The sequence below is a fragment of the Lithobates pipiens genome, unplaced genomic scaffold (genome assembly GCF_037356315.1).
Source record: "Lithobates pipiens isolate NorthernLeopardFrog02 unplaced genomic scaffold, aLitPip1_a1.2 Scaffold_13, whole genome shotgun sequence".
Classification (NCBI taxonomy): Eukaryota; Metazoa; Chordata; class Amphibia; order Anura; family Ranidae; genus Lithobates; species Lithobates pipiens.
Genome location: NW_027507718.1, coordinates 42,012,746 through 42,080,039, shown reverse-complemented (window position 1 = coordinate 42,080,039; position 67,294 = coordinate 42,012,746). Strand labels below are relative to the sequence as shown.

Below are 67,294 nucleotides of genomic sequence, written 5' to 3'. Positions count from 1 at the left end.
TAAATTTCCAGTGAGGAATAAACACTAATAACCCACCAAGTAGTTCTTATGTAGAGGCAAACAGCAGTTTCACCTTCAAAAACCTCTTTCCCACAATTTTTGTTATAAGTTTACTTCAGTTCTGAGGGCACCACCGGTGAGATTGTCAGTACCCTTCTTTAAAAAGGTCACCTCAAATTTGGGACCAAATTGGATTTCTGTATGTTCTTTTTGATTGTTATAGGAATAAACAATAAACCCGTGGCTGAAGTGTGCTAACATACTCCACAGGTGATATTTCTTCTGCAGCACCCCAGGTGCCTTGAATAGCACCTAGTTAATCTGGTCGTCGGCTCTGACTTGTCCCCTTTTGTGCTTATAAATGGGCACATCACTCTGGTGGACATTTTCACAAACCAATAAATTACACGTAGATGGGTGAAGGGCAGGCTAGAACTGGTGATCATGCAAGCTGGTTGCTATGTGCATGTTAGAGTGTCCTGGCATTTGGGGTACCTGTAGAGCTCTACAGGATAGGAGGTGTCTCCAGTTAGGCCCAAATTACATGGATCATTTTTATTGACACTGGATGTAAAGGGGAAATAGTCTAGAGTGATTGATCATGGGACTCTGCAACCAATAACAGAAAGTGAAAATTGTAATATTCTATTTAAAAGCCTCAATCACACATGTATGCTACAGACTTATATATCTAATATTAACCTCTTTCTGACCAGCTGCCATCAATATACTGCGGCAGGTCGGCTCTCCTGCACAAACCATCGTAGGTGTACGTCGGTCTGTGCAAGGAGGATAGCGGGTGCTCCCCCCCCCCTGCGGACTTGATGTCCGCTGACGATCCGTGATCGCTGTGTGCATAGACAGAACGGGGAGCTGCCTAAGTAAACAAGGCAATTCCCCATTCTGCCTAATGACATGTCAAGGATCTTCTGTTCCCAGTGATCGGGAACAGTGATCTCTCTCATGTCCTAGTGAGCCCATCCCACCTACAGTTAGAACACACCCAGGGAACACGCTTAACCCCTTGGTCGCCCCCTAGTGTTAACCCCTCCCCTGCCAGTGTCATTTTTACATTGATCAGTTCAATTTTTATAGCACTGATCAATGTAATAATGTCACTGGTCCCCAAAAAGTGTCATTTGGGGTCAGATTTGTCCACCGCAATGTCGCATTGCCCCTAAAAAACGCAGATCTCCACCATTACCAGTAAAAAACAATAAATAAAAATAAAAGTCCCTAAATCTATCCCGTAGTTTGTAGACGCGATAACTTTTGCGCAAACCAATCAATATACGCCTATTACGATTTTTATTACCAAAAATATGTAGAAGAATATATAACTGATGAATACATTTGTTTCTTTATATTTTTTGGGATATGAATTATAGCAGAAAGTAAAGAAATCATATTTTTTTTCAAAATTGTCTTTTTTTGTTGCTTGCACAAAAACTAAACCCGCAGAGGTGATCAAATACCACCAAAAGAAAGCTCTATTTGTGGGTAAAAAGGGACGTAAATTTTATTTGGGTACAGTGTCGCATGAGCATGACCAACGCAGTGCCGTATCGCAAAAAAATGCCCTGGTCATTAAGGGGACAAATCCTTCCTGGGCTGAAGTGGTTGAAGCAGTTGTAACCCTAAAAAAAAAAAAATTGCTTCTTGCTTACTAAAGCATGATCTATATTGCTTCTGCAGTGTAATTTGTCCCATTCTATGTTGTAAAATACCTGGTTGATTCTGCCTGTTCCTGTGTCCCCTTATGTGTACTGACCACAGTAGTCATGGCTGCTGATCTGTGATACGTCCCTCCATGATCTCACTGTGTGGTCAGTCTCTCCCCCTCCCTCCCTGCCTGTCAGTTCAGTCATCTGTGTTGTGAGAGCCAATCTCCTCCACTCCCCTCCTGTCACTATTCCACCGTGGCTGTGAAGAAATGCATATAAATCACTTCTATCCCCTTTGTTATATGAAGATATTAATAATAGTATGGCAGTTTTAAAAAAATATATAATTCTAGATACCTTCCTGCACAGCGCTGCTGTGAGATCACGTGACCTCCCCCTGTTGGCTGGCATACATCAGAGGGGAATCTCAGCCCCTCCCACTGGTCTCCTTAGATCAGGGAAGGAGAGCAGAGGGAGGTCACATGACCACACAGCGGTGTTGTGAAAGAAGGTATTTAAGATTATAATTAAAAAAAAACTGACATACTGTATTTTATATCTTTCTAAAACAGATGGGATATAAGTAATTTATATATGTGACTTTACGCACACTTTAATGCAACTATAATGCCGCGTTCACACGACCGGACTTTTCGAGGGACTAGGTCCGACAGACTTTCAACGGAGTTCTGGCGGAGTTCTGACAGAGTTCTGACGGACTTTCCGAATGAACGGACTTGACCACACACAATCACACCAAAGTCCGACGGATTTGAACGTGATGACGTACGACCGGACTAGAATAAGGAAGTTCATAGCCAGTAGCCAATAGCTGCCCTCGCGTTGGTTTTTGTCTGTTGGTCTAGCATACACACGAGTGGATTTCTCGGTAGGAACTGGGTCCGGCGGAGTTCCAGCGGAAAAATTTGAAACATGTTCCATTTCTAAAGTCTGTCAGACTCTTGCAAATCAAAAGTCCGCTGCAGCCCACACACGATCGAATGGTCTGCCGGGCGGACCTTTGATGTTGAAAAGTCCGGTCGTGTGTACGCGGCATAAGGGATTTCTGAGAGAGTAGTCCCACAGAGCTATATTAAATATGGAAAGAATGTAAAGAGAAATTACTTTTTTCATACAGGTCTTTGGAGGAGATTAATAATTTTAATGTTTAACTGCAGCACGGCATGATCATGGGAGGTTAATTGCTCAATCCTTCACAGCCATTAAAATCTTCTAATGCCAGAGGCTTCACATGGTCTGATTGGATGTCACAGTGACCACATGATTGGGAACCCACCCTACCAGCTATGGAATATAAACAGTGACTGAGCGGTGTAGGCGGAAGCGCAGTCACGATCCTGGGGGCAGCGAATGAGCGCACTCGTATGCATATATAGCAGTTTAATTTTAAAGTGGTTATAAACCTCAGACATTAAATAAAAACAAAGCATATCATTCTATAGTGTGTACTTCTGACAAGTTTTCCTGACACCAAGGGTAGGATCTCCAGCTGATTGACAGCCTCAGCTGTGTTCCTGTTCAACAAATTAACATTATATTCACATTACCAAATCATTTTTATAACAATTGAGACAAGGTAGCACCCACCGAGCAAGTAGATCCCAGCAAAAACACTCCCTATATCTAAAAGTGATTAAAGGTAATAGGGCGGTGGGCTTACGTGGTATTGCTGGACAGACTCCTGTCACTTGATATCTGTTTTTTGTCCTATTACCTTTAATCACTTTTAGATCTAGGGAGTGATTTTGCTGGGAACTACAACTTGCTTGGTGGGTGCTACCTCCTACCTCGTCTCAATTGTTATAAAAACGATTGGGTAATGTGGATATAATGTTAATTTGTTGATTTCTAGATTCTTTATGCTGTTTTTCTTAATTTTATTAGTATCTCCACCACGCTTTTCCTGAAGAAGCCAGAATGGTGAAACATGTAGAATTATAAGCATGATGGAAAATTCTTCCTTGTCTGGTGTATGTGGTTGTATAAATGTTTTTAATCAAACTTTTGTAAAAAAAAAAAAAATACACGGGTTGATATTGATAGTAAGTGTTTGATAAAGTTGCTCACTACACTATCTTCAATTTTATAACCCTTGAGGTAATAATTAGACCTATCCCTCCTTTTTTTCATAGATTTTAGACACCTGCCAAACAAGCTGAAAGCTTGTGGGTGTAAATGTGTATCGCTGTGCTCTCTCCATTTTCAATTGGCTGTATGTTACCTCGTATCTTCTCATTTGACTTGTGTGGAGGAAAAGATACCATGTTGCTTTTTGTAACAGTAAGTATTCTCAAAATTCTTAACTTATTTTTAAATTATGTTTCAATTCCTTTCTACAAGTCGGCTGCGGTCTGATATGTATGATGTAATTGGCAATTATTAAAGTTTAAACTGTCTAATTCACTTTGGAGGCTTTCTGCCCCTATTTTATAATTATTATGCCAAAATGTAGAACGTATTGATTTATCAGACCTAAAAAATTTGTATACATTTTTTTTTATCTTTATTTTTGGTTCTTTTATTACTGTTCAGACTGGTCCTCTTCTATGTCCTCTCTGCTGCATGTCCAGCTATCAGATACAGTGCCTCTGCATTTTCCTTTTTTGACACCGAGACATTTTTTTTCTGCTAGGAATAATGGTTGTGGAGTGGGGGTAAGCGCCCTTCTGTTTTAAAGCTCTGGGCATTTTGACTATATTGATAGACATTTTTGTTTTCATTTACCCCAATGTATTATTGTTTACTAATTATTTTGTTTTGATGTTATTCTATTGTTAGCTTGTATATTCCCTGAGGAAGCTATTGCGAAACATGTCGGGATAATCGGTTACAAGCACCTTAACTCAACTGTTACTCAGACCTGTTAATATATGTAACATTTCTGTATATTTAGCAACGTTGCTTTTTATGAAATTGTTAAAATAAACATTTTTTTTAGTATTTTTTGGAAAACTCTTTTCTTGAATAAATATAGCACCATCAAAATCCCCCCCAAAAAAAACCTTTGAATATTTTCAACTGGGATGAGGTGCCATATTTTTTAGGTGTTGATGGAAGCTGGAATCAAAAACTTAAAAAAAAAAAATACATTTTTGTATTTTTTTGTAATTTTTGTGTACCTGAAAAGTCCCTTCTCCCTACCTTGTTTCCTACTAGTTTGTCGCATTATGGGATGTTGGTGCTAAAAGTATTTGTAATCTGATGCTTGCCCACAAACTATACACAGACCAGCACTGCTCTCTAAATCATTATTCTGTAGCAGCCGCTAGCAATAATCGCAGGTAAAATCTGGCATGCTTGATCGATCGATAACTTGGTACATTCAGCCTACCCATACACAGTTTGAATCTTCTGTTAAACTGGCTGAGATTCGAACCACGCATTGCTTGCCTTATTCTTGAGTGGATTATCACCAGGACCCACTGTGATACTTATGTACCGCATATTAATGTGACTAATATGCACTGCGTGAAAAATGCAGAATGGCGAATGCATCCTAATAGTTTTCACTGGGCTGATCCTTTAAGAGCTTGCATTCCTTTACACACAGTATCATACATAAAATTCTGCAGGCACAGCTTCCAAGAAACCACATATTTTCAGTCAGGCTGATCTTCAATCTCATGATGGTCATGAGTTTACAGCTTGCAGTCATTCATCTGTAAAATCTAGTGTTGAGTTTAAGTGCTGCCATTCAAAAATAATGAAAATTAAATCTGCTAGGGTATACACATAGTGAAACAAATGTCTATCCAGGCCCTTAAAACATTGTTATCAGTGACTAAATGTAAGTGATGGACTATAGAAGAATAAAAGAGTACAATATTACATGCTTGACCGCTAAGCCCACCCAAAACTGATTTGAATTTGGTGGATGTAGCATCCCCTAGCATTGCTAGAGTGCTAGTGATAGGATTTTTGTTACGTTAGTGTAGGTACATTTTCAGGCTTCGCTGGCAGCCAAGCCTGTGTGTTGTTCTGGGTCGGGTGAGTGCCTCAGGTAGGCTGGATGACTTATTAGCAGCTTCTCTGGTGACTCCCCCTGCTATCTGGAAACTTAGAGAAGATTCCAGAAGCAGTGTGGAGGGGTCTAGGAGAAGCTAGCTGGAGTGTTCTAAGGGCCCTGGTCAATCCCCAACAGAAGGGTTGGCAGGGGGCAGGCCCCCTCAAATTCACTGAGTCAGCCCAGCAGGGGCAGTGTGGAGTTCGGTTGGAAGATGGAATGTTATGCTTTCGGGGCCTCTGAGAGTAGCTCCCCAGTCTGAACTCAGGCCTGGGCTTGGGTGCAGAAGGGACCCTTTTTCATGACACACAGAGGGATCCTGACCAAGAGGAATGGAAGCAAGAAGAGGACAGCAGGAGGACACTGCCGGGCAAATGTCCAAACCTGGACCCCTGCATTATGTATGTAACCCAAACTGGACCCCTCTACTATTAATTTTGCCTAACCCAGACCCCTGTACTATGTATGTTACCCAACCCTGACCCTTCTACTATAGATGTTACCCAACCTGGACCCCTGCACTATGTATGTTACCCAATCCAGACCCCAGTACTATATATGTTACCAAATGTGTTTTACCCAACCCAGACCCCTTTACCATGTATGTTACCAAACCGGACCCCTGTGCTGTATGTTTCCCAACCTGGACACCTATACTATGTATGTTACCCAACCACATCCCCTGTACAATGCATACTACCCACAAGGACCCCTGTACTATGTATGTTACCCAACCCGAACACTTGCACTATATATGTTACGCAACTCAGACCCCTATATTATGTATGATACACCCAACTTGGACCCCTGTACTACATATGTTACCCAACTCAGACCCCTGTGCTATGTATGTTTCTCAACCTGGACCCCCTATACTATGTATGTCACCCAATCCCATCCCCTGTAGTATGTATGATACTCAGCTCGGAGCCCTGTACTATATATTCCACCAAACCTGGAGCCCTGTACTATACATGTAGCCCAACCCAGACCGATACACTATGTACATTGCAAACTTAAAGCGTTTGTTACCCTAACATTTTATATTCCTGATATGTGCTTGCTGTAGCATGTACTTGTATGAGAAAGTATCCTGTTCTCTTTGTATTGCTTCCTTTGTGTGAAATCCCTGGTGATCCTGCCAGGGCCTCTGCTTTCGTATTAAAAACTGACCACACTAAGCAGGAGAGCACACTGTGGTCAGTTCTCTAGCTGTGCTGGGAACTCAGCCTGCTCTCCTCCAATGATCATACTTGTCCTGACATGCCAACCCTGTACAACCTTTCACTGTGAAGCTCAGTGTGCTGCTATTGCTCCTCCCCAGCTCTTATGCAGCTGAGAACAGAGGGAATGTAATCACTTTTAAGAAAGGGGAAAAAGGGTATTAATAATGTTTTTCTTTTTATATACATATGAACTGGGATCCCCCACGCTGCACAGCCAGGCACACTGGATTTTCACAGGCACTCTTAATTCAGAGAACAATCTGTGATTTTTTTCTTTTTTTTTTGCTTTGAGGGTAATAAACTTGGATAAGGATGGGAGATTATATGATGCCCATTTGAATTAAACAACAACTTCAGGGACAACTCTTTCTATATACAGTCTCTCTATACAGCTCCTCTTCTTCACTCCAGCACATACTTGTAGAACCTAGTTGGAACATTGTGGGTGCCTGACAGTCACCCCCATTACAGGCAGGAACCCAAGGCCCCCTGGATGTGTAGTAGAATTTCAGTGTCCAGCTTGCATCACTCCTGTGGCTACTGATCCCAGCATTACCTCTACAGGCACTGCCAACCCACCTGGCTGCATCTGCCCCTTTCACTATCCCTCCAGGCTACCTTCTCCCCACAGTCCTCCAGACTGACACTCACCAGCCCACCCGGCTAACTCTCAGGTGATCTCTCAGACCTGCTCACCTACTCCCGTTGTCCTCTCTCCATGCTCCCGTGTCTCCAGGAAGGGCTTCCTCAGCCCTCAGACTAGGGGACACCCTCAAGGGCTACCTACAGCCTCCTCAGCACTCCATCTTCATCTTCCAACCGACTGCCCCTGCTGGCATGACTCATGCCTTCTTATGAGGTGGCCTGCCCCCTGCCAGCTCTTTTACTGGCTGAGGTCAGATGAGTCATCCAGCCCCTGATCTAAAGTAACCCAGACCCAGATCACACAGCTCAGGCTTAGCCCTACTCTAACATACCTACACTAACTCTAGTACACTTCTAGAGGGTGCTAGTGCTACGCACACACACAGATTTTTTGCCTTTTATTTCTATTTTAAACGGGTTGTTTTGCAAGGTGATTATTTACAATCACCTTAAGCCTAGTACACACAATCAGAAAATCGTAGGAAAAATATAGCTTTTGAAGTGATCGTAGAATAATCTGATTGTTAGTACACAGCTTTCGTCCAAAAATATCCAAAGGGACAAACACTAATTTTTTATCATATGATACCAGATCATATGATTTTCGTTTAATCAGTACAGTGTTCGTCTAAAAATACAATACAATACAAATACAATACAATACATTAAATCACTTCTGAATTTTTATTCTGTTGTATGAGAATTTTCATAACTTTAGTAAATTCTTTATTTTTAATATAAGACTAGCATGCAACAAAAAAAAAAACGGACGAGCATTTGTCTGATAATCTCATTGTGTGTACCAGGCTTTAATGTACAAACTTCTGTTAAAGCAGAAGTCCGCCCTAACACAAAAATTCCTGCATCTATAGACATCCACGATCTAACACTAACCTATTAACCTATCTAACCCTGTATAAATGAAATCAGTATACATATTTTTCTTTAAGCCAATCCGACCCGATCCCACGCTGAGCTTTCAGTGGTGTCTTCACTGTGGAAGCGGGTGCAGAGGACACATCCGACAACGGAAGCCCCATAGTAATTCTATGGGTGACGTCACTCCCCATTCATTTCACAGCCGTTGTCAGCTGCGTCCTCTGCAGAGCTTCCACCACTGGAGATCGGATCGGCTTCAATAAAGGTATGTATACTGATTTCTTCTTTGCAGGGCTAGATAGGCAAGTGTTAGATTGTAGATGTCTATAGATGCAGGGATTTTAGTGATAGGGTGGATTTACATTTTAAGTCTCTTTTTACACGCAATTTTGACACAAAAGATTTCTGAATTTTTAAAAGTTCCCAGATATGAGAAGAACTGGTCCCAAGCCAGTGGTGGTTCCTGAGCTTTCCTGTTTCTCTAGGAAACCCAGAGCTTTTTTCAACTGCCCCAATGGTGAGAGCAGGAGAAGGAGTTGGAGAGCAGATGAATATGGAGGAACATCAGTTCCCTAATCTCCTCTGCGAGTAATGAAGACAAAAATGAGCGTTTTTACTTCCATTTTTTTCTGAGCCCTTTTTTGAGAGTTTCTTTGGGACGGGTTCGTGCTTTCTAAGCCCTATAGACTTTTATTATGGGACCATTTGAAAAATATGCATAAGGCTTGGTTTACACCTATGCAGTTTGCTTTTGACCTATTTCTGTAGTGCTTTTTGCAGAAATGTATTTTATATTTTTTTAATGGTTTTTTTTCTTGGCCGATTTGTTGTTGGGTGGATTAAAAAAGGCAAAACGCAAATTGTGGCAAAATCACACTATATGCTTTCCTGCAGTTTCTCCATTGAAGTCTATTGAACTAAAAATGCACCATTTTGCTTTCAGGCTCCATTCACACCTTAGTGTACTCCAGCGACACCTGCTGCGCCCCTTTTTTTTTTGCACATTTTTGTGTCGTGTTTTTAGAGCAGCACCATTCATTTGAATGGGTCTCCCTCTGCTCCAAAAAAAGTGTAAAAAAAAGTGCCAAAGAGGCTCAGTACCAAATTTTGCCACAGAGTCAGTCACGTATGGTCTTGCGATTTTTGCTGTGACTTGCGTGCGTTTTTTAGTGCACTACAATCATGGAAAAATTTCACTGCGTTTGGGGTGCAATTAAGAAATAATGGCATCGCAAACGCATCCCATGTTTTGCTGCAGATCTGGAATTGTGGCTAGAATTGTGCGATTCCAAAATACTCAGGTATAAATGGAGCCTTACCCTAACACTAAAATCCCAGCATCTACAGACATCCATGATCTAAAATTAACCTATCTAGCCCTGTAAAGAAGAAATCAGTATACAGTATCTCACAAAAGTGAGTACACCTCTCACATTTTTGTAAATATTTTATTATATCTTTTCATGTGATAACCTCCAGGCAAAAGTGCCCTGAGGCGATTCAGTTCGCATAGGTAGTGCTATACAAGTCATAACACTGAAGAAATGACACTTTGCTACAATATAAAGTAGTGAGTGTACAGCTTGTATAACAGTGTAAATTTGCTGTCCCCTCAAAATAACTCAACACAGCCATTAATGCCTACACCACTGGCAACAAAAGTGAGTACACCCCTAAGTGAAAATATCCATATTGGGCCCAGTTAGAAATTTTTCTTCCCCGGGTGTCATGTGACTCGTTAGTATTACAAGGTCTCAGGTGTGAATAGGGAGCAGGTGTGTTAAATTTGGTGTTATCGCTCTCACTCTCTTATACTGGTCACTGGAAGTTCAACATGGCATCTCATGGCAAAAACTCTGTGGATCTGAAAAAAATAATTGTTGCTTTACATAAAGATGGCATAGGCTATGAGATGATTGCCAAGACCCTGAAACTGAGCTGCAGCATGGTGGCCAAGACCATACAGCGGTTTAACAGGAGAAGTTCCACTCAGAACAGGCCTCACCAGGATGATCACCACGGGGACACTGCTAAAATTTACTCAACAGTGGCCCCCTGTGGTCAAAATGAAATTTTCAATCTAGCCAGAACTAAACTATCTGGACACAATGAAATTACAACCAAGGATAGTTCAACATTCATGTTGACGTCATTCTCCAGGTGACGTCGGCCAAAGAAGTTGAGTGCACATGCTCAGCATCATATCCAGAGGTTGTCTTTGGGAAATAGACGTATGAGTGCTGATAGCATTGCTGCACAGGTTGAAGGGATGGAGATTAGCCCGTCAGTGCTCAGTGCGCACACTGCATCAAGCGGCGGCTCGCTGTGGAGACGAGTGCAGAAGAGGCAGCCGACAACGGAAGCCCCATAGTAAGTCTATGGATGACATCACTCCACATTCATTTCACAGCCTTTGTCAGCTGTGTCCTCTGCAGAGCTTCCGTCGCTAGAGACTGGATCGACTTCAAAAAATCTTTACAGGATTAGGTAGGTTAGATTGTGGATGCTAGTAGATGCAGAGATTTTAGTGTTTGAGTGGACTTACACTTTAAGTCTTGATTCACATCTGTGCATGTTGCTTTTGAGCATTTTTGCAGTGCTTTTAGCTATGATTTCTGTGTTTTTGTAACCGTGATTTTGCCGCGACTTGTGTTTTGCGATTTGTGTGGTTTTTTTTTACATTCACTGTATATAGCTAGTTGCTAAGGGTTGGGAAGCCGGCCTCCACGTCCTTAACAAATGATGAGTCATCAGCTGTCAGCGGGCTTCCCCACTGACAGCTGAATGTAAAAAAACAATTGCCGGTAAAAAGATCACGAAAAAAGGTGACTATCCCAGAACCTTATTTGAGCATGCAGCCCGGTAGGTCAGGACCCCCCATCCTGAACCATACCAGGCCAAATGCCCAAAAACATGAGGGGGAGGGTGCTTTGCCCCATGTCGATGGGGACAAGGGCCTCTTCCCGACAACCCTAGCCGTTAGTTGTAGGAATCTGCAAACCCTCTTTAACAAGGGTTCTCTCAGATCCTGTCCCCCCATGTGAATGGGTATCGGGTACCCCTACCCATTCACCAAAACAGCAGTGAAATATAAAAAAAACAAGAGTACTTTATTAAAAAATAGCTCCGAGCCATCTTCTCCCCGAGCTGTCTTCTCCCCCCTGCCGTCTTCTCCTGCTGCCATCTTCTCCCAGAGCTCTCTTCTCCCACGCCGCTGTCTTCTTCCTCGCCGCCGGTTACCCGCTAAAAACAAAAAAGCCTGTTCTTGTCCTGGAGCTGTCTTCCTCCATTGTAACGTCCCCCGCTGTCTGACATCCCTTATCCATTGTGCGTGACGTCACCCAATGACTTCACCTGGAGAATGACGTCAACATGAATGTTGAACTATCCTTGGTTGTAATTTCTTTGTGTCCGGATAGTTTCATTCTGGCTAGATTGAAAATTCTATTTTGACCACAGGGGGCCACTGTTGAGTAAATTTTATCCGTGTCCCCGTGATGATCATTCTGGCAGGATCCTTCTAGATTAGATCTAGTAGAATCATGTTTATTTTTTTGATAAGATTTGTAAAGATATTTTTTGTTTTAATTAGGGATCGACAGATATAATTTTTTTACATGCCGATACGACACCGATATTTCGGCAACCTCTCAGGCCGATAGCCGATATTATCTGCCTGTATTCTGTACATTTAAAAAAAAAAAAAAGTACACTTTTTATCACTGTTATTACTGTCACAAGGAATGTAAACATCCCTTGTGACAGTAATAAGCAGTGATGAGTACTCTTTATGGAAGGATCGGGGTCTATAAAACCCCAAACCCCTCCTCTGCACTTCAAAGTATTCAAAACGTTTTTTAAAACGGGCGCCTTTAAGATGCCAGTAATCGGGGAAGTGATGTCATGCATTTTTCCTGCACTGGACTGTATTGGAATGTGGTAAAACGCATCAAAAATGCACTGGAATGTATTAAAAACGCAGCAGACCCCAGTATAGTGGGGAAAAAAATGAAAAAAGCTTTAAAACGCACTGAAACGTGTCAAAAACCAACCTGGAGTGCGTTTTTGTGGTGTGAAGCAGCCTGTAGGTTTCTGTCAGGTGTTCCCATTGATTTGTATTGGACCAAATGTGTGTGAGTGTGAAGCTCCTGTACTTTTTCAAGCAACAAGCATAAAACAATAGCATTTTTAACCAGACTACAGTGACTGGCTCCTAGTGTAGCCTGTGTCAGTCCGGCTACAGCCGGCACCTCTTTATTGTACACACTCCATGTACAGTACAACCAATGAATGAACCCTCTAGTAATGTCACACTGTGACCCTCTAAACCGCCTGTCATTCGCGCACAAGGACAGCCTAACCATTCTCTGCTTGTCAGCGGCTCCCTTATAGCTTCCGCATTGGCCAGATCAACGACTTGCGCTCTAGGATTGGCTGTCCGGTTGTCATGGTAGGCAGAGGCGGGGTTTGTGTATTCCAGGCATGGAGCGGCAAGCAGGGTCGGCTGTTCGGAGGTCCCGGCACAATGTGGTGGGCTCAGGTCACGGGAACCGGCGGGAGGAGAACAACGGCAATGAGCGCAAGACACGGAGCCGGGGCTTGGTGTTCGGAGCGGGGGTGCCTGTCCTTCTCTTCCTCTATGTGCTCGGGATAAGAGGACTGGTACACCTATCACTGCGACAACTCGTCACACCGGGAGCCCGCAACAGTCACTTTAACGGCAGCACCGCCAGGTGAGGGGGGCATTCACCTCATGGGGAGGACAGGGCCAGACTGTGTATTATGGGTGACTTCCTGCTACTCCATTCATTGTACGCCTGACCTTCTACATACAGCCAGTATCGGGAACCGGTCTGCCCAGGGAGGGTGTGATCACAATATAATCTGCAGATATTAGGTGTGATCACACTTCATATAATCTGCAGATATCAGGTGTGCTCACACTTCATATAATCCTATGTATGGGATGGCAGATATCAGGTGTGATCACACTTCATATAATCCTATGTATGGGATGGCAGATCCCAGGTGTGATCACACTACATAGCCATCTAGCTAGTCCGTATATGGGATGGCAGATCCCGGGTGTGATCACATTTCATGTCCACCTACCTAGTCAGTATATGGGATGGTAGATCCCAGGTGTGATCACATATAGTCTATATGGGATGGCAGATCATCAGTGGAGAAGAAATCGCACTCACTTCTCTTCAGATCATTTTGTATCACTTTTCACCTTCCAATAACCTTCTAACCATTCACCCAGTGACCGGTATTTATTTGCACCAGATAACACCCATCCTATACTCCTTTCTAGCCTCATCCACAAGCCAAGTTGATCCAATTTTTAAGCTTACATTCACATGGGTGTAAAAATGTATGTCACTGGTCCTATTACATGTGTGTGTGTTTTTTTTCCTAGCACAAAAGTTCCTGTGTAATGATCAGTAAATACATAAAGCAGAACTATAGGCAAAGCTTTTTTTTTTTTTTTTTTAAATGGAGGGTTATAACCCAAATTAGGTTTATTTTTGCCATCTTTGTCCCTGCGCTTCCTGTCCCATAGCCAAACAGGAAGTGGGAGGAAATCTCTGCAAATAAGGTGTGCTCTCGGTGACCCCCAGGTCACCAAAACTAGTGCCCACGTTGGAATATTTCCCCTCCTCTTACTTTTCTGGGGACAACCCAAAATTTGTGATTTTCTTTTTACTTTTACTTTCATTGTCAATGGGGAAAAATAGAGAGGGTGCATCTCCCTAATAGGGACACAGACAGCAATAAGAACCTGACAGCCTAATTAGGGTAGCACCGATACTACTTTTTTAAGATCACATAAAAGTACCGTACATAAAAGTAAACTTGTCCTTTTTTTTTTTTTTTTTTTTTTTCTTCCAGTACCTCCATCTGACATAGATGTATGCATATGTCTTTAGATGCCGATTTTTAAGGTTTGCGAGTAAAGGGCATTTTACATGGGTCCGACAAGTCCTCCGACTTTGAGAGCACAAGTCACATGACATGCCAACATCAATGTTTCCCTATAAGAGCCATCTTAACTGGTCTGGCATGCATGTGTCGGTCCGACTTTTTTGAAAAGGTTCCTGCACCACTTTGGTCCGATTTCATCCCATTGAATTTAATTGAAGTGGGATCAGCATCTTAACTGATCCGAATTGTGACATGCAACTTGTGCTCAGAGGAATGTTAGTAATGCAAAATTTATTTAACCACTTCAGATCCGCGCTATTGCCAAATGACGGCATTAGCGCGGACCTACATTTCCGGGACTACGTCTATTGACGTCGTCCCGGTTACGAGCGGCCTGCGCGCCCCCTGAGGGGGGCGCGCGGCGTGCTCTGTGATCGGCGAGTCCGTGAGACTCGCCTGATCACCGATCCGTGTAAGGGGTCGATCCCGACCCCTTATCACGTGATCAGCTGTCAGCCAATGACAGCTGATCATGTGATAGAACGGAGCCGGTAATCGGCTATTATTCCTCCTCGCGCTGACAGCGCGAGGAGAGAAAAAAAAAGCCGATCACCGGCGGCCGTGATCGGGACATCAGTCCCGATCACGGCCATCAATACAAGGGACCACCTGCCACCTGCCTGTGCCCACCTGCCTCCCGCAGTGCCATCCTGAAGTAAAATAAAAGCAAAAGTAAGTGCCCCCCGTCAGTGCCCCCTGTCAGTGCCCATAGTGCCCACAGTGCTACCCAATCTGCCTCAAAGGTGCTGCACCCCAGTGCCGCCCATCAGTGCCCAGCAGTGCCGCCCATCAGTGCCCCCTATCAGAGCCACCTATCAGTGCCACCTATCAGTGCCCATCAGTCCCATCTATCTGTGGTACCTATCAGTGCCCATATGTGCCACCCATCCGTGCCACTTATCCGTGCCACCCATCCGTGCCATCTTATCTGTGCCCATCTTTGCCCATCAGTGCCGCCTTATCTGTGCCCATCGGTGCCGCCTTATCTGTGCCTATTAGTGCCGCCTTAACTATGCCTATCAGTGCCCACCAATGCAGCCCATCAGTGCCCACCAATGCAGCCCATCAGTGCCCACCAATGCAGCCTATCAGTGCCGCCTAATCAGCGCACTTCAATGAAGGAGAAAAATGACCCGTTTGCAAAATTTTATAACAAACTATTAAAACATGATTTTTTATTTTTTTTTGCATCTTTTTTTGTTTGTTTAGCAAAAAATAAAACTCCGAGCTGTAACTAAATACCACCAAAAGAAAGCTCTATTTGTGAGAAAAAAAATGATAAAAATTTCATTTGGGTACAGTATTGTATGCCCGCGCAATTGTCACTCAAAGTGCATCAGCGCTGAAAGCTGAAAATTGGTCTGGGACTGAGGGGGGTTTAAGTGCCCAGTAAGCAAGTGGTTAAAAAACAAAATCACTCCGCTTACTCCCACCATTCTGTCAGCTCCAGTGTCTGACAGTTCTCATCTAGCTATGTGGTGTGCCCCTTCGGTGACGTAACTTGTTGACCCTGCCCCCTTGTGATGTTACGGACCCGGGCAAGATGGGTCTGTGACATCACAAGGGGGCAAGGTCTTCCAGTTATGTCAATGCGTGGCCGTGCCCCAAAGTTTTATATAAGAACTGTCAGACACCGGAGCTGACAGAATGGCAGGAGCCAGGCATTTAAATATAAAGCACCATGCGATTTCCCAGTAGCTATAATCATCCAATTATCAATGCAAGCAAAAATTCAGTTTTCTTTCTTTTCCTCGGATGTGATTGAGTATTCTTTGCAAAGTGAAGCTTCACCTCATTTACTAAGCTCTGGAGCAACTGCACAGTGTATTTGCCTTTTTAGTAAATCAACCTCATTGTGTTCAAAAGGGCTACCTCTCGCAACTAGCCATCTGGAATACCCCAGCATTTATATCCACACAGGTAGTACAGGCATTTTAACCACTTCCCGCCCAGCCTATAGCAGATTGACGGCTGGGCGGTGGTTGCATTATCCTGACTGGGTATCGTATGACATCCAGCAGGATAAACCCTAGTGCACGCCCGCGGGGGCAGGCAGCACGGCGGTAGCCGACAGCGTGTGTCCCTCGGACACAGCGCTACCCCTGATCACGGTAAACAGGCAATGAAATTGGCTGTTAACCACGTGATCGGCTGTGTGCCCGTGATGATCGGTGGTGCGGTGTGTCAGTCTGACACACCGGTACACCGATCTCGGTAAAGAGCCTCCGAAGGAGGCTCTTTACCACGTGACCAACCATGTCCAATCACAGCAGATCACGATGTAAAGAAGAGCCGGTGACCGGTTTTCCTCACTCGCATCTGACAGACGCGAGTAGGGGAAAACCCATCGGTGGCTCTCCTGACGGGGGGGTGTCTGCGCTGATTGTTTATCAGCGTATCGCCCACACTGGACCACCAGGCAAGCCGCCAGGACCACCAGGGAGGCACATAACATGTCTCAGCCTAGAGGTGAGATGTGGGGTCTTGTTGACCCCATATCTCACTGTAGAGAGGACCGATCATGCCATATTCCTATTACAAGGGATTTTTATTTATTTATTTTTTAATTTTTTTTTTTTAAGCATTGAACTAAAAAAGTTAAAATTAACAATAAAAAAAAAAAAAAAAGTGGTTAGCACTCTCGCCTAGCAGTAAAAAGGGTCACTGGTTTCGAATCCCAACCACAACACTACCTGCCTGGAGTTTGCATATTTTCCCGGTGCCTGCGTGGGTTTCCTCCCACACTCCAAAGACATGCAGGTAGGTTAATTGGCTTCTGTCCAAGATTGGCCCTAGTATATAAATGGGGACCTTGGATTGTGGGCTCCTTGAGGGTAGGGACCGATGTGAGTGTGCAATGTACAGGGATGGGGACAATTGTAGACACTCAAGTTGAACTGGATGGACTGGTGTCTTTATTCAACCTTAGTAACTATGTAACACTGAAGAAATTACACTTTGCTATAAAGTAAAGTAGTGAGTGTACAGCTTGTATAACAGTGAAAATTTGCTGTCTTCTCAAAATATCTAAACACACAGCCATTAATGTCTAAACCGCTGGCAACAAAAGTGAGAACACCCCTAAGTGAAAATGTCCAAATTGGGCCCAATTAGCCATTTTTCCTCCCCGTGTCATGTGACTCGTTAGTGTTACAAGGTCTCAGGTGTTAATGGGGAGCAGGTGTGTTAACACCAAACTTATCGCTCTCACTCTCTCATACTGGTCTCCCTACAAGTTTTACATGTATATCTGCTGTCTTCAGCTTGCTATATTCTTTAGAAAGTGAACATTGTGTAGAGATATTTTCTTCCTGTTCAGCGCTGGGAGTGAAGTCTTGGCATACACTGTGTGACAGCTGATTTGGAGGAAAGGCACACACCCCCCTCCACATACGCAAAGGATCGAAGGAATGTACAGAGCTGTACTCTAAATAGACAAGCTCTCTACTAATCTATTTATAGCACCATCCCTGACACAAATTTCAGGCTGGTTTTATCTCGGCTGTCAGAAAACTGTCAGAAGTTATCTGGCTGATAACAGAAGAACTGAGCAGCAGAAAGACACGGGACTAAGACCCCTTTCAGCCTGAGGGCTTTCACACTGGATTGGTGCGCTGGCAGGGCGTCAGAAAAAGTGCTGCCAGCAACTCCTCCACTGCTGCTCGCCATTGAAATCAATAGGGCAGCTCTGCGATACCGCCGGCAAAACGCCGCTCCGGCTGTGTTTTGCGGGCGGATTTAACCCCTTTTCAGCTGCTAGCGGAGGGTTAAAAGCACCCCATAGTGGCCGAATAGCGCCGCTAAAACTACGGTGATGCAGCGCTAAAAATAGCCTTAGGCGGCGCAGTGTGAAAGGGCTCTTAAGGCTTTGAAGAGAGATATATGTGCCCAGCTCAAATTTCATGAAGCGGGTTTACATCCACTTTAAAAAGGCATTCTCTGTGAAATGTGTGACATTGCAGTACCTACCAGTAGAGCATGGCGATTTTGTGTCCCAGAGTTCAAGAAAATAAATGTGTGGGGATCTTCTTCACAAAGTTCAGAAACTTCAACAGCACCGATACAATTTTATTTTTATTTTTTTTAAGACCAAGTACCAATACTTTTCCTCAAGTACTCGCCAATACCGATTACTGATACCTATTTTGACATTTTATTTACATTTTTGTAACAGGGAGGGTGGTTAATGTTTTAGGGTGGAGGGGAGGGTGCTTACTGTTTTAGGGTGGAGAAGCGGGTTATTGTTTTGGGCAGAGAGGGGAGAAGGGTGGGGTATTTGGGAACCCAATCACTGCACTACAACACCCAGTAGACCTGCCCCCCCCCTTCCAAGAAGTTCTGCAGTAGCAAAGCCTGGTTCGGTGCAGGACACATTACTCACCAGGCAGGCAGATCTGTCACTCTGCAGCCGCCCCCTCAGAGGAGCCTGAGGAGGTGAAGTACATCGCCGGTGGACACAAACAGTCGCCGCGCTAGGTTGCGGAGCCGGGGCGGGCCCACTATGAGGAAGGGAAATCCCCACTGACAGCTGAAACATCATTGGTTGTTAAGGAGCGAGGCTGCCGCATCCTTAACAACTAATGGCTGCCTGCTTACTTTTGTATACTATTCATCTGTCAGCGGGGAATTGCACTGACAGATGAAAGAACTGAACCTGAAGGTATCGGTGCATTTGCATGAGTACCAATACTCGTATCGGTGCAAACCTAAAAATGTAATATATGATTTTAGATTTTGATTATGCTATAAGCTCACACATTATGGTCTGTGCCTCTGCTCCTTGCTGATGTTTTGCCTGTAGAGCATATTTTCGAGTTTGCAGCATGCAGAGTGCTTAGGCAGAAGTTGGGTAAGGCCTCATGTACACTGCTGCTCTTAAACGTGAGTTGTTGCCAAAGCTTGTGAACTCAACTCAATAAAAGCCCGTGTCCATGCAACCATAATCATTTATGGTGTACACTAAGGCTCAGTTCACACAGGACGCGGCACGACTTGCAGCGCCGCGACCTGCCGCGACCTCAGCGGCGACTTGCAAAATGACTTCTGTATAGAAGTCAATGCAAGTCGCCCGAAGTCATGCCAAAAGTAGTACAGGAACCTTTTTTCTAAGTCAGAGCGACTTGAGTCGCTCCTATTAGAACGGTTCCGTAGTACAGAACGGGGGCGACTTGTCAGGCGGCGAAGTCGCCTGGACAAGTCGCGCCTGTGTGAACCGAGCCTAAGCCTTTTCCAGAGTTTAGGTGCAGTTAAACGTCCCTCTCCTGAATGCACAATCGTGTTCAGGAGAGGAATGTTTTGGCAAAAAAACTAAAACATGGCCAAAACACGTGTAAATGGGCCTAAGCGCTAGCGCCATTCAGCGCTTGGGCATTTATTCATTTCTATGCCAAGTACTCTGGCTAACGAAATGAATAAACCTCCAAGCACTGAACGTGGGTAAACGCAATACCATGTTTACATGTGTTTTGTTTTGTTTTTTTTGCTGTGTTGAGCGTTTTTTCTGTTGCCAGTAGTTTTAACGTCTAGGGGAGTTCCAATGTACAGGTAGCCTAAGGCCGCGTACACACGGGCGGATTGTCTGCCCAACTAAGTTCGTCAGACAATCCGACAGACAGTCCGTTCAAAATTTGAATGAACGGACTTGACCACACACAATGAGCAGACAGTCCGCTGAAAGCGTGCGCGATGACGTGTACAGCACGTACGACGGGACTAGAAAAACAACGTCCTATACACTGCAATGCAACCTTCGGCCGTGTAAATCCTTTCTGAGCATGCGCCATACTTAGTCCGTCCAACTTGCCTACACACGAGCGGACTGTCCGCTGAAACCAAGTTTGGACGGACAAAATTACGGAAATGACGTAAGACTTTGTTCGTCAGACAGTCCGCTGAAGCCCACACACGAGCGGATTGTCCGCTGAAACACGGTTCAGCGGACTAAGTTGGACAGACAATCCGCCCGTGTGTACGCGGCCTAAGGCTCAGAGATGGGTAAGCATTTGGGGTGAAATTGCTGTAACGTCACTATCTACATTCCACCCAATGTTGCTGTAAATTGTCTTTCTTAAGGCCTGTACACACGGTCGGACTTGTACAAACTTTTCCGTGGACTTTTGTACAAAGGGCGTGGTCCACAAGTTTGTATTGCATACACACGCTCGGACTTTTTGACAACAAACACGAACGTGGTGACGTCACAACGTACGGACGCCACTTCAAAAGAGGACGTTCAATGACTCCAGCGCCACCTTTGGTCAACTTCTGTATTGTAGTCTGATCGTTTGCATAGGTTCTGAGCATGCGTGTTTGTACCTTGTACAAAAGTCTGATGCTTTTGCGTACACACGGTCGGACTTTGCTCCATCAGACTTTTGTTGCCAGAAAGTTTGTCCGTTCGCACAGCCAACAAAAGTCCGATGAAAACAGAAAAAGTTTGTCCGATGGAGCGTACACACAGTCGGATGTTGCTCCAAAACAGCTAATTTGCATGTTTGTTGTCAAAAAGTCCGACCGTGTGTACGGGCCTTAAGACTAATGTTTAGAGAACAGTGGGAGGTGGATATTCCCCTGAATATCTGTTGGGTCCTAGTCATCCACCTAGGTTGACTAAGGGTAAATCTGCCCTGAAGTAGAAACGTTGATGGTCAGAAAGTTAGTGAACCATGTTGGAGCAGTGCCTTTTAGATCAAAGTAGATTGGAGGCCATGTTTGGAGTTGGAAGGGAGGAAGATGTTGAAAGTTTAGCAACTGCTGCAGAACAGGAAGGCCCATGTTCCTTATTTGTCATTCACTGTTTAACTTTGATAAAATGGAGGTATTCAGTCATTAAGTGATAGGCAGTGCACTAGACGCTAGTGCTTATGTTTGGGTGTGTGTATTTTTGAATGTAATTAACAGGGACTCTGAACAGGTTATGTCTCTGTTGTGGGAGCCCATAACGTCCTTGCAGAAGCAGTTGTTTTGAGGTTGCCCTGTAGAAATTAATCTTCTAAATGTAATTCCATCTCACATAATCTCTGGAGTAAAACTGGTTAGATTTGTATGCATGTAGTGTGATTCATTATTCTCTTCATCAAGCATTAGCGCAGATGTTATCAAATTATTCACTCCCTGTGCAGGCTTAGATTTGATCATTCCTTCATGTAATCACAGGCAGGCTGCAAAGGAGCTTTTTTTTCTAATGGTTCTCTGAAGACAATAGGAAATTATATATATATATATATATATATATATATATATATATATATATATATATAATTTTTTTTTTTATTTCCAACCCGCACTAGTAAATTTCAATTCTTTGACTTTTTTTCTTTCTCTGATTTTTAGCTGTACTCCTCACTTTTCTTTTTTCTTTTTCTTTTTTTCTTTAAGCTAATGGAGCAAACCCATATACTGTGAAGAGGTTTGCTCTAACGTTCTCTAATTATCCACATCCACCCTTATCTGGCTGATTTTGCACATCCTTAGTAAGCTATTGCCTATTTCAGCAGTTCTCAAATGTTTATGATCTTGTGGTAAAAGCTAGTGTATTCATGCCATGCTGTTTGCTGTAGGACGTATCTGGAGCAGATCACAGCTATTGATTCCAGGACAGTGGGGAGCCCTGCAAATGAAATCCTTGCAGTCAACTACATATTGGACAGTATCAGAGACATTCAGAAGCAGAAAAACAAAGTGCACAAGATAACCGTAGATGTACAAAGACCTACTGGGTCGTTCAGCATCGACTTTCTTGGAGGCTTCACCAGTTACTATGATAACATAACTAATATAGCTGTGAAGTTGGAACCAGCACGGGGAGCACAGCATGCTGTACTTGCTAACTGCCACTTTGATTCAGTAGCCAACACCCCAGGTAAGGAGATCATTGGCTAGTTTGAATAGGAACTATATTCCTTTTCTTTTAGACTCATTGGTGTTTTGAGCCTAGTAAAGTTACCTGTCACCTTTACTAGGTATAGAATATTGACCGATGAAACAAAGTTATACATGTCAAAGTTCATCATGCAGTGACACTAAAGGCAATTCACAATCTCTGACTCCTGCTTGCACAAGGCCTGTCTTTACTCTGATTATCTAAAGAGTAAAGAATAATTGGTGGCTGCTGATAAATCCTTTATTGCAGGTTAATGTGTACAGACTACAGTGACAAGCAAAATGAACAATGTAAAGTAAATAAAGGAAAATGATGTTCATTAATTATTCTATAGAAATATGTACTAAATGAATTCTCAGAAAAAATAAGTAATATCTTTTTGAAATGCCCATCATGAACAATAAAGATACATTTAATAATTGCTGCACACATGTTGTCTTTCTGCAGGTGCCAGTGATGATGCTGTAAGCTGTGCTGTACTACTTGAAATCCTAGGATCGCTGTCAAGTACACCAGTCTCTTTGAAACATGCAATTATATTCCTGTTCAATGGTGCGGAAGAAAATATCCTGCAGGTATCCATCTAGTCATCTATTCTTTACTACTCATAGCACTTAGTTATTAGACTCTAACTTGTGCCTATGGAATGTTAGAAATTCTCAGGCCAATGCTGTCAGAGGAAGATTTCATCAAGTGAGATGTATATTTTCCACTGAAAGCCTATTTTTCCTCTTATTGAAATGAGTTCTGTGGATGTCTCTGCGTACCACATAGCATGATTGTTAGGTTTAGCTTTGTAGCTCTTCTTTGTGAATGGTCAGGCATTCTTATGTGTCATATGTAGTGCTCAGTGCCTGCCAGTATCCTTTTATTCTTGAGTGATTCTTCAATTCAACTCCTAAGTGGCTTACCAACCCTCTATATATCTGGAGTCTGCAGTACTACAATTTTAATGTGTTTTTTATTTTTTTATTTTCAAAACCAACAAAAAAAAAATCTAATGTGCAGAATATTTTATTAGCATATTTTTTTTTTTTTTATAGAAAGCAGGGGGCAGCAGGAACAAGGAGGGGGGGAACCGGGCATCATGATGATCATGATGCTTTCCTGATGAGGCGATGAGGTCTAATTTGGATAGAGGAAGGTCTGTGGACGTAGTCTATCTGAATTTTGCGAAGGCATTTTTTACAGTACCCCATAAAGGTTAATTTCCAAATTAATGTCTTCTAGCTTTGGTGAGATTATATGCACCTAGATTGAAAACTGATTGCAGGGTCTTGTCCAGAAGATGGTGATTAATGGCATATTTTCTATATGAGGTGAAAACATCGTAAACCGCTGAAAAAACATACATTTATTAAACAAGAATTTAAAATATCCAGTGGATGATACTAACGCATTTCAACCAATGGGGCCTTAGTCATAGCTACCCTAAACATACAAAATTCACCAATAAATACTTGTCCCCTCCCACTTAAAGAACAAGGGGGAGGAAACCGTGTATAATTAGTACATCGGTTAAAACAGAAAAAACAAAACGGCACAAAATAGATATGTATAACACATACCAAAAGATGCAAAAATATTGCTCCTGGGAGCTAAAAATGTGAATGCAAGTTACTCGCTGGAGGGGGGGGGGGTGGAGGGACTTCTGGGGGAATCGAGGGAGGAAGAAGCATCTATGGGTCCTAGTAAATCACACTCAGAAGTAGCATTCATTGCCAAGCTGCACCAAGCATAGCTTGCAGTCAACATGCTAATTGAAAGGGACAGAAGAGATAAAACTATAATTCTGCCATTTTACATAATTCTGGTTCGGCCACATCTTCAGTATATCACCCAGTTCTGGTCAACAATTCTCAGGAAGGATTTCCTTGAACTGAAGAGAGACCAGAGAAAGGCAACAAATGTAATATGGGGCCTGGAGGACTTATGTTATGAGGAATACAAACATGTAAACCTATTCTCCCTGGTGAAGAGACGCTTAAGAGAGGATATGATTGCAATATACAAATCTTTAAATAATGACTTGTAGCATTGGGAGGAAAGTATTTAACCTAAGGTCTTTAAAAGAACACATGCAGCCAAACATTAAAGTTAGATGAGAAATGGTTAATTCCTAAACTGTGTAGGGGGTTATTTACTGTTAGAGCAGTATGAATGTGGGATTAATTCCAGAGAAAAAACGATAATTCTCCCCCTCTACAAGACTTTGGTCCGGCCGCACCTAGAGTATGCTGTCTAGTTCTGGGCACTGGTCCTCAGGAAGGATGTACTAGAAATGGAGTGAGTACAAAGAAGGGCAACAAAGCTAATAAAGGGTCTGGAGGATATTAGTTATGAAGAAAGATTGCAAGCACTGAACTTATTCTCTCTGAAGAAGAGACGCTTGAGAGGGGATATGATTTCAATTTACAAATACCATACTGGTGACCCCACGGTAGGGATAAAACGTTTTTGTGGAAGGGACACGTGCCCACGCTTTAAAATTAGAAGAAAAGAGGTTTAACCTTAAACTACGTAGAGGGTTCTTTACTGTAAGAGCGGCAAGGATGTGGAATAGGAATCGATAGTTTCAAGAAACTATTAAATAAGCATCTGAACAACCACAATATGCGGGGATATACAAGGTAATACTGACATATCACACATGTAGGTTGGACTTGATGGACTTGTTTTTTTTCAACCTCAACTGCTATGTAACTATATATAACTATGTAATACCATATGAATGCAAAAAACTTTTTTTTTTGTCTCAGGGTAGCCATGGTTTCATTACTCAACACCCATGGGCCAAACTTGTTCGTGCTTTCATCAATTTGGAGGCTGCTGGTGTTGGTGGAAAGGAGCTGGTATTTCAGACCGGTATGTAGTCATCAATGTGAAACATTTGTTTTAGTGAAGCTGCTTATGTTTTAGACCTTTTTTATTTGTAATCTGTGTTATCTAACCGGCCACTGCACTTAAACAGGTGAGTGCTTCGCGGTTCTGAGTTGACGTACCCGGGCTCTGTTATTTGGCCCTTCTGATCACATGATCGCTATGTCCAGTCAGCACTTATAGCTGATTGGACACATATAATCGCCATGTATACTGCTTTACACACACTGATCCCCCAGCAAGTGTCCCCGCACTGTGTCCTGTCAGTGTAAAACATCTGTCACACGGTAGCAACACATCTGTACCAGTGATCTACATCTGTCACATGGTATCTGTACCAGTGATCAACAACTGTACCAGTTAACATCTGTCACACAGTACCAGCATTTTTACTGCTTTACACACACTGATCACCCAGCAACTGTCCCCACACAGTGTGCTGTCAGTGTAAAACATCTGTTGCACAGTAAAAACACATAAGTACCAGTGTAAAATATCCGTCAAATGGTACCAACACATCTGCACCAGCGATCTACATCTGTCCATCTGTACCAGGGATTAACATCTGTCACGCGGTACCAATACATCTGTAGCGGGGATCAACATCTGTCACATAGTACCAGCACATCTGTACCAGTGATCAACATTTGTCACACGGTACCAGCACATAGTTACATAGTAGGTGAGGTTGAAAAAAAAGACCCATGTCCATCAGGTCCAACCCATGTGTGTTTATATGTCCGTATTACTTTGTATATTGTAAATCCCTGTATGTTGCGGTCGTTCAGGTGCTTATCTAATAGTTTCTTGAAACGATTGATGCTCCCTGCTGAGACCACCTCCTGTGGAAGGGAATTCCACATCCTTTCCGCTCTTACAGTAAAGACCCCTCTACATAGTTTAAGGTTAAACCTCTTTTCTTATTTTAATGAGTGGCCACGAGTCTTGTTAAACTCCCTCCTGCGAAAAAGTTTTATCCTTATAGTGGGGTCACCAGTATGGTATTTGTATATTGAAATCTTCTCCCCTCTCAAGCGTCTCTTCTCCAGAGAGAATAAGTTCAGTGCTCACAACCTTTCTTCATAACTATTATCCTCCAGACCCTTTATTAGCTTTGTTGGCTTTCTTTGTACTTGCTCCATTTCCAGTACATTCTTCCTGAGGACTGGTGCCCAGAACAGGACAGCATACTCTAGGTGTGGCCGGACCATAGTCTTGTAGAGGGGGAGAATTATTGTTTTTTTATCTCCTGGAATGAATCCCCTTTTTTAATGCATGCCAATATTCTGTTTGCTTTGTTAGCAGCAGCTTGGCATTGCATGCCATTGCTGAGCCTATAATCTACTAGGACCCCCAGGTCCTTTTCCATCTTAGATTCCCCCAGAGGTTCACCCCCCCCCCCCCCCCCCCCAGTGTATAGATTGCATTCATATTTTTGCCACCCAAATGCATTATTTTACATTTTTGTACATTGAACCTCATTTGCCATGTAGTTTCCCACCCCATCCTCTGTGGACAACTGCACTACTAAAACCACAGGCAATCTTTTGTTTAGCCTTGCTCAGCAGAATGTGTTTTTGGGTGTAATTCTTCGTATGTACATGCTATGTGTTAGACGCCTGAAGGTGCTATTTGAATGTTGGGCCTCAGGATGTGATCAGGCTGTGGAAAAGTCTCACACATGTGGCATCTCGATACTCAGGAGGAGTAGCAGAATGTATTTTGGGGTGTAATTCTTGGTATGTACATACTATGTGTTAAAAACATTTAAAAATGTACAACTTTGTGTGCAAAAATAAATAAATAAATAAAAATAAGTGTGTTTTTATTTTCTTTACACATTTTTTAAAAACTTGTGGAAAAATATGACATGTTCAAGCCATTGAAGAACAGACCTTTTCTGGCACTTTTTGTTTACATGTAAAAATCTGTATTTTTAGTTAGAAAATTTGTTAGAATCCCCAAACAGTAAATGTGTGTATATGTGTGTGTGTATGTATAAAAAAAAAAAAAAAATAAATATATATATATATATATATATAAACATTTTTTTTTTTGTATTTTTTTTTTTTTTTTAGCAGTGGTGTTTGTGCAGCGTTTTTTCAAATGCCCTTTTTTTGTGTTTAGAAAAATGCACTTTTTTTCATTTTTAATGCAAAAAAACAATACATAACCCAATTTTACATTAACTGTAAAATTTGACTCTAAAATTTTAATATTATAAATCCATGCTTTAAAATTGTGCATGCCCATGCAATGGAGACAAACTACTTGCATGTTATCGTACCTACATTGTTCATTGTGTGACACTTTAAAAGCCATTACAGGTTGCCACTTTAGATTTACACAGGAGGTCTGGTGCTAGAATTACTGCCCAGGGTCATCCATTCACAGTGATGCCTCACATGTGTGGGACGAACGCAGTCTGCATGCATGTGGGGCCGATTGTGTGCAATCGCCTTTGCACTTGAGCACGGTGGGACAGGGGCCTAACACTTTTATTGCTGTTCCAAAGAATGTAAACATCATAGTATAGAAAATCTGCAGCATGTCGCATTGTAATAATATGTTACAGTTTTCTAACAAAAGAGAAGAAAAGGCGTGTAGAAGAGAAAGACAATGTTTTTAGGAAGTGAGAGGCCCCCATGCAGAATTCAGAAAGTCTGGTTATCCCTGAAAAATGGGAAGAAGCTGGTTGTGTCGCTTAGAAAGTCTAATCAAAGCTAGACAATCGGCTATACAGAAAATAAGTAATGTTAAAGATATTTTACCTATAAATAATATAAAATCTTTCATTCTTGACTGGACTTCCACTTTAAGTTTTATTAAACAACCATACAAAGCATATCATGTAAGAAGTATAAAGAAGTCACAAAAAATTGCCAGGTGTGTGGCCTTACAAGGCAATGTAGGTCTAGCGCTGGATCATAATATTGGTCCCAGAGGATGTATACAATTGCTTTAGTATTGAGTAAAGACTAGAGTGTGCACATTATTTAGTTACTGGTTTATCTATAATTGTGTTTTTTTTTTTTTTTTTTTTTTTCAATTTATATTTGTTTTGACAGGCCCTGAAAACCCATGGCTGGTACAAGCATATGCAGAGGCTGCTGTCCACCCTTTTGCATCAGTGGTGGCCCAAGAGATATTCCAGAGTGGTATTATCCCTTCAGATACAGATTTCCGCATTTACAGAGATTTTGGCAATATTCCAGGTTTGTTTTAATTTTATAGCTAATTATATCTTATTACCTTAAATACTATATTTTTATGCATCATAAACTTTGTTTCAGTTACAAATGAATGGTATGTCATTTTATGCATCTTCTACTTAATTTTTTTCATAATATATTTTTCCAGGACTCTTTTTGTTGTGGAATGGACCTTTGTCTTACATTGATGTGACTGAATAAGCTGCATTTTTTTGTCTTGCATGTTTGTTTTGTTATCAGATATACTGAGAGGGATGAAGAGAACAAATAAGAACTTATAGGTTGCTATCGGTTTCCCTTCCTGCTTGCGTGAGGACGGAAAGTATTCAGACCCCCATCCATTTTTCAGTCTTTGTTATATTGCAGCAATTTGCTAAAATCATTTAAGTAAATTTATTTTATTTTTTTTCCCTCATTAATGTACACACAGCACCTCATATTGACAGAAAAACACAGAATTGTTGACATTTTTGCAGATTTATTAAAAAGGAAAAACTGAATTATCACATGGTCCTAAGTATTCAGACCCTTTGCTGTGACGCTCATATATATATAACTCGGGTCCTGTCCATTTCTTCTGATCATCCTTGAGATGGTTCTACACCTGCATTTGAGTCCAGCTGTGTTTGATTATACTGATTGGATTTGATAGGAAAGCCACACACCTGTCTATATAAGATCTTACAGCTCACAGTGCATGTCCGAGCAAATGAGAATCATGAGGTCCAAGGAACTGCCTGAAGAGCTCAGAGACAGAATTGTGGTAAGGCACAGATCTGGCCAAAGTTCTAAAAAAAAATTCTGCTGCACTTAAGAAGTTTCCTAAGAGCACAGTGGCCTCCATAATCCTTAAATGGAAGTAGTTTGGGACGACCAGAACCCTTCCTAGATCTGGGCCTCCGGCCAAACTGAGCTATCGGGGGAGAAGAGCCTTGGTGAGAGAGGTAAAGAAGAACCCAAAGATCACTGTGGTTGAGCTCCAGAGATGCAGTCGGGAGATGGGAGAAAGTTGTAGAAAGTCAACCATCACTGCAGCCCTCCACCAGTTGGGGCTTTATGGCAGAATGGCCCGACGGAAGCCTCTCAGTGCAAGAAACATGAAAGCCCGCATGGAGTTTGCTTAAAAAAAAAAATCATCTGAAGGACTCCAAGATGGTGAGAAATAAGATTCTTTGGTCTGATGAGACCAAAATAGAACTTTTTGGCCTTAATTCTAAGCGGTGTGTATGGAGAAAACCAGGCACTGCTCATCACCTGTCCAATACAGTCCCAACAGTGAAGAATGGTGGTGGCAGCTCATGCTGTGGGGATGTTTTTCAGCTGCAGGGACAGGACGACTGGTTGCAATCAAGGGAAAGATGAATGCGGCCAAGTACAGGGTTATCCTGGATGAAAACCTTCTCCAGCGTGCTCAGGACTTCAGACTGGGCCGAAGGTTGACCTTCCAACAAAACAATGACCCTAAGCACACAGCTAAAATAACAAAGGAGTGGCTTCACAACAACTCTGTGACTGTTCTTGAATGGCCCAGTCAGAGCCCTGACTTAAACCCAATTGAGCATCTCTGGAGAGACCTAAAAATGTCTGTCCACCAATGTTTACCATCCAACCTGACATAACTGGAGAGGATCTGTAAGGAGGAATGGCAGAGGATCCCCAAATCCAGGTGTGAAAAACTTGTTGCATCTTTCCCAAAAAAGACTCATGGCTGTATTAGATCAAACGGGTGCGTCTACTAAATACTGAGCAAAGGGTCTGAATACTTGGGACCATGTGATATTTCAGTTTTTTTTCTTTTTTAATAAATCTGCAAAAATGTCAACAATTGTGTGTTTTTCCGTCAATATGGGGTGCTGCGTGTACATTGAGGAAAAAAATTAACTTAAATGATTTTAGCAAATGGCTGCAATATCACAAATAGTGATAAATTCATGGGGGGCCTGAATACTTTACATCCCCACTGTATATGTATATTGTGTATGTATGTATGTATGTATGTGTATATATATATATATATATTTATTATGAGCTGCACAATTCTGGCCAAAATGACAATCACAATTTTTTTTTCTTAGAATAAAAAGATCACAATTCTCTCGATTCTCGCGACCTGTGCAGCACAGTAGTGTAGTGGTTAGCACTTTCACCCAGCAGCAATAGGGTCGCTGGTTCAAATCCTGACCACGACGCCATCTGCTTGGAGTTTGCATGTTATCCCTGTGCCTTGCCCGTTTAGGGCAGGAGGCTTTCTGTTTGCGCTCCACTCTGGAGCACAGGCAGCCTGGCGTCCCGCGCATCGGTGACGCGTCAACGCGGGATGCCTTACTCGCCCATTATCAGGGATCTCACTAGACTGACTCGATGCAGCCAATCGGCACACCAGTCCGTCTCAAACGGCCTCAGCTGTGGAGGCTGCCGATGGCGCCTGTCCACAGCTGATTGCAATAACCCTTCTGGGTTATTTAAAGGCCTGCACGCATGGCGGTCAGCACGCCGTGGGTTGCACGTCGCCAAGGATTGTCTCCATACGCACTTCAGCTACAGGTTAGCATACTATTTGCATACTTCAGCTACAGGTTAGCATACTATTTGCTGTCACGCTTCCAGCCTCATACTCTTTTATACACAGGCATGTTTTATGTCTCATGGAGAAGTGGATGAATATGAATGTACACAATTTAAATCATAATAAATTGGGTCTTGTTAGTGGTAAATCTGAAAGATGGGAAGTGTACAGTATGTTTTCCATTCTGCAATTTGTTTAGCATTATCGAATATCATGTTGACTGTCCTGGGACTTTTTGCTGTGTTTTTTTTACCTTTTTTTTTTTTATTTTTATTTTTTTATTTCTGTAATATCTGTTCTCATTTAGGTATTGACCTGGCATTCATTGAGAATGGCTTCATATACCATACAAAATATGACACATCAGATAGGATTCACACAGACTCCATCCAAAGGGCAGGTTGGTAATTCAATTTTGTCTAACATTTTTCTGTGAATCAAACATAAGAATCTCTTGTGGCAAAAAAAAAATCAATGCAAATATGTTAAACTCCCTTTTTTTAGTACAGTTACATTAAGTATTATTACCTGCATTTTAAAAATGCTATTCTACTTCTGAAATTGTATTTTGTTTCTATACCTGCAATCCTTTGCACAGCAGAAATCTAAGTGTGAAACTATGTATGATAAGCCTGTTAAGATAGTGTTGTGGATAGAACATCATTCTGGCCCTGAAGAATGCAGGGATGGCTAACTTGCTCTAGGGCAGAAGCACAAGGAAAACATTCACAATACATTGATGTCTCCTTTACTCCTGTCTGGTAGGGGGCTTGGTACCTGCATAACTGTCAGGAAATGGTGTTGGGGGCACAGGGGAGGCTGTGGGTGCAATGAAAGCGCAACTGAGACAGCGGGTGCAGTAAAGGTTGAGACGGATGGATTAGCAACTCCAGGTGCCACAGAGGTTTTGGGTACAGAGGTACAGCAGGGACTTTGCGTTTATATGTTTTTTACTTCATAAAGTAACATTTTATTCGAACTCTTTGTAAAAAGTCAAATCTATTTATCATTTTTCCATGCTGTACGTATATTGTATGTATTATATTTTAATGTGAAATGGTTTTCACCCAGGTGACAATATAATGGGGGTATTGAAATACTTGGCATCTTCACACCTTCTTGCTGACTCGTCCGAATATCGTCATGGGAACTTGGTTTTCTTTGATATGAGTGGCTTCTTTGTGCTGTCCTATCCAGCTCGCATTGGTACCGTTGTAAATTACATTATTGGCACAGTTGCTTTGTTTTATCTAAGCAAAAACACCATTAAATACAAGCGAGCAGGTAAGCTATTGTATGTATTCGTGCTGATTACATTTTTTCTTAAAGTGGAAGTCCAGCTTACATCTAACTAGCTTTAAAACTGCTCCCCTCTCCTAAAACATATGCTAACTAACCTGTGTAAGAAAGATGTATATACTGTACCCCACTATTTTCAGGCCTTTCTGGTCAGGTCACATGATCTCCCCTGTGTCAGCCAGTGGTGGCTACAAGGCAGAGGAGAGAATGTTCTCCTAGTAATGCCCGGATAGTGACATGACCCATAGGCTTCAGTGGTCCATCCATTGTTGGCTCTTCCTCCTCTCTGCTGCAGCTACGCTGGTTACGACAGGGGAACTGGATCATGTGCCTGGGCCAAAGCAGCCTGAAAATGGATAAGTTAAATACATTTTTCTTGCATTGGTTAGTTAGCATATGTGTTAGGAGGGGGCAGGGCCGTTTTAAGGCTAGTTAGGTGTAAGCAGGTATTCCACTTTAATAACATTGTTGTATTACATGCATATCCCCTGTCTCTTTGGACATCCTGTATTTATTAGGCTCCAAGCACACTGGAGCTCATAAACTGCAGTCTATTGGAGTTTGGGCGTTTTTTTTTTTTTTTTTAAAGCCCATAAACTCCACTCTGTGTTAGCCTATGTGTCCATGCATATATGGAAGTTTTTTAGCTTTAATGAGCAGTGGAGTTTATGGGCTTTTTTCTGAACGACAGAAATTTGCTTTCAAAGTGCAGTTTTTTCACCGGCAAAAAACATCAAACGCTCATGAACACGCGTTAATTAGTGTTCGGCGTTATATTTTTTTCAATGCATTGTGGGAGTTTGGAATGCACTGCAGGATTTTTTTGAGTGTCCTCTGTATATTTTTATTAAAAACGCCCATAAACGCTGTTAAAAGCATGTTTTTCAACCAGCGTTTTCTGCCAGCAATCTGGCGTCCAGAAAAAGCTTTTTTGAGCTTCAGTGTGCATGGAGCCTTAGGCTGAACTGTAAAATTTACAGCCTTTCATCATGGCAGAAATTTAGAGCCAAATTTTAAGCTGGCTATACACTGATTGAAAGGTCAATCAGTTTGTGGCTGTCTCTACTCACCAGAAGTCAATCAAACGCAAAGGACAAGCTGGGAAACCTTTTCCAATCAGTGGCTGCAGCTGTTAATCAGAGTAGCCTGATAGCAGCGCATGCGGATGTCAAATTCCAATTACCCGGCGTGGGGAGGGGGGGGTGTTCTTAGGTAATGGAGTAGGGGAATCCCACCATCCACCTCATTTGTGTGGATGGAGTAATCTGGCTGAACCAAAAAAAAAAAACATTTTTGGCTGGCTTTAGTTGAAAGATGACTGGCTTTTGTAGTTCAGCCTTTATAAAAAAAAACAACAACAACTTGGGAACATTTCAAATAATGTTACCGATACTATGTCAGTACAGTTGAAGTCCAATTGCTGCTTTTTAAGGTTTCCTTACCTCAAGTCAAAATTAAATTAGGTCAATTCATTTTTTTTCTTAGTTTCCACCTGCTCTGTTTTTGTATTTAGGCATGCATAGTATGTATAATATAATAAAGTAGCTGTTCTGGCTCCCCTTGGAACAGAAAGGATATTGCTATTCGCACAAAATAATCGTGATGATTCACTACGTTTAGTGGGTGATCAAATCCGGGCAGTTCCTACTGCACAAATCAACAGGCAACAGAAATGGGGAAGGGGGAGTTCCAGTTGTTTTTAAACGATTTCTGCAATTTAATAATGTAGGTGTATTCATTGTGAATTTATTAATTTATTTTATTCTGTGTAGGTATGAACTATGCTCGTGACCTCATGGTTGGACTATTCATCACAGTGACAAGTTGGGTCTCGGCTATAGTAACTGTCCTTATCATGGCGGTGCTGGTCACTTTGAGTGGCTGTGCTCTCTCGTGGTATACACATTTCTATGTGGCTGTGGCTCTATATGGTGCTGCTGGTCTAGCTAAGCTCCTATTAATGCACTCGCTGGCTAAACAATTCTATTTTGCAGTAAGTGTTCTCATAACTTTGTTTGTTTTTATTTTTGCTATTCATAGTTGAGAGATTTCACACACACTGGAGGGAACTACAATGAAAAAGCAATGCCTTAAAGTGGATCTAAACCCATAATTGTTGGCTATTCCTTGCCCCCGCTTGCTGCTCTGTAACCTAAACTGACCCAAACTCTGCTGCAATACTTGCCTAGTAGGAGCTTTGGGCCGAATTAGAACACTAATGTTTGGAACAGCTTAGGTTAAGGAGAAGAAATGATAAGAGAAGTAAAAAAAATCAAGTTTTTCCTCTGATTGTGTAGCCTTTTTATAGATAGGTGAAAGTGGTAAATGTGATATTGTGCACGGCTTCTCGCGGCCTCTTGATTACAATACAGAGGAGTGTATGTAGCAGAATTCACTGTTCCCAGGAGGATTTGGCTTTAGTGGGTTAAAGTTGGTAGACAATATTGACTGTCCACATTGGTTAACCAATGTATTGCCTTTTTTCTATGGCATTGCAAAGATATTACATGTACTAGCATATCATTTAATGTATATTTTGCTAAGATCTTCTCGTTATTGATATAAGAAAACCATGATCATAGAACGATCATGGATGCTCAACATCCTTTAATGACCAAATGGTTTCTGTGGTGTCTACCTACCTATACTCCCTCCTTCATCCATATCTCCTGTCCTTGTAAAGTACCTGGTCCTTTTGGGTAGGAGGAAGCATATTACTACTTTCAAGGTTACGGTGCTGCTCTTTCCCTTTGTCAAACCCTGTGTAGGCTACATTGGATTGTGTAAGGGCTTAGACATGAGTTTTGGACCTGGCAATTCTGCATCCTGGGAGGAGGTCACTCCCATTTACCCAGAAGCACTGGCTATGGAGCCATAGGGATTGTGGTACAGAGGGAGTATATGTTGTGTTCTAGAGACCCTGAATGGGCAAAGGACTCTTTTTTTTTATTTATTTTTTTATTTTTTTTAAATTAAGTTAAAGCCATACATTTTGCTTTTTAAGTTCGACTGAAGCAAAGCTGTCTAGTTTATAAAGCCCTATTTACAATTGCTTGTTGAAGTATTTAGCCTGGACAGTAGATGACAGCTGTTGGCTCAAGTGAAAGTTGCCAGTGTAGTAAACTTACCCTTTACTTTGCTGTAGTAGACTGGTCTCCTTCTCATGCCAGTTTCCTGAACGATACGACAGAATATGTAGTATGCTGGATGTTGTGCAATTTCACCCCCGTTTTAGGCATATCTGTATTTTCTTCTCCGGTTCTCCAGAACACAAACAAGCAGTACCTTGGAGATCTCTTCTTTGATGTGTCCTTGCTTTCATGGGGCATACCAATGATGCTTCTTACTAATAAAGGCCTGTGCTCTGCTTATTTCTTCGCCATGTGGGTGATTTTTCCTTTGATCACAAAGGTGTTACTTCAGCAAGAATCTGTTTATCAAGGTATGTTTGTTTTAAGGTATGATTAGCGATACATAACCTTTTTTAATAAATTTAATTCCATTCTGATATTCCTGTCATGCAGACGATTGCCTTCATAATTTAAATGTCTTGTAGTCTGGGGGCAATACAAGCAGTTGTAGTAGAATTGCATACTGATGCTGCCATCTTGGACTGCTTCAAAATCGATTGTATTTTTATTTCCGGGTATAACCCGTGTAAATGTATTTTTATTTATTTTTTTGTCATCTGTGTCCCGTTGGGGAGCTTTCCCCCTTTTTCTTTTCTTTTTTCTTTTTTTTTTTTTTTTGCTGTCCCATAGCCAGAACAGGAAATTAATACAAATTCCACAAAAGTGAGGGGATTATTTTGTCACTAAAACTAGTGCCCTTATTGGAAGATTTCCTCTCAATTCCTGTTCTGGTAACACTTGTGTCATGTTTTCATTGTCTGTATATATTTTGAGCACTTTCACATCATATCTCTTGAGAAAAGTTTTATATAACTGAAAGATGTTGGGAGAGGGAAATCAGTGATTGAATTTCCACGTATCCAGCAACCAACATGCATTATATATTATTCTCCCCTCTGTGTTGGAGGATGGGAGATTGGTAATTTCTTCACAACAGGCAGTAACATAATGTGTATTTTTTTGCCTCGTTTCACCATGTACAGCAAAGCAATGTGAAATAATGTGCATTTTCAGTGACTGTGTTTTATCGTTTTTGTACAATAAATATATATATATATATATTTTTTTTTTTGTATATCTTGTTTTGCTGCAACAAAAGCCGCGTACACACGTAGCCGTCTGTCCGACGTACTTAGTCTGGCGGACTTCCCGCCAGACTGTCCGTCGGACTTTCCGAACGGGCTACTTGCCCACACACGGCACTTTTTCAGCGGACTTATACGGCGTACTAAGTCCGCCGTACTATCCGCCCTACTTTTGAAATGAACGGACTCGCTCACACACGCAGAGGAAAGTCCGCTCATTTTGAGCGGGTCTCCAGGTAGGCGGGGCCCGCGGAGGAGACGTCGCTGGCCCCGCCGCCTGGTATGGACTTAAAGGGGAACCCCAACGCCGAAAAAAATCGGCGTGGGGGTTCCCCCCAAAGTCCACAACAGACCCTTGTCCGAGCACGCTACCCGGCCGGCCAGGAAAGGGGGGGCGAGCGAGCGCCCCCCCTCCTGAGCCGTACCAGGCTGCGTGCCCTCAACATGGGGGGTGCCTTGGGGAAGGGGGGGGGCGCGCCCCCCCACCCCAAAGCACCTTGTCCCCATGTTGATGAGGACAAGGGCCTCTTCCCGACAACCCTGGCCGTTGGTTGTCGGGGTCTGCGGGCGGGGGGCTTATCGGAATCCGGCCCCCCCACCCTATGTGAATGAGTATGGGGTACAATGTACCCATTCACCTGTAAAATAAAAGTACAAAAAAAACACAACACACGAGATAAAATACTTTATTGCACAGCTCCGGGGGTCTTCCGTCTTCGGGGGTCTTCTCGCCGGACTCCTCCGCTATCTTCTTGTAGCTCTTTTACTAGCGGAGGAGTCCGGCTTTCTTCCTCGCCGTCGGCCTCTTCTTCCGACTTCGGGGGTCTTGTCCCCCTCTTCGGTTCTTCTGCCGGGCCACCGCGCCTTCTTATAGCTCTTTTACAGGCGGTGACCCGGTCTTCTGTCGCCGCTGCCGCCTTCCGTTCTTCTGTTCTTCTTCTTCAGATGTTGCCTCGCCGAGTCCTCCGCTCACAATGACAGGGAACGGGCACGCGGCGACTTATATAGGGACAAGGGGCGGGGTCTTCGGTGGATGTCACATGGGTTCATGTCACATGGTGACCCCCGTCCCTTACGATGTCACAGTCCCGGAGGATGCTGGGACTGTCGCCACGTGACATCAGCCCACGTGACATCAGCCCACGTGGCATCAGCCCATGTGACATCAGCCCATGTGACATCAGCCCATGTGACATCAGCCCATGTGACATCCACCGAAGACCCCGCCCCTTGTCCCTATATAAGTCGCCGCGTGCCCGTTCCCTGTCATTGTGAGCGGAGGACTCGGCGAGGCAACATCTGAAGAAGAAGAAGAACAGAAGAATGGAAGGCGGCGGCGGCGACAGAAGACCAGGCCACCGCCTGTAAAAGAGCTATAAGAAGGCGCGGTGGCCCGGCAGAAGAACCGAAGAGGGGGACAAGACCCCCGAAGTCGGAAGAAGAGGCCGGCGGTGAGGAAGAAAGCCGGACCCCTCCGCTAGTAAAAGAGCTACAAGAAGATAGCGGAGGAGTCCGGCGAGAAGACCCCCGAAGACGGAAGACCCCCGGAGCCATAGGGATTGTGGTACAGAGGGAGTATATGTTGTGTTCTAGAGACCCTGAATGGGCAAAGGACTCTTTTTTTTATTTATTTTTTTATTTTTTTTAAATTAAGTTAAAGCCATACATTTTGCTTTTTAAGTTCGACTGAAGCAAAGCTGTCTAGTTTATAAAGCCCTATTTACAATTGCTTGTTGAAGTATTTAGCCTGGACAGTAGATGACAGCTGTTGGCTCAAGTGAAAGTTGCCAGTGTAGTAAACTTACCCTTTACTTTGCTGTAGTAGACTGGTCTCCTTCTCATGCCAGTTTCCTGAACGATACGACAGAATATGTAGTATGCTGGATGTTGTGCAATTTCACCCCCGTTTTAGGCATATTTTTAGGCCGGAAAAGTTCGCTCATTTCAAAAGTATGGCGGACTGGCATACACACGGCCGGATTGTCCGCCGAAATGCGAGTCCGGCGGGAAGATTGGAGTGCAACACGGCATTCTAAGTCCGCCGTACTTTCGGGTCAAAAAAGTATGCCGGAGGCTACACACGGGGGGATTGTCCGGCGGACTTGAGTTTGCCGGACTTTTCCACCCGCTTGTTTGATCGTGTGTACGCGGCAAAAGTCTCACGAACGAGATCTTTTTCTTGCTAAGCAATAACCTCATTCTAAAATGTAAAAAATGAAACGGCCTCCTTTTTAATTTGGGATGCTTTTCAGGCATTTTAGTGCTAAAAATAGTGCCTGTAAAGCGCCACTCGGGCTTTCACACTGGGGTGGTGCACTTGTGGGATGGGGAAAAAAAGTCCTGCAAGCAGTATCTTTGGGGCAGTACACCGCTCCCAAAACGCGCTGCCCATTGAAATAAATGGGAAGCGAGGCTGAAGCTCCGCAAAATGGACGCTATTAACCCTTTCTTTGGTCGCTAGCTAAAACTAGCGGCACTTTACTGCTAACGTCCGCACCGCCCCAGTGTGAAAAGGGGTCTAATCATTTTTAGGACACCAACATTAGAGGTGATTTATTCTTCCAAAGCAAATACACTTTTGTACACTGGTACTGACTAGTAAATATTCCAGTATTTCTCTTCTCCCTGTTTGCTCTCCCTCACTCAGCTAATCTGACCCCAGTGCTGACAGAGAGGGGCAGAGGCAGGGTAGGGCCAAACAACAATGCTGTGCAGGTGCCAGATGCCCTCCTTATCAACCAATGACCTTGTTGGTTATTAGGATGCTGGTGTCTAAATGGTTGTAATGGTGTAGAATGAAAACCTGTGGCTTTGTGTAACTAAAAGGCAGAATTGTTTTGTGCATTTTGCCAAAGCACCCTGGTTAAAAACTGCTTCTGTAAAATATTCACTAGATTCCTAGAGTGTGACAGAGAGATGCAGAAATGCTATGCCCCCTAGAGGACTTGTGTGGAATCCATTTTATCTTTTCTACAGTACATAGAACTCTGCTTAATGCTATATAACAGATTTTCTAGCTTTTCATTGAAAACAGGTTCTTGATTTACATATATTACATCTTCCAAGTACACTGTAAAATTGTGCTCCCTTTTTTTTTTTTTTTTCCCCCTCACAGGTTCATCCTATAAATACATTTCCATATACCTGTTGGGATTATTTTTTCCTTACCTACACACCATGTATCATGTGTGGGCATTGTTTGAGATGTTCACACCTATCCTTGGACGCAGTGGAACAGAAATCCCACCTGATGTGGTGATGGCCGCTTTTATGGTTGCTTGTACAGTAATTCTTTTATCTTACTTTGTAAGTACCCATATTGGTTACTTCAAATACAGGGTGAATACTCCAGTGGTAGGATAAACTCAGCTGTCACTGTAGCATTCTGTAAGGTTTATGCTAGTATTGGCAATGCAGTCTTTGAGATCATTTCTTTTGGTCATGCATTTCATTCATTCCTCAAGATAAATACTTTTATTTGTAGTGTCATGTTTGCCACATATTTAGAAGCAGTAAATTAGCTGGGCTGACAACTGGAAATAGTGGTATTGGTAATGTAAATTCTAACGTGTCTTATTCTAAAAATACACTTAATTACCAGATTTCACACATTTTCCAGTAGAGGAACTGGTCAGTGGTTTCGGTAATCCAGTGGTCATCAACCCTGTCCTCAGGGCCCACTAACAGGCCAGGTTTTATGTATTACCTTTGGGAAGATGCAGACTAGAATACTGCAATCACTGAGCAGCAAATTATATCACCTGTGATGTATTTCAGTTATCTTGCAAACCTGGCCTGTTAGTGGGCCCTGAGGACAGGGTTGATGACCACTGATATAATGAACTATTATTTTAAGCTTATTCAGTAAAAGTCTCCTAGCAGCCTCCTAGGCTTGTAAGCCACACTTCAGTAACATGGGCCAGTCTAATTTGTATTACTGATGTATGCACACATAAATGGTTATAAGCACGCTCCGCCCAGTTCTGGATATACATACAGATATGTCATCCACAGGAATTTATTTTTATGGCATACATGGAATTAAGATGCCAGATTAACTAGCCCACGTAGGTGCACTTTAGCCACATCTAAGATGAGAAATGTTCTGGAGATGAATACCTGCAATTTTTTCCGTAAACAAGATAAAATATTGTAGTATCCCTGAGTAAGAGCCATTCATGGTATATCTCTCTGTTTAGTAAACCCAACAGGTCTATACTATTATTAAAAGTAGTTAGCAAAGATGCATACATGATTTACTTTACATTTTCCTCCTTGTTTTAGATCAAGTTTATTTATCTAGTCAAGAGCATCAAAAAGTTAATGATGTGTTTGGCATTTGTGTCTGGTGTGACGTTCGTCCTTGTCTGTAGTGGCCTGTTCTTTCCATATAGTGGCAGTATGGATAGTCCCAAGCCAAAGAGGGTCTTCCTACAGGTAATCCTTTTCTACCATATATTGTATGCACTGCAGAGAAATTTTAAGGATTCTCCCTTTGCAGTGTGTGCCCTGTTAGTGGAAAATCCAATAGATGCTTTTATTATTCTATAGCAGATTGCTGTGTGGTAGACTGTCTTTATTTATATTTTATTTGCCTGTTTTTTTTATTTTTGTCTCTGTATGGCGCTGTTTTTGAAACAAAAACAAAATGGCCAATGCTGCTCGTTTTCAAAAATGGCTATGCCTCTTTTCTATATTGCATTATCCTGTTTTTGTTCATCAGCGGTCTCTGCGGCACCACAGCCACATTCAACCTTATCCATTGCTTAAAGTGTATGTAACCCTTATCAATTCATTTACCCTATTTGCTTAGCTCCCTTTTTGTTTCGATAAATAAATATGCCATCAAAAGTATTTACTTTATATCTGTTCAGATATACCTGTTGATTTTGCCAGAAATGCTGTGAACTGGTAACTTTCTTGTGCTGTCTGCCTGTGTACAAGTTGGAGTTACTGAGATGAGAAGGGGATGAGATCAAAGGGGTGTCTGTATGTATGTTTGTTTGTTTTTAATTTATTTTTCTCCTTTTCTTTTTTTTTTGTTTTCTTCACGTGTTTTTATTTTAAGAACACTTCAAGGGTCAATAGATCACCTGGCATTCAGCTTGCACACGTGCAAGAACAAAATGCTTAAACAATGATCCACATCCGCAGAGAAATGGGTTAAAACAGACGTAACCTTAAATGACAAACTTTATAGTAGACAACATAAAGAGCAATCGTTGTAAGGATAGGCAATCCATCCTTCTTTATGGAGCAATAGTCTTTTGGATACCCTGCAGGCCATAAAGAAAAATTGATTAAGCAGCATTGGCAGGGGAGGGGGGGGGGCATTCATAGCCCAGGAAATTAGTAGGATGAAGAGGATTGGAATACTGGAGGATGGAAAGGGCTTTGCATTGGAGTGAGTTTAGAGAAGGCGGAGAAACCATAAGAAAAATAAAAGTAGGAAGTAGGAGGATGGGAGAGAGTAGAACAATGACAAGGTGTCATTTTGGAAAGTATCTTGTAGGGAGGCTTCATGTATGAGTACCAAAGTTGACTCAAGGGTCCCACACTCACTAAGTTTTAAGGTTTGCATTCTGGCTGTGAGGGTTTTCATAAGTTTTGCCACTCAAAATGCAGGTCAAGTGTGTTAAGCTCATGCCACCCCCACCAGTGAGAGGCAGTTCAACCTCTTGTGGCCAGTAATACGTTCATCAACCTTCTAGCGTTTATGGACACATGGGATGGTGGGAGACCAGGCAGGTGTACTGTATGTGGCTGGGTTAAGTTTAAGTCGCATTTGTAAAAGTGTAGATGAGTTTTTACTTCCTGCCAAAAGGAGTGTATCATGAGACAAGTCCAGTATACCTCCCACAGCAGTCTGACATGTTAGTCAAGGATATGGAGAAACGCAGTGATGTGGTAGCAGTGATAAAAGATTTTAAATTGGTTCACTTTATAGATTGTGCAAATCGAGATTTTGTGCAGCCTCTAAAGTTTTTTGCCAAATCCTTTGTTGTAAACTCTCTATTTAGGATTTATTCCTTATTCATACAGTACGCTATGGGTGTGTCCGCAATTAAAGCCATCAAAATTTATAAACCAGTCATCTACATGCTGTTCCTGCAATGCAAAGCTTTTCAAAGGGTGAGGGGGAAAAGGAGGTTAAGCTAGGTGCAATAGCTTCTACAAAATGTTTTATTTGAAGGTAACTAAAAAGTGATCTAGATAGCAGTTCAAGTAGCAAAAAGAAGAATTTTGGTCCATACATCTAAGGTATTGACAATTTTACAGGAGAGATTTAGGTTTCCATAACGATACTATTTCTAGTATAGCCAGAGTATAGAGAAAAGAGACCAGAGAAGATGTGGGAGATGTTAAATAGAAATTGGAACACCTGCGAATCAAATTTTACATGTAAATGTCACTGCAGCAACAAGGTCTAGACCTCTGAAATCAGTAGAGGGTCCCCAAATCAAAGAGATGCAATGGATTGGGCTAACCAATCTCAGAAAATTTATTGGAAGAGGGTACAACATAAACTAGAGTATTTACACTCAAAGTAGAGATGCACAGTAGTATGTTTTAATGTCGGGGACATAAGAACGGTCTTGGCAACTCTGACATGTGTGGTTTTTCCCAAGTAACGTATATTATAAAAGATACTATTGCAGCAAATTAAGGCGAGACCAGGTAAGTTTCACAGGAAGTGTTTGTAAATAATAAAGTAATATAGTTATGGATAGAATTCGGCCTGTCCAAAAACATAGGAGTTGATTGATTTCACAGAACATACTTGGGTAATTGGACTCGTAAAAAGTTTGAGGGGTAGGGGTCAAATTGATAACTGCTAACATAAATCTAGTGTAGCGCAACTCCAAAAGCTTGTGTATAATCGCACTTCTCCAATACAAAAACATGAACAGAGCATAAAGTCAAAAAAACTCATGCATTTAAATCACAAATAAAGATTTAAAAAAAATTGTAAACTTGTATGCAACCACCGCTGTGTCCAAATATAAATAATTCCAAATGTAATATGACTCCACCACCCATGCAAACTGGGCGCTCACCTCACTGTTATGACCCCTGCATCATCAGCAAGGTCATAACACGTGATTATACCCTTCAGGGAATGAGATTCTAGATGCCACTTTCTATATCTTCAAAGCTTCCATATACAGGTGTGTTGGTCTCAAATATGGACAGTGTAGATGTGGGAGCAAAGAGCACACAGGACCTAGTGTTCGTCCTTTTAAAACGTATTTTTAATATAAAAGATAAGGTATATCACTTACAAATAAAACACTGGCAGCTAGCACTGGCTTGGGTGCTTTATTTGTAAATGCAATACCTCTTCTTTTTTTGTTTTTTATTATTTAATATAAGAGAACACTAGATCCTGTGTGCTTTCTTTGCTCCCATGTGTACACTGTCCATATTTAGGACCAACACACCTGTATATGGAAGCTTTGAGGATATAGAAAGTGGCAACTATGACCTTGCTGGTTTGCACAGGTGGTGAAGTCATATAACACTTGGAATGATTTATATTTGGACACAGTGGTGGTTGCATATAAGTTGGACTGTTTCACTAATTTGTTCTGTATATACTGTTTGCAATTTTATTTTAAAAATGATTTAGATCATTATTGGTGATTTAAATGCATGCGTTTTTGTGACTTTATGCTCTGTTCACGTTTCTAATTTGTAGAAGTGTGATTATACACCAGCTTTTGGAGTTGCGCTACACTATATTTAGGTTATCAGTTATTTAACACATTTAAGTGTGGTTAAAATTATTTTTGAAGTGTTGGCGAGCAACCCCTGGAGAATATGATTTCATGTTATTCATTGTAGTAGTATTATTATTATTAATTATTATTATTATTGCGTTAACTGATCACATATATTGGGTTTCAGGTGCCAAATTGATTCCTAGATATTCCAGGAGTACTGATTGGAGGAGCAAAGTGTTTCAAGAGACTGGAAGCTTAAATTGATAGGCAGCGCTTCTGATTTAGTCATTAAACACAAGGACACAAATTCTTTAAAGCAGGCATGTAAGCTCGGGGGTAGTTGGAGACTGTTGGAGTATGTCCTTTGCAAAAAGAAAAGGTTTAATGGGACGATTATGGATGGAAATCCCAAGTCTGTGATCCATCAGAAATGAAGTAGGCAAGGGATTGACATCACATGCTTAATGCCCCACACACACTCAGATTTTCTGCAGATTTTTTCCTTCAGGTTTACCAAAACCATGTAGTGCAAGGGCCTGCATACAAATTGAAACGCCTAAGGTTTGATCTCATATTATATGGTTTTGGTAAATCTGAAGGAAAAACTTAGCAGAAAAACTGATAGTGTGTATGGGGCTTAAGAATTGAGCTTTTTTTTTTTATGGCAGAGTGGAAGGCAGGAGTGTTCTATATTTCTGGCACATCAACAGTTATTTTTCTGTACTTGCAAAAGGGGTGAAACATTGAGAAATGTGCATGTATTCCACACATGTACTTAGAGCGTTTTGTGTGTTTGTTGTGTTTTTCTTTCTCTAATCTCTGACATGTTTCTTTCTCTCTACTGTTAGCATACAGCACGGACCTTTCACAATTTGAATGGGGAGGTGGCAAAGACCGATTCTGGTATATGGATAAATGCCTTTGATTACAGTGGATTATCTCATGTCACTCCTCATATACCTGAATTAAATGACACAGTCAAAGCCCCGTGTGAGGATGCTCCATTCTGCGGATACCCCTGGTTTTTTCCTGTTCATTTTTTGCTCAGGTTAGTGGTCACGTCATGGTATATATATTCTAGTCATCTGCATGACTGTCTCTAACTTGTAAAAAAACACCAGTATAATAAACATCAATTATGGACCAAATTAAACTTGATGCTTGCCACACACACGGCAACTTTAAAGGGGTTGTAAAGGTTCATGTTTTTTTTTTTAAATAACAAACATGTTATATGTACCTCCTCTGTGCAAGGGTTTTGCACAGAGTGGCCCCAATCCTCCTCTTCCGGGGTCCCACAGCAGTGCTCCTGGCTTCTACCTGCATCGAGTACCCCCTTGGAGACCCGCATTCCAAGGGGACACCCGTGCGGGCATGCTCCTGAGTCCTGCTGCTGCGTGTATTGACTGACTCAGCCCGGGTCACTCGATTTTGTCAATCTATCCAATAAGGACCCAAGACAGTGGCTGGAGCTGCTGTGCTCATCCCCGTCGATGGAACAAATGGGTTCAGGTAAGTAAAAGGGGGGGGCTGCTGCACTACAGAAGGTTTTTCACCTTTAATGCATTAAGGCGAAAAACCTTGAGGGTTTACAACCCCTCTAAGTGATTGAACTTCCGAACGTAATTTTATGTTACAATTGAAAAACAATTGAAGACCTAAAATTATAGTTTCTATCAATGCAAGGATTGAAATTGCTTTGATTGAATTCAGCAGAAAATTATAAATGACTGAATTTTGATGCTCCGTTGAACCCATGGGTGGTAGAAGGCTTTGTTTCTGGCAATTACTTGGTGCTGGTATTTGTAATTTCTGTTGGCTTGAAGTGGTTAAAATTTTCTAAAAATCAGCACTGCATGGCTATCCTAACACTTGTATTTTTCTATTACTAGGACTTTTCTGATCCAGTGGGTCTTGGAAAATGTCAGTGACTATTTTTATAGGGAGGTGAGGAAGATCCAAACGGCTGCACTCCAACAATCCACTTTATTTGGTATAACCATTAAAACCAGACAGATGGAACAAGTACAGTGGGGGACAAGCAAGTAGACACGTTTTGCGCTAAAGTCGGCGCTTAATCATTACCCCATGATTAAGGTAATATTAAACGCTGACTTTAGTGAGAGACGCGTCTTACTACTTGTCCCCCACTGCACTTGTTCCTTCGGTCATTTGATTTTAATTTTTTATACCTTTTTTAAAGTGGATTGTTGAATTGGAACCATCCAGATCTTCCTTGTCTTCCATTGTGCAGCACGCAAGCTGGATTGGCACCTGACTTGAGGAGTTGTGAAGGGCTCATTAGAGGTTAATCACCTGGAGCAGCGATAGAGTGTTAACTATATTTTTTTTATAAGTTATCCAAGGTACTCAGAAAGCTTCAGCATTGGTACTATGTATAATTTATGTAAAATTGCAGCGCTAAAGATGATAAATTGCTCTAGTACCAAATGGTGTATTCTGTTCTTGCTGAAAATGTTGTTTGTCTGAAAAAAGAAAATAAATGGAGCCACCACATCTTAGGGTGGTGGGTAATCTGCAATATACAGTATGTTCTTGGGTTTATGTTTCACTCAGTTATCTAGCTATGGACGTGCTCTATGAAGTAATAATATAATCTTGCATGCGATCACATGCCGGATAGTCTTGTGTTTATTGCACATTTCGATTATGTTTGACGGGTAGTGATATTTTACCCTGTATTTTGAAAGTCCTCAATATACACACCTAGGAATTGTGTTTTAATAGGTCTTATCACAAATGTTTCCATTTCTACAATGAATACTCAGTCAACTCAAACTCAATCAAAACACAAGATTAGAAAATGTGATCCCATGTGAGATATTATTTAAAATAACTTCATAGAGCACTTCTGTAGCTCTGCCTAGCTGTTATGTTAATTCAGTTATGGGCAATGTTTGGCTGCATAGAAATCGCAAGCAGTGCTACCTGCTTTTTGTGGACACAGCCTTTGCCTCCTGTCTTCTTTTTTTTTTATTGGATATCTCCCAGAGTTCAGTTCCTCTTTAAAATTCTCCATGCACCTTGGAGTATAAGTGCACCACATTGCAAGTAGCATGTAGTAACACATCAAATCATTGAGGACTTAACTGTGCTAGAATATTGTTTTAGTGTTTTTACCAGAGTTCCTTATCACTATGTTGAACTTGTACTTTCTATAGTGATCCTTTGTAATTGTAAATGTGGAATAATAGTTGGATCTCTTAGTTTTTATAATTAATGTTTTGATATGCTCCACCTGCATTGTGGGCCTTCCTTACTCTTTGACATCATGGTTTGTCTACAATTTTGCATATTTTGAAAAAAAAAATCTTACTAAACATATTGAAACAGAATATTGTTTTTATATACACTGTTATGCAAGTGTTTTTTGTCTGCTTTATTCAAAAAGTAAACAATAATGTGAAAAAACAGTGCGCTAATTAAAAAAAAGCGACTATAAAGAAGCAAATATATGGATTAGGGTCCTCTCGCAATAATGCGCAAATAAACAGAGTATCTCATCGTGCAGTATGTTTAAAAAGTTAGAATTTATTTAGAAGCTAACCAATCAACTCACAATATTGACCTCTTGCAAAAAATAGAACTCCAATTTGCTGTCAAACAAGCTCCAGCTCACTGTTTTCCAGGTCTCGGAGACACCAGAAATTACATCACAAGGGAGGAGCTTGTGACATAATTTCCGGTCCAAAGGGCCATGTTTATTGATCAAGCTTAGTGATCATCCTTACTGTGATTGTGGCCTTTTGGTCATAACATGGAGGTGAACATGCATTGCACCTAGAAGTGATTAGTTGGTGGCTGGTATTAAAGCAAGTTATCACTGAGGAGCAAGGATTGCTTTGTTTGGAACACTTTATCAAATTGGACTTATGAACTTTATTTAAATAACATTTGGGAACAACGGACCTTTTTTTTATATTCATTTTTTTTTTCTTTTTTTTTTTTCTTTTTTTTTTCATTTGAGGTTTATATTTGCTTTTTTACAGTTTGCTCTTTTAGTGTTGAGGTTACTAGTAAATGGTTGCAACTGTTCATTTGACCTTTTAGGTAGTTGATCATGTTTATTTAATTTGTTTGTTATTTTTTGGTTGCGTTTGGAAATCCTCAGCAGCACAGATTTACTCAAGATGTACCTTTTTTTTTTTCTAACAGGAAGAACTGGTATCTCCCAACACCCCCTCCTCCTGTGTCTGAAAACGTGGTGTTTAAACTTTCGTCCAGGGAAGAGATGCCATGGGGTGCTACTCGATTGAACTTTGAGGTTAAAGGTTGGTTAATGTTTCCATATATTTTTCTGTGGAACAGTATATATTTTATTGTACATTTGCTTTATGTAAACTATGCATTGGCATTAGAGCATAAAAATGTCAATATCAGAAGAATAACAACCAAAGCTGAGCTTTACTGTGAACAAGAACCAAAACTTCCTCTGTGACTGCAGTAAATTGCGTTTACCCTTGCCCACGCCCCTACTGAACATTGTTCACAATGGTTTTGCTTAAAGGGATTACTGAGCCATGTGGAGGAAATGCTTGCAACTAAAGCTGGCCATACATTATACAATTTTCTTATTCAGGTCCTTTAGATAGAACTTCAACTATGTAATGCAAGGACCTGCCTTATTGCATACAATTTGAAAGTGTTTAAGTTTGACCTCCATACTATATGGTTTTGGTAAATCTAAAGGAAAATTGTACAAGAAGCTTGTATAATGTGTGGCCAGCCTCAGTTATGTGCACTGTTAACTCTATACAGTTTTTTGTTAGTTGTTTGGAGACTTTCGTATACACTGAAAATCTACCATACTGAGTTTAACCACTTGAAGACCAAGCCTCCAGGCCTTTTCTGGCACCTTTTGTTGAAATCTTTTTTTTTTTTTGCTAGAAAATTACTTGCATATATATATTTGTGTGTGTGTGTGTGTGTGTGTGTGTGTGTGTGTGTGTGTGTGTGTGTGTGTATGTATGTATATACACACACCGCCTAGGGAATAAAATGGCATTCATTGTATTTTTTTTGTCTTTTTTTTGCACAAAGGTTTTATGGGATGCAATTTTTTATTGAAAAAAATACACTTTTAATGAATTTATAAAAAAAAGAAACTCAATATATACCCCAATTCTTTTGTAAACAATATTGCAGTGGCTGCCATTACTAGTATATAAAAAAAAATTCCATTACTATATCCCATAGTTTGTAGACGCTATAATGTTTGCATAAACCATTCAATATACGCTAATTGGGATTATCTTTTTTATTATTATTTTTTTAGCAGAATAGTGGAGCTGTAAAACACTGCTACACTTGCACTATTTTGCACAGTGGACCCTGCAGAGCTCCATATCTCACTCTGGACTTTATTTATGCCTCTTGTGGCATTTCACTCTGCATATTTGCACATTTCTTCTATATATTTGCACAATAATTTTTTGCACTGATTAGTATTTGTATATTTTGCTTATTTGCACATATTGTTGTTTACGTCTATTGTGATTTTATTTATTTATTTATAATTTTGCACATTGCGGATTAGATCTACTTTAAGCAATTTATTGCAAGAGACATAACTAGACATTATACATTTTATTTGTATTTATTGCCACTCGGATATGTGATAATTATGTTATGAACCTCAAACAATATCTATTTATATTTATTGTCACTTGGATATATCACAATTATGTTATGAACCTCAAATAATAATTGTAGGAGCGCAACACCACTTACCTCTCTAACTTTTCATAAATTTGGGTAACCCGTTTGGCCCTTACAGTGGATGCAGCATCTATAGAATATACTTACATTCCCTTTTAGCGCAGGAGTACCTACTTCGTATGTAGCAGAATACATATTGGCCTAAATGTATGAAGAAATTAGATTAAAAAAAAAATATATGTTTTATAGCAGAAAGTAAAAAATGTTGGCTTATTTTTTTTCAAAACTGTCTGCCTTTTTTTTGTTCATAGTGCCAAAAAAAAAAAGCAGCGGTGATCAAAATACAACCAAAAGAAAGCTCTATTTGTTGCAAAACAAATTACAGTGTTGTACAACCGTGCAATTGTCAGTTAAAGTAAGCCGTATCGCTTACTTTAAAATTGCCTGGTCATGAGGGGGGGTACTAAATCTTCCGGAGGTCAGGTGGTTAAGGGAACACTTGACGACTTAGGAGTGTTTCATGTTTTGAAGCGGAACTCAAGGCAGATATATGTAAAGAGAAAAATCAATGAATGCACTTGTGTATTAATTGCATTCATTTTTAAATGCAACTAGTGCAAATACTTGAATTTTGGCTTGGTGTCAGTTTTTTGTAATCACAGTTGCAGTAGAACTTGTGGAGAAAAGGGTATCACTAGGTGCCAGTCGGAAGTGCTGCATGTACATTTGCTAACAGGAGAACATGCTGACAGGAGAGATTACTCTGTCTCCTGCTGCTTCTTCAGCTACATCAGGATCAAGCTTTATTGCATAAAGTGGTTGCAAACCCTTACATATACCCAGTGAAGTGACTGGCCTCAGCTGATACTCCAGATGGAACAAATCCTCCTACATAAGTTGTACCTGTTTATGTGCCAAATTTGTAAAGCTTGTCTGAGCTGTCGGAAAAAAAGGCAGCTCTGAGCTGAAATTACACTCTGCAGAGCTTAGTGAGGAGAGCTGATTGGAGGGAAGAGACAAACACTCCCTTCACACAGCACACAGGAACAGAGCTGAGGCTGTCAATAAGCTGGAGGTCCCCTGTCACTTTGTCAGAAGTAATTCATGCTGAAAACAAGGGAACAAAGCAGCAGACAGAAATGACACTTAGTGCTTTTAACTGAGACAAGTACACACTATAGAAAGAAATGCTTTGTTCACATTTCATGTCTGAGGTTTACAACCACTTTCATTGCAGTACAGAATTGTCAGGTCACCAAACTGACTGTGTTGTCAGACAGGTATATTTCAGAACTGCATAGATAGAAAAGCAAACCCCTTAGACCGCGTACACACGGGCGGATGGTCTGCCCAACTAAGTTCGTCAGACAATCCGACAGACAGTCCGTCCAACTTTTGAATGAACGGACTTGACCACACACTATGAGCAGACAGTCTGCTGAAAGCTTGCGCGATGACGTGTACAGCACGTACGACGGGACTAGAAATTCGACGTCCAATACACTGCAATGCAACCTTCGGCGTGTAAATCCTTTCTGAGCATGCGCCATACTTAGTCCGTCCAACTTGCCTACACACGAGCGGACTGTCCGCTGAAACCAAGTTTGGACGGACAAAATTACGGAAATTCCGAAAGACTTAGTCCGTCAGACTGTCCGCTGAAAAAGTCCGCTGAAGCCCACACACAAGCGGATTGTCCGCTGAAACACGGTTCAGCGGACTAAGTTGGGCAGACAATCCGCCCGTGTGTCAGCGGCCTTAGGCACACAAAATGGTACATAAAGATACTAACAAATTCCACCAGAAGAGCAATAGTAGGATGTTGGGCCATATAGCTTAAAGGGGGCTCTTACAAGGCTAAAACCGTGCCAGCATCTGTTGAGTGTTTCCACATCATGTAAAGGCATACCATAAATACATCTTTTATTGTGGTGTCTCAAATATTAAGGCTGTCCAGGTGATTTTGCTAGTGCGCTGATCAGTGTTAACTTCATCCCTAGAAGGATTTACCCCCTACCCCCTTACCCCCATTTTTTGCAATGCAGCACTGCATTATTTTAACTGACAATTGTGCGGCCGTGCAACACTATACCCAATTAAAATTGATGTTCTTTTTTTTTCCCCCCAAAATAGAGCTTTCTTTTGTGGGTATTTGATCACCTCTGCGCTTTTTTATTGTTTGCGCTATAAACAAAAACAACAATTAAAAAAATTAACAAATAAATAAATAATATATATTTTACTTTCTGCTATAAAACCTGTCCAATAAAAAAAATTGATGCAGAAATGCAATTTAAGCCAATATGTATTCTGCTACATATTTTTGGTAAATTGAAAGCCTGAAGCGTATATTGATTAGTTTGCGCAAAAGCTATAGCGTTTACAAAATAAGGGATATATTTATGGCTTTTTTTTTTTTTTTACCTGTAATGATCAGCGATTTTTAGCGGGACTGAGACATTGCAGCGGACAGATCGGCACCTAGCTGACACTTTTTTTGGGAAACTGACATTATTACAGTGACCAGTGTTAAAAATATGCACATTGTACTAATGACACAGGCAGGGAAGTGGTTAACATCAGGGGCTATCAAGGGGTTAACCGTGTTCCCTTAGTGTGTTTCTAACTGTGTTGGGGGATGGGCTCACTGCATGGACACTCTGTTCCATGTTCCTGATTATCAGGAACACTAGATCAGAGTGTCCATGCCTGACAGCATGGCGGTCTGCTGGTTTATATCAGCGGACCACCGTTCTGTCTCTGCGGGGAGCAATTGCGTCCCCCGGGGCCCGCTGATTGGCTCCCCCTGTGGCCAATAAGAGCCCAATCATGCCTCCAGACGGCATGCGCGCTAACCCCCCCCCAACTACAGTGCAGGTACGCGATTTTGCGTAATAGACCCGCCTTGCCGCAGTATATTTATGGCAGGCCGTCAGGGAGTGGTTAACTAATGTAACCGAATTTAAAGTAAACGTGATGCCCGAAAAATGGGATGTAATTGCTGACCTTTTTATAATTTTTCCATTTTATTCCCAGCATTCTTATCTTGGGTTTGTGAAGTAGGGCAACTAGCATTTTTAGGCAGTCGGCATAGGAAGACGGACTCATTTTTCAGTAATAACCAGTTTATTTGCTACTTGGATTGCAGGGATCCACAACAGATCAACTGTTTGTTATTGAAGCTGCTGTGCAAGAGAAGGGCAATGTTTGGTCTGGCAGTAGTTGTAGTCACATAACTGTCATGTAAAAAAAAAAAGCCCTAATAGTAGACACTCGGCTGACTTAAATGAGCTTGAGTCCAAAACTATAACCTATGTTTCTTGGGATGAAGGGCAGAACAATAGTGTCTATATTATCATTCTGTTTCCCTTTTAACAATCTGTATAACTAAAGTTCTCATATTTGCTATAGTTGGAAACCTTGTAGTTGAAAGAGAATAGTGACATATCAAAATTTTAATAACTGCAAAGTTTTCAAATGTATTTATTTTTTTCACCCTAGGACCAAGTCACATGACGGTATATGTTCGCCCACATGACCCTTTTGTGCTGTCTAGCTGGTCTCTAGGTGATGGGATACCAGTGCCAAGCAATGGTGGGGACTACTTTGTATATTACTCTCATGGCCTCCAGGCTCCAGTATGGAAATTTTGGATTGAATTGAAGGTGAGCACAAGAAACAACCCTTGAAGGGGACAACTTTGTGACAATGTCAGACTAAATGTAGAAGTAATCTGTGTTTTCAACAGAAAAGCAAAAATCTATGTTCAGCGTTTAAGGGAACCAGCCTGGACTGGGCTTAAGTAAAAAGCTGTATATTCATTTTTAAATGATTAACTAGAATTGTGCAAAATTGCTCATAAAATATTTGTTTGCCTCTGTATTTAGCTTAATTTGCTTTGTCTGAGATTGATTCTAACCTCTGAAAGTAAGGTGTCTTTGGTCACCTAATATTTGATATTTGCTGTCCATGTAAACTGCCTCGTTTCATGCTCAAACATGTGTTATCAGCATGACCTTAAAGCGGAGGTCCACCCTAAAGTGGACCTCCGCTCATCGGAACCCTCCCCCCCTCCGGCGCCACAATTGGCACATTTCAGGGCGGAGGGGTGTGCAGATACCTGTACAGTACAGGTATTCTGCACCCACTTCCGGGATGGCTCTCTGCGGAAAGGGGCGTAGATTACGCCCCTTTTCGCAAGTGCCCGCCCCTTTCCGCAAGTGCCCCGCTGCCTGCTGGGAAACACACAGATCCCAGAGGCAGCGGGGACCGTCCTTATTGCACAGAGCGATTTGCGCATGCGCAGTAGGGAACCGGGAAATGAAGCCGAAGGGCTCCTTTTCCTGATTCCCATACCCAAGATGGCGGTGGCAGCACCCGACAGACGATCTAGAGATCGGCTTCGGGTGCCGACATCGCGGGCGCGCTGGACAGGTAAGTGTCACTATTTTAAAAGTCAGCAGCTGCAGTATTTGTAGCTGCTGGCTTTAAAAAAAAAAAAAAAAAACGCGGAGTCCCGGCGGACTCCCGCCTTAAGCATTACCAGGGTCAGAAATTCTAAATAAGGGGTCCCTGAAATGTTTAAATAAAAGTCAGTTCACAGTTTGTCAGACTGGCAACTAGACAGGACTGGAGTAAAAAAATGCTCACTTGAGTAATACAACCCAAATTCCCAAAACATTGGGACACTGTGTAAAATCTATTGTGAAAAAATTTGGGTTTATGAGATTTGAAAATTTATTCATTTTATTCTGGTTTATATGTAGAACATAGAAAACATGAAATGTTTAAACTGAGAAAATTTATCTGTATCATTTAAAAAAGAAAAAGTAATTTTGAAATTGGTGGCAGCAACACATCTCAAACAATTTGGGACAGGGCAACAGAAAGCTGGCAAAGTATGCGGTACTAACAAGGAAGAGCTGGAAGAACATTTTGCACCTAATTGGGTTAGGCAACAGGTCAGTGACATGATTGGCTATAACAAGGGCATCTTAGAGAGTCATAGTGTAACAAAAATAAAGATGGGCAGATGTTTGCCAGTCTGAAAAGCTGTGTTTAAAAATTGTCGAACAATTTCGGAATAATGTTCTTTAATGTAAAATTGCAAAGACTTGTATAGCGTCCTCTACAGTACATAATATCAAAAGATTACGAAATCTGTGTACAAGGGACAAGGCCAAAATGCAATCTTGGATGCCTGTGATCTTCATGCCCTCAGATGGCACGGCATGAAAAACAAGCACAATTCTGTGATGAATATCTTTTGCATGGACTTCCAAAAATAAGTGTCTTTGAACACGCTTCACCCAAAAATGCAAGCAAACCTCTATTATGCCAAAAAAGAAGCCATAACTGAACATGATCCATAAATGCCATCATCTTCTATGGGCCGAATCTCATTTAAAATGGTCTCTTACAAAGTGAAAAACTGTTCTGTGGTCAGACAAACTGAAATTTTGACATTCTTTTTTGGCAACAATGGTAACCATGTTATCCAGAGGAGAGAGATCTTCCAGGTTATCAGCACTCAGTTTAAAAGCCTGCATCTCTGATGGTTTGGGGGTGCATATGCATTAATGTGTATGGAATGGGCAGCTTGCACATCTGGAAAGGCACCATCAATGCTGAAAGGTTATAGAGCAGTATATTCTCCCATCCAAATGAAATCTCCTTCTTCATGGGCGACCTTGCATATATCAGCAGGTCAATGATGAACCTTGTACTGCCCCTATGACAACAGCATGGCTTCCTGGTAGAGGAGTCTAGGTGTTTAACTGGTCTGCCTGCAGTCCAGACCTTTCACCAATTGAAAATATTTGGCACATTTTGAAACAAAAAATATGACTAAGACCCAGGACTGTTGAGCAGTAAGAATCTTATATCGGGCAAGAACATCCTTCTCCCAAAACTCCAGCAACTGGTCTCCGTTCCCAGATGTTAACAGAATATTGTTAAAAGAAAAGCGATGCTCCACCGTGGTAAACATGGCCCTGTTCCAACTTTTTTGAGACGTGTTGCTGCCATTAATTTCAAAATTACTTGGCTTTTTTTTTCTTCTTAAAATTGTACATTTTCATAAACATTGGAAAGTTTTCTATTGTGAATAAAATATGGGTATCGATGATTTGCAAAGCATGGTCTTCTGTTTTTATGTAGTTTTTACACAGCATACCAACTTTATTTGAATTGAGGTTGTAAATAATCCCGGATGTTGGAGGGCCAGTAAGAAAAATTATTGCTCTGTAGTCAGTGGGAGTACAAGAAGAAGTAAAACATTCCCTGGGTTCAATAGAAATGATAAAGGTATCAGATGTCCGTGGGAATGATAAATGTCATTATATTAGCGGCAGTAATAAATGATTTGGCATTAGTGGTTAGTAGGAGTAATAAATGCCCCAATGTTGGTAGTCAGTTGGATAGTAATAAATGCCATGGTGCCAGTGATCATTGGGAGGAATAAACACCCCAACATCAGTGGTTACATAGTTACATAGTTGGTAAGGTTGAATAAAGACACCGGTCCATCCAGTTCAACCTGAGTGAGTGTCTGCAATTGTCTCTATCCCTGTACATTGCACACTCGCATCAGTCCCTACCCTCAAGGAGCCCACAATCCAAGGTCCCCATTCATATACTAGGGCCAATTTTGGACAGAAGCCAATTAACCTACCTGCATGTCTTTTGAGCACGGGAGGAAACCGGAGTACTTGGAGGAAACCCACGCAGGCACAGGGAGAACAGGTAGTGTCGTGGTTGGGATTCGAACCAGCGACCCTTTTTACTGCTAGGTGAGTGCTAACCACTACACCACTGTGCCGCCTAGTGGTTAATGGATAGAATATTGCCCCATCATTTGTGTTCAATGGCACTTCTCGGCTCTGCGACAAAAAGCTGTATCAGACCCCTGCCCTTCCCACCAGCTAGTGACAAAGGATTGGGCAATCTCACAGCATGCCGTCACTTGCGTAACAATGCCACTCTCGGCTGCACAAACATTTTCCAGCTCGCGGGCCCATAATCTAGGTGCCAGCAGCCTGAGAGCGATTGTCACGGTGTTTAAGTTAATCAAGCAGTTAACACTTTAACTGCCACCACCAAATTGGAACCTCCACAACTGTCGCACACTGTCACCACAGTATGTGGTATGTTCAGAGATTTATACTACGGTAGCTCTCTTCAAGAGATAGAGATTCTTTTAGTGTTGCATTAAAAGAGAGACAATGTTCAGCACTTTTCAAAATGGGATTTAATAAAGAAAAGGGCAAATGGTGAAAATAAAATATATACAGAAAAAGAGTGTTACTAAAATTAGAGTCAATAATGCAACATAAAAATAAAGAAGAGTTTAAAAGGAAGCCACAGTACAGTGGCTTTCACAAGTGCTGTCAAACTATCCTGACATTCCCTTTTTCTCTGGTATCAAAGGGGTGTTGAGAGGCCATCTGACCAATTAAACAGCTGAGGTGTGGTTTCTGGGATGTCACTAGGGTTATGACTATGTCCCAGATACAGTTTTCTATAGGATTTTATATCTGAGTACCTAAAGGGTACAGCCTGCTAACATGCAGATTATTATCCAGCTTGAATTTAGCTTTGAAATGAATATAAACTTGACAGGTTTGGGTTGAATTGGGCTGGTTTTGCTCCCAGCACTTCTAGGTTAATGATGTTTGGGTATCAAAATGCTACCAATTAACTGAGGGAGGTAAATAATCTGTCTGTGCTATTATTATTTCATGAGTTATGAAACACACTGAAGTTTCAGAGTTATAACTGCTAACCAGTGTAGCAGAGCTGTGTATTAGCCATCCCCTTCAACTGAGCTATTTATGACCGGTATCTGGCTTCTGGATTGCTCAAGCTTGCGAGGGTGACAGTTTTTTTTATCCGGTTTTCCAGATTTAAGTTGTGGATTGGGTAATGGAGAGGTCTGTGTGTATGTTCTGGAAGAGGGGAGCAATCAGAGCTGCTGGATCCCTGGTTTTAACACAGAACAAAATGTAATGGCTGACCATATGAGCAAAATACACACGCTATTGGTGTGCTCAGTACGCATGACCATTACAGGCTCCATGTCCTGCTCCACTCCTTGTAGTGACATCACGGCTGGGACTATACAGGCAGGAGATCACTGAACTGCCAGGTGTTAGAATGCTTTTGCTTGCTCAGAACCCACTGCCACTTGGTTGTCCCCTACTTTTGGCTTATAGTTAATAAGCAATACATGCATGACCTTCTCATTGCATGGTTTGGTTTACTGGTTTGTGTTAACAAATGTGGAGACTATTGATCTAAATGAAGCTAAATAATGGAGCAAAGATATTTTCTAGGTAAGCCTGCATTCTTATTTTAAATTGACCGATTAGATTCTTACAGAAGCCCCAGTTGGGGCCAAGTAGGTATTTATCGATTCAAAGAAATATGGCAGTTGCCCCAAACAGCCATTTTTAGATTTTGTTTTTGATTCTCTAACCTGCACTTTGGAAAACTAATGAAACCTATAGATCAGAACAGTCTCAAAAACAAGCAACACATTTACCTTTCTCATCTATTATGCCTCTCATCTCATTGTATCTCATACCTTTCTCACTTCTGTCACCATGAAAACAGGATTTCACTGGATGGCCTATATGAATATGCAGATTTATAGAACAGGTCATCATGATCTGATAAATAATCCTTTTTGCATGGTGAAAGAAGAGATGAATAAATGAGGAGAGAAAAATTGGCTACCTGTTCTTGTTGTGACTGGTTTGAAAATAGTGTATCGATTCTTCAGCACAAATTAATTGTATAAGCCAATGTTTTAAAGTGCTCTGTTTTTTTTTTTTGTTTTTTGTCACAGCTTCTTTCAAAATGGTAACTGAGTGATACAATCTGTGCTTAGACCTGGAACATGTGTAATATATATATATATATATATATCTGTCTCTTTCAGGGTTCAGATGATTATTCTGATGGGATGGTCACAGTTGCTGTAGCATCTCACTATTTCTTTGGATCTAATCAGCATTCTCCTCAGCTGGATGCACTTCTTCATAAATTCCCAGATTGGAGCTTCCCATCCAGCTGGGTCAGCACATACGACCTGTTTGTCTATTGATGTCTTTCACCATTATCAACATAGTGTGGTATGTGCATGTACAGTGACCAGAGGGAGGAATTATGAGAAAAGATCAGAATAAAGAAAAGTGGTCCATGACGGTCCATTGATCTGCTGCTTCATATCCATGGTGATGGTCTACTCTAGGTTATTGGATTATAAAGACAATTTTTTTTTTTTGGGGGGGACAAGAAGTTTATGCAAAAAATAAATTTGAATGAATCCTGTGTAAAGCAAAGTATTCAGACATCGGGCAAAGAGACTAGTAGTGATCCATGGAGTCTTAATAGTTTTCACACTGGACATCCCTGTTTACAAAATATGTGGTCTTAATTACTGTTGCCCTTATTGCCTCTAATATAATGTTTATTATATTAATGGGATATCGGTCAAAGCAGTGTAAAGCAGATTTTTGACATCAGGCATATAAGCAGGTGCTGACTGCCTAAAGATCTTTCCATAAATTTGTATACATTATATTCTGAGTGGGCATGTATTATGGGTTTGGGGAGTGCAAATGCATCCCCAGCTTCACCTTATAGAAAGGAAAACCGTACCAATCTACCAAAATTATCTGTCTAGTCAGAGGCCTGCTTGTCTGTATTTAGCTGGGCATCTGGCCCAAATCTCATGTTTGTGTATTTATGGTTAGGGCTGGCTCTGATGCCTAAAGTAAGGTCAGTGAAAGAGGTTGTGTCTTTGAAACAATATTCCATATTTTCACAATAGTAGTCTGAATAAGTGACCCCAAGCACAGCACTATTGCTTTGAAGATATACAGATCTTGAAGGAAGGCCATACATGGAGTGAGGGTTGCAGGAAAGAGAGGGGGATCCCTCCTACCAAACAAATGTGTTCTTCCGATCAATCAACTTGGGTACATTCAGCCTGCCCATACATGGTTCTAATTTTGGCCAGTTTCTACTGAACTGGCTGAGATTCAAACCATCTATGGTCGGCTTTTGGGTTCTGTGTGATCTGTTCACCTATTGCAGCCCTGAACACAATATCTTTCAGGAGCACTTTCCACCCAAGGTAAATTGATCCAGGGGTCCTTTGCACCCCTTACCAAATCAAAATGAGCGCTCCACATGTAGATGTTTGACACCCTCCCCTCAGCCAAGTTTTGTTAATACAAAAGCCTAAGGGCTTCATAAACTGCAGACTGATGTTAAAATCTAAGCTTAAAACTGCATTTGAACCCCACCAGCTTGTATATACAACTTAAGGACTATAGGGTGCACCAGTGTACATCCTGAAAATCATGCAGTTTAGTGTATAGTATAGTAATTCAACCCAAAAGGTCTGAAATGTGTGTCCGATGCCGGAAAATGCTGCTTGTACAATTTTTTTGTTTTTTTATTCCCTTAAATGATTGTAGCACTAACCCCTGAAGGAGCTGCTGAATTTTTCAGGGCTTACCGATTACCTCCGCCAGCTCACACTTGTTGTTCTTGTCTAGGGGTTCCCAGGGTTGATGAGCCAGTAACTGTAGAGACCGACACTTGAATTCCTTGTTAGGATTTTTATTTTGCATAAAACAGTTGAACAAATTCGGTTTCTAAGTTGGGAATAGAGGGTATCGGGGTAAAGTTTAGCTCAGGTGCTTGGAACTGATGACTTCAATAAAAGTCTCTCTCTCTCATCTCTCTCACATCCAGGGAATAGCCACTTGCAACTGGATTCTTTAACTGTTGGATAGATCCTTAAGTTTGGGATTAGCAGCCAACAGGTAATTCTAGCTTTTCAAAGTCTCTCACACAGACTTGGTTGGAATCTTCGTTATAACTGGAAGGATAGAAGTAGGAACTTTTCTTACAGTACCAGAATCTTTCAGCTGGTCCGGCGATACTGTAAGAATTGTGGAATTGTGTCAGTCAATGTCCATGGCAGCTCAGCTTCCAGGCTCTTACTGAGCAGCTAGTCTTGTGCATGGCTTTCTTACTGAAGAGTCCTCCCCTGGTCGCGTGTAGAGTTGCTGGGCCTCTCCAAACCCAAGACTGCACCGGAACACCTTAGAATCATCCTTAGTTACTGCGCCTGAAAAACTAGCCAGTTCTGAGGCTTGGAAATGGGTGGATCCACACCCCAGGCCATGAGGGCCCCTGGGGGCTGGTCAGGAGGACCAGGACCACGGAGACAGCAACAACTTCTGGACCGGAACCCAGAACCATGTGACTTCGGCACCTTAAGAACCCTCTCCCAGTTTACGGAGTGAGACTAACGTGCCCACTGATTGGCTCCGAGATGAAGATTGGTACCTAATGCGTCCAACCAGACTGCATTCTAAAGCCTCCCACAGGTGTACAACCTCACCTATGACCAGGCAGAACTTCTATACAGCCCAGCCAAACTGATGCCAAAGTACAATTTAGCACAATTAACCCCAAAACTTACTATAGTTTTTAGCAAGAACTAAATTTAAATACATAGCGCATACTCGTTGGGAGTACCGGCGCTACATGATCATAGCTGCACATATAGCAGTAAGCTGGTCTACTTGAAATGTCTGTTTCCTTTTTATAGAAGCTGAGAAGTATAGCTGTCCCTAGCCACCAAACTATCTGTGGTGATTTTGTATAACTAGCCCCTAAAACTGCCCCAATGTGAAAGTGCAATCTTCTTCTTCTTCTTTTTTTTTTTTTATGAGAAGCTCATACTATATGAGAACTCCAATAAAAGTGCAGTACAGTCCAACAATTCCTGATAATCATTCTGTGCACAAAAGGTGGAATGAAACCTTTCAGACAAACTGCTGTCACCAAAATGCAGTTGTCATTAACAGCTTGGTTGTTATTGGAACTGAGCCAATTAAAAAGGCTAACTTTAAAATCTTGGGGATTACCAGAACCGTGGATTCCAGAAGAGACTCACAGTTGTGTAAACTTCTGTAACTGGAATGCTATCTGACTGGCTGCTGGCCAACTGGCTAGAATAATTCTAAAGTTTGTGACCCCAGATCAAGAATGATGATTGGTAAGACTGGACAAATGTCAGAATTCTTTATCTGAATACTTATTGGTCATTGTCCCGAGAATATTGGCGTCAAAGTTCAGGAGTGGGAGCCTCAATGTGTTTGACAAGTAGCATGAGGATTTGAAAAGTGATCACCTCTGCTTTTTGTCTTGTTAAATAATTTGCCAATTAGTGCTTCATGAAAGACGATTCCACAAAGCAGCCTCCACCTATTCCTTTATAACATTCATGAATCTGCATTGCACTACTTTGCACACACCAAAACAAAGTGAACTTGTTTAGAGAGCTCCCATCATGTAGCCAGGTATTCACTAAATCATATATTAAAATGTGTTTGACATAACCCAACATTATTCTAATGATATGCAGTGTGAGCAGAAATTCTCCAGATAAAAAAACAAAATCACTTTTATTTCAGTGCCTGATTTAGTGTATGCCTTTTATGTACAATACAAGATATCTTTTTCTATACCTTACCTGATTATTTTTTTTTTCTAAATTCCTGATATTTATACTTGAATCCAAACTTTATATTTTTTTACAATGTTTTTTGTTGACCTTCCCCAAAGAAATCCTCAGTATGCACTGATCTGGTAAGCTTTGGTCTAATACAAGCTTTGTCTACATGCAGGCTCACTCAGCAAGGCAGGAGAAAAATATAGTGTGGTAACCCCTAGCAACCAATCGGCATTCATCTTTCACTCACTGGATTCTGCACAGTGAAACCTGATTTGTTGGTTACCTAGGCATCCAAACCGCACTTAAGCTTTGCTGTTTGTATTGCCTACATAAGCCCAATATTGATTTCTCTTCAAGCTGTGAGTCGGTCCTGCTATAGCATTTATTTGTTTCTTTTATTATGTACAATTATTTGTCTTCTGGGAAATTATGTTTTTTGTCACCTCTATTGGGTGCATGCTGGGCAAGTTTCCCATTACTGCATAAGAGGTAGTACCCTTTAAGACGGGTGCACAACCTTTTTAAGAGCAAGGGCCACTTTAAGCAACTTGGTAACAAGTTGCGGGCCATGATGAGGGGAGCGGGTGGATGACAGGTCACGGCTACTCTATAGGCCCTCTGATCCAATCCACCCAGATGGAAGGGGACGAGTTCCCTTCTATTTTTTTTTTTTATCGGATTGGAGGCAGGCAGGAGTAAATGGACAAAAGTCTGTTTATATCTGCCGCTCTGTAGAGGTGAATTGAGGGTCCGATTGGGTAGGGCCGATCGCGTGAAAAGGGCCTAAACTGCTTTCACACTGATATGCTGCGGTTTACCCACACTGTGGGTGCAACGTAGTGCACCTGTGTCTATCCTGTGGGTTAACTGAACTTTGCCATAGACTCTGCCTGTGGCAAAAGCCGGCGCTGTACAGGAAGCATCGGCTTATGGGGATCTGCTCTGCAGCCGATTTCTTCCTCTACCACCAGCTTCATTCACAACACTGATGCTGTGATATGACGGTTTGGCAACCTGTGATCTGGACTTGCTAACCCGCCATTCCAGAGCAGGAGGACGTGGGCCACATCAGAGGGTTCCATGGGCCACTGGTTGGCCACCCCTGCTTTAAGAGGTACCACATGAAGCTGGCTGACCTCTGCTGTATATCCGTAGAGCTATGTGTTCAGTAAATCGAAGGCCTTCTTCGCACAGGCTGTAAACTGTATAAGAGCAGTATGTACAGCAAGCTTTTACAAAATAAATCTATTATTGACACCTTTTAAATTCAGCTCCAGTATGTTTTTCACATTGAGGTCATCCATACTAGTGATTTTAGTATTACACTTTCAGCTAATTATTTCTTCTCGCAGAAAACCATGGCACTCCTCAGACAATGCTTTCATCAGTGTTTTTTTTTTTCCCAGAAGGACCATGCTATCTTTGTTCAGGCATCCAGGATTACTATCTACCTCCTGGACTGACATACTGGCTCAGAGCACATTCATGTAAATCCTGGTACCTGTGTGGCTTTTGGCTGTGTTAAAAGCTAAGTTCACCTTTTGTAGCATGTTACATGTTCCTCCCGTTTTTAGGGTGGAACATGGAACATGTTCCAGCATTTGCAGCTCCCCCCCCCCTACTTCCAGTCCTCTCTCCCTGTGACAGCGGACGGGGGATTTTCTCACTGCATCTTCTATCAGAATTTGAAAAGGGCACAGGGCTTCACCACGTCATTCATTCACAGTTTCCTGTGAATGAGTGCCTACAAGCACTGCCAGCCATGGTAGCTGATGGCTTGTAGTTCTCAATGAGCTGAGAGGGCACCAGTGAGCATCTCATTGTCCTTTGATGCAACTGCCTGCCCATACCTGGTACAGGCAGACCTTTATCCTAAGGGTCTGCAGGAGCCCGAGATTGCATCTGCGATCTGAAAACTAAGAAAAATAATAAATGCACAAAATTAAAAAAATGTGCTTGAATTTTATTTTATTTTTTTCAAAAGGTGAACGTGGCCTTCAACAAATGTTTTTTTTTTTTTTTTTAAGATCATAGTTGGAATTTCGACTGTCACTTTAAACAAGCTACCAGCTGGCATTAGCACTGTGAAGTTTGGTAAAATCCTCCTAGCAGCTTGTTTAAAGTGACAGTCAGCACTCCTATCAAGATCTGTGTTTTAACATTCCCAAACTGGAACTGGAGGTAAACTAACTTTGAAAAAAAAAAAAAGCCGCTATGCAGTCACTCTCTACATAGCAGCACCCTATGCTTTGCACGTACTCCGTGCTGAATAAAGTACCAGTTCATGTTGTACAGGCCACAACGCCTTTAAGGCTTTAGGTGGGTGGTAAAACCACAGCTCAATTGCCTGTTCTTATCACCCTTGTGCAAAAGAGGCCTAAAGGTTTCAATGAATCTGCTCAAAACCTGACAAACGTTTCACAAATACTTTGCAAAAGCTTGCTCTACAGTACACTTTGCTCTTGCTGAAGCTAAAGCCGTGTGAATAAGGCCTTGGTGTGCAGGATTTGTGAACAAGGCCTTTAAACTGTAGTAAGAAGTCTAACATACATCGGGCTACTGAGGTCCTATGCTGCATATGTTTGTAGTCTCTACCTGTTCACATTGGTCCAAATAATTTGTATTATGTCAAATACTTCAAATGAACAGCCAGCATTACAACTATGTGAAGTAAAAGGAAACTTCCCAGGTTTCATTTTGTACTGTAATGTTGGTCCACTGGAGTACACGGTCCCAAATAAAGTTTTTATTTCATATTAACGCAATGTGTCATTATTTTTGTGTATGTAATGCATGAACAGATGTTACAGTCAAACTTCATATCAAAACATTAAGTTTCTGCCTCTGAGTATTTTGATATGTTTTCACTAAAGGTATACAGTTTATGTATTCTTTTACCATATGCTTAGGTTGATGACCCTAGATCTCTAAAAAGTTAAGATTAGACATACCCTTCGCTTGATTTTGTCAGTGTAAATTTATTTTTTCACTTATTTTATTTATATGAAAGGGCAAAGAAACACGAGATACATCATCCTCAAGTAACATAAGATAAGGTACAATGGTAAAGGCTGAGGTGGACAACAACACGTCATGTCATAGACAGGATATCCCATTACATGAAGAAAAGAAAAGACCTAGTATGGTAAACATAACTTTCGTTCTTGACATATATCTCCCTGTTGGGTATACCAAGAGAATGCGCTCATATTACTCTACACCTGTTTTGTTAGAAATCTCTTTCACAGGGATTCCTTGTGTAGCATTGGATGGTCTCATGAAACTCGCCCCTATTTTCCAGATATTGCAGAGCAGTAGTAAAGTATAGGTCTATAGGGACAAAACACAGGTCCCTATGTACAATAGAATATAAATGAAAAATGGAGGAGGAGGAAAAGGAGGGGGGTCATAAGGGAGGGGGAGGCATTGCAGTTGCTGACCATCTGGTGGCATTATCAACAGTTGATGGGCAGCCAATAAGGCCATGGTGCCCTCCCCTGAGCAATAAGTCTCGAGGATGGTTTGGCAGAAGCTATCTGGGGGGGGGGGCTGGGTAATGACTTGAGGAAATGGTTAATTTGAAGAACCCTCCCGTGGTCTAATCAGAACGGCCCTCTGGGTTTGAGTTAGGATGGGGACGGCCATCTGCCATGGGCTAGGAAATGGGATGCTTGACAGTAACTGGATTCCCTCAGGAAACAGAAGAGAGGATCTTCAGTTCCAGGGGTGAACCCCAGGTTCCCAAGAATCGGGTGAGGTGGACTCTGGCGAAGAGGGATGAGCAAATCGAAGTGGTTATACCCACCAAAGGGTAAATGGTGGCCCCAGGGGGCTCTGTCTAGGGGTATGATGCACTGAGACTGTTGCAGGCGAGGCCATAATTTAGTAGCCTGACGGCGGTTCCAGTCAATGAGTCTGGGTAGATGGGTTGCTTGCTGTTATTTGCGTAGGTCCCGCACTGCCAGCCCTCTGTATGATTTGGGTAGTGTGAGCTGTTGTCAAGTCTTGGTCTTTTATGTGCCCATATAAATTCAGGAGAACATAGCTCTCATTTGGTCAAAGTAGTTAGAGGGTATATGGATCGGTAGGGCTTGTAGGAGGAATAGGAATTTGGGGAGGATGCACATCTTGATATTTAAATCTGCCAAACCATGAGTGTAGACTCGTGTGCCATTTGATAAGCAGAGTTTGAATAGCTTTCAGCATGACTGTGTTTGTCCACTTAAATTTAAAGCTAGCCTAGAGGTGTGTGAGTAGGGGTTGTGGCAAGCCTATCTATACCCATTGCATTGAAGTTAATCTTCAAGTTCGATAGGGATCCGTATGTTTGAAATTTGTGTAGAAGAGTCTGGATCAAGATCATGGGATTTGTGATTGAGGACAGCATGTCGTCTGCATACGTGGAGATCTTCTGCTGGGAGTGTCCCATCACTACCCCCCGTGATGTCTGGATTTAGGTGTACAGTGCACAGGAATGGCTCCAGTGACAGGGCAAAAAGCAGCGGTCACAATGGGTAGCCCTGTCGTGTTCCGTTTGAAATCTTGAAGGGTTCAGACAGGACACCATTGGCTCGTACTCGAGCCAAGGGGTAAGAGTAAAGCGTGTTTATCCATTTGAGCATGGTGTTGCCAAACCGCTCGTTTCAAGATGGAAGACATAAAGTGCCAGTCCGTCAGTGTAAATTTTATATGCAGGCCTAGAAGTAAGATGCATTGGGTTAATTTGTGTTGTGTTGCATTCATTTTAAATGGGCTGGCAATGCACTAGAATACAGGAAAAAAAATAGACCTGCTGCAACACATCTGTCAGCTTCCTTTACTGTGTATTAACACAAGGTAGGTACAGGCAACTTCAGCTCTCCATTGTTT

The 67,294-nt window shown here is 41.6% G+C and overlaps 1 protein-coding gene across 1 annotated transcript; it reads left to right on the top strand.

Moving 5' to 3' along the window:
- Positions 1-12,878: 12,878 nt before the first annotated feature.
- Positions 12,879-65,185, top strand: ERMP1 (endoplasmic reticulum metallopeptidase 1). The gene is made up of 15 exons (XM_077475049.1): positions 12,879-13,171; positions 21,986-22,287; positions 22,756-22,883; positions 25,068-25,173; positions 28,257-28,403; positions 31,274-31,366; positions 32,038-32,250; positions 34,038-34,258; positions 35,533-35,707; positions 39,597-39,787; positions 40,766-40,918; positions 45,054-45,253; positions 48,382-48,497; positions 53,386-53,549; positions 58,826-65,185. The coding sequence occupies exons 1-15, from the start codon at positions 12,921-12,923 to the stop codon at positions 58,988-58,990; spliced, it is 2,625 nt and encodes an 874-aa protein (XP_077331175.1). The 5' UTR covers positions 12,879-12,920; the 3' UTR covers positions 58,991-65,185.
- The last annotated feature ends 2,109 nt before the right edge of the window (positions 65,186-67,294 follow it).

What these genes read in the sequence shown, in the direction of transcription:
- ERMP1 (XM_077475049.1), top strand. Translation starts at nt 12,921, where the DNA reads ATGGAGCGGCAAGCAGGGTCGGCTGTTCGGAGGTCCCGGCACAATGTG. An exon ending in CGGAAGAAAATATCCTGCAG is followed by an intron (nt 22,884 to 25,067) that starts GTATCCATCTAG and finishes TTTTTGTCTCAG; the next exon opens with GGTAGCCATGGTTTCATTAC. An exon ending in AGATTTTGGCAATATTCCAG is followed by an intron (nt 28,404 to 31,273) that starts GTTTGTTTTAAT and finishes GTTCTCATTTAG; the next exon opens with GTATTGACCTGGCATTCATT.